This window comes from Chenopodium album, chromosome 8 (assembly GCF_948465745.1).
Source record: "Chenopodium album chromosome 8, dcCheAlbu1.1, whole genome shotgun sequence".
Lineage (NCBI taxonomy): Eukaryota > Viridiplantae > Streptophyta > Magnoliopsida > Caryophyllales > Amaranthaceae > Chenopodium > Chenopodium album.
The window spans coordinates 21,192,496-21,264,584 of record NC_137841.1 but is presented as its reverse complement, the minus strand read 5'-3'; the positions used below and the strand labels follow the sequence as shown (position 1 = coordinate 21,264,584).

Below are 72,089 nucleotides of genomic sequence, written 5' to 3'. Positions count from 1 at the left end.
ACTCCTATTGGCATGAGTTATGACACCGCATTTGATCACCTTCATACAAAAGGTCTTATAACTCCCATTAGACCATTTAGAGATCCACCAGTCAAAAGGAGGACGGCTAATTGGAATCCCAATGCACATTACAAGTACCATCAAGGTAGAGGTCACCTTACTAAAAACTGTTGGAAGTTAAAGGAAACTATTCAAGATCTGATTGATAGCAACAAGCTTCCATTGCCTCTTGCGAGCAAGAATCTAAGTATCAATAATGCTTCACTTTAAGATTCCTTGGCTATTTCCGATGAGAAAAATGACATTGACCCATCATCCCTCATCGAACCAATCAAGGAAACTCATGCCCTTGAAGAAGAGGAGGAAACCTTCTTCGATGCCATGAGTGATCTTCCTCCAAATCAACAACTTGCCACAAAAGAGGAAGTAAGGGCCCTTAATCAACTGATGAAGGAAGTAATGGCCGTTTATAGTGAGGCCCTTGATTACATCAAGACGAATCAAAATAAATACGACGTTCAAGAGGCGACGCCTATACAGGCTATTAAGAGGAAACCATTTTCTCTACAAGTAGTGGAAACACCTAAAAGGAGTGACAAGTCTTACACTCCAATTAGGACCTCTTACGCTAACATGTTTCAAATGCTCTTCGACAATGGGAAGATCAAACCCCTCGAGCCAAGACCATTTGAATCATATAAGAGGACAGATAGGTTCTATTGTCTATACCATTGACAGGGTAAAGTCGTATCCCCTAATAAAAAATAATTACCTAAATCACTAACTACAGTAGATAGGGAAGTAGGGTCGATCTCCACAGGGAAACAGGCCTTTTTAATTCTAATTAATTATTATAATCTAAATTATTTAAGTAACCAATATTTATAATTAAGTAAGAAACTAAACTACTAAGGTTGAGAATAGGAAGAAAACAATATATGAAAGGATCTAGGGCATAGGTTCACCAATAAATAATACTCCAGGGTAAAACATAGTAACCAATCATTGACATTGCATAAATAACATGATTAACATGCTCTCGCAATTTATTAATCAACATAGATCTAACAGGCTCTCGCAATTTACTAGATCTAAGTTCTTATTGAAAATAGCCTTTAATATCAAATTAACATCTGCTCGATTCATCAATTTAATATTGCTATACTTTTACAAACCGCAATTGTAAAACAGTAAAACAATCCAATAAGAAATTATCATGCAATACCAATAATCAATAATAGTTAATCATCAATGCATCAATTAACCAGATTGTAAAGGGCTCTCGCTACGTATTACAATCACACAATTAATTTACCGGTATTAAATCTCATCTCTCGAATCTTGACTTAACCATTTATAAATTAACTTGCCTATTGAAACTAGACCTAAACATTAATTCTCATCTCTCGATTCTTGAATCAATATTGTCAAAATCATGCATAAAAGATAGGCCTAATCTAGTCACAGAGCATTAAATCAATCAATAGGAAATTAATCTAGCATTGATAATCAACAACAATAATTTACCCCTTCATATTAATTATTAGATCCCCGTAAACCCTAGAAATTAAACTACTCACACATATTAAAAACTAAACTAATCAAGGTAATAAAATAAATCATAATGAAAGGAATAAAATAAATAACTAAGATTAAGGGAAAAGAAATCGTTACCAAAATAAATCTGGAATTAATGAAAGAATTAAGAACAAAGGTTTAGAGAGAGAATTTAGGAGAGAGAAAAATACTAAGTAGAGAGAGAAAGTCTAAAAAAGAAGGTCCGTCAAATTAATCGTCCTAAAAACGTACTTAAACAAAACTAAAACAACTCCTAATTAGAAACTAATTGCTCGACAAAAGAGCCTTTCTAGAAACACGCGCCCGATCGGGCTAGAGGCCGCCCGATCGGGCGCGCCTTTTTTCTCGCACTGCTCTTCTCACAGCCGCGCCCGATCGAGCTAGCAGCTCACCCGATCGGGCGCGCCTTTGGCCACGCACCAGCACACCTCTTGCGCGCCTTGCCCGATCGGGCCCTTGCTTCACCTCGAGGTGCGGAGCTTCGATTGGGCTTATTTCTTCGGCCCAATCCGGATATCCACTTAGGGTCTTGATCACTCGGTCCATATACCTCGGTATCCCGATTACCGAGCCCTTAATCACCGGCTCTCACCGGTCTTGGGCTCCAAAAGTGGTCGTGTCCTTCTAGCTTCCGTAGTCGATCCAATAAAGCTCGGGAAAATGCTCCAAGAGTGCAATTTCCTGTAAAATACAACTAAAACTACGAAAACACTAGAACACACAAAATTAGTAATAAAAGTGGCCCGAAAGAGCCAAAAACACTACTAATAACGACCACGGGACGGGGGTAAAACACTATATAAAATGGACATATCAAACTCCCCCAAGCCAAACCTTTGCTTGTCCCTAAGCAAAGAGCTCATCAATGAACATATAAATCATACTTCACCCCAATAATCAAATCAAAAACCAACGATCCAAGGCAAATCTAATGAACATGCTTCAACATCAATCAATCTCATTCATCTAATCACCCTTCCTCCTTAACAATTGTCAAATAGAGCAAACCACAAGAGCATATAGAATTCAAGACTAGTGCTCACACACTCAACTCTCATCTATAAGGCGAGTAAAAGATGTACTCGATCGCTCTCCAACCACCCCTTTAATGTGAACAATTCCCTCCCAACTCACACTCTCGTGTGTATAAAACAATGAACGCTCATCCTACTAGTCGACTCGAAATATGCCAAGTCATAACTTGCATTGACAAACAACACTTTCATATTCATACAATTCTATGCACAAAGGTCAAAAGGTCTTTAAAGCTTGTAATGTAAGGCTAGGGTAAAGGGTAGGATAAATTTGGGAATAAGTGAGAGAAAAGTTATGCTTAAAGGAGCCATATCCTAATAAACCCATGATCAAAATAATGATGATCATACACATATCCAACATAACCAACTCCAACAACAATCCACCAAATATACTCCAAACAATATAAACAATCCCAACACTTACAATAATCACTCATAAAAATATGATAATGAAGAAATAGAGTGAATAAACAAACTTTATTTTTCAACTTGAATTTTTTTCAATGAAGCTCTTTTTTTTTCCTTTGATCAACCTCCAAATAGAACATTAGAACATTTTTTTCCTTTCGAAAATCACTTATTTTTTTACATTTTTTTTTTCTTTGAACTTCTATTTTTTTATAACATCATGCTTTATTTTTTCAAGAAAATATAACTCTCAAACTCATCAAAAATAAACATGATCAATCAACAAAACAACTTCTCAAACCCGACCCAAATTGTGCAAATAATAAGCACACTACAAACTCCCTCACCTCACTCACTAATAGCTCCCCCAAGCCAAGCTTGGGACTAGTAACCAATGGGGCAAAATAGGCTTGTAATGTGGCTAATAAACAACAAAAAGGTCAAGGCAACAACATGGGTAGCAAGAAAGGAACAAATGCATCTACAATCATCTGGAGGCTACCTAAAAGAACAAATGCCTTCGTCCTCCACAATGTGCATAATAATGAATCATATAAACATTACTTATAGTTGCAAACCAATACTCAAATTCATTGACATACCAGGAACTATGGAACTATCACACATTCCTAACCAAATCAACTAGTCAAGCACTATATTCACAAGTAGTTGGGCAAAATTGACGCATGTTTAGGAATCCAAACAATTAGACTTCAAATCATGACCAACGAATCCACAATATTCATCATCGAATACCAAGAATCAAAACAATTTTTTCAAGTACGGGGCACAGGGAAGCATGATTTACAATTCATTGGAACGTATTTTTGATTTTTTTTTATTTTTCAATTTTTTTGTATTTTTCATATATAAGAAAGCGATAAAAACTACACTAGGAAAGCAAATAAAACTATACTAGAAAGCAAATAAAGAGAGAAAAGGAAGAGAATTACCAAGTGAAAGAACACCCCCCAAGCCAAATCAAGCAATGCCCTCATTGACTTGGGAGAGTAGCCTACTCCTCATCCTCATCCATCCTTGAATAGCCCCCGCCGTGGCTAGAACCAGCTCCTCCATGGCTAGAGCCACCACCTCCATACCCCGAACCACCTGCATAGTAGTTAGGGTCTACATTCCCACCCATACCCCCATAAGGAGCATCACCCCCATATCCGTGGACCGAAGAGTAGTCCACGTAAGTACCATACGCACCGGGGTGAGAATACCCTCCTTGGGGGTATTGGAACCAATCGGGAGTAAGTGAATTGGGAGGAATAGCCCCCCGACGGGCGTAATCATCATACATGGGGTAAAGGCCCCTCCCTAGGTTCCTCTCTATAAGACCAACCCGCCCATCTAAGGTGCTTAACCTAGAGTCTAGGTTTTGCATCATGCCCTCAACTCCCCCTTGCCCCGTCTCAATGCGGTCTAATTGGCTCCTAAAAGCCGAAAAGTCATATGGGGCATTGGGGTCGACATTGTAATCGACCGAGGAAGTGGGCATGCCATAGGTGAAAGGTGGGGGTGGTTGGTAGTGTGGTGAGTGGTGAGTGGTGAATGGGGGATTGGTGGGGTTGTGGTGAGGGGTGAGGTGGTTGAACCTCACCTTGACCATTTATCTCGAAAGTATAAGAGGGCTTCCCCCTCTCAAATTTGGTCAAGGCGGGGTTGGGTAAGGTAAAGGCTTGGTCTCTCCTACCCGATTGTCGGTGGACAATCCACCAAGTATCTCTCCCCACAGGTTGCACCCAGTTCAAACTCCCTAAATAGGGTAGGTCCATTAGGTTCGATCCCACAACTTTCCTATGCCCATCGGGGTTTCAACCTAGGTGTTTCCTAGCAATGTGGGTCACTAACCCCCCAAAGTAAATAGGTGCCCTAGACCTACTAGCCTCGGCCGCATTGGCCGCCCTTTGGAAGTGATTGGCTATCCTATGGGGTATGTTCAATTTTTCAGTAGTGGGAAGTATAAAGGATGACAATAGTTCCAATTCATCTCTCCTAACATTTGTCGGTTCATGCCTCCCAAAAATAGTGAGGCCGGCAAATCTTTGCCAAAGTTTTGGGACGGGATGTTGAATCCACGTCCCTTTGGCATGCTGGAGGTTCACTAAATCCTCCCCAGTTAGCCTCTTATAGACCACGGCGGTGTGGTCTTGAGAGAGCTCAATAGGTTTATCCAATTTTAAATCAAACAACTTTCCAAATTCTTTAAGAGTTAGTCTCACATCGTTGTTTAATAATCGGAATTGTACATGAGTGATTAGTGCATTCATTTTAATAACATTAAAACTTGAGATAAATTCCAATGTTAAATAGTCATATGTATCATGGCACATTTGAAAAAAACCACTCATGCCTATACCTTTGAATAATTTTTCCACATATTTATCTAGGCCTAACCTAACTAATGTGGGATGATGAATAAAACGGGTAGAGATTACCTGACGATCGATGAGGTTGACCATCCTAACCCGTTGCTCCTCCGAGGTAATGACAACCTCCTCCCATCCCGGAATTTGAAGATCCGGGTTGATTGTTGGTTGTGGTGCCCTTGAGCTCTCACCCCTTTGGTTCCTTGAACGCTTTAAGGCCATTTTCTTGTAAAATAGTGGCAAATTAGAGGTTTCTCTCTCTTAGGGTTTGAGAAAATTTGAGAGAAAATAGGGGAAAATTAGTGTAAATTGTAGAGGAGGATGAGGGGAGATGGAATATGTAAGAATTTTTTAGTTTGGATGGAAGAATTGGAGGAGATCTTGGATTGAAGTGAAGCTTTTTGGTTTGAAAATGGAGGTTTTAGAGAGAGAAAGTGAAATGAAGAAGATGAAATAAGGAGAAAGTGAGGAAAGAAAGAAGAGAAAAGAAAGTAAAAGGGGGACGGGCAAATGGCGCGCCCGATCGGGCGATCCTCGCCCGATCGGGCGAATGTGCGAATCTCCAGAACTGAAGTTGCGCGCCCGATCGGGCGAGCTCCGCCCGATCGGGCGCGAACGCGAAGAGAATTTTCGCCCCTTATTCGCCCGATATATCTTTTCCTTCTCACTCGATTTGCGCCCGATCGGGCGGAATTTGCTCGACTTTCTTACTGAACTTGCGCGCCCGATAGGGCGGCTTCGCCCGATCGGACGAAAAGAAAGATCAATTCTAGCTCTCCTCTCGTGCCCGATTGGGCAGCCACGCCCTATCGGGCAACTTAAAGGCTGAAATCTGGGTTGCTTGCGCGCCCGATCGGGCCCGAGCAGCCCTTTTTCTCCGATTTCTTTTCTTCTTCAGATTTTTCTAAGTCTTTATACCTGTCAAATTCATACCTGTGCAACAACACTGAAAACTGGTGAAATATCACTCTCCTCGCCTCTCTAAAAAAAACAAAAATAAGGAAAAGGAAAACTAATCTAGAAAGCGTGAAATACGGGTTGCCTCCCGCAAAGCGCTGGTTTATCTAGGTCCCGCACGACCTTCTTACCAAGTACAATTTCTAGGACCCTTGGTCTAACGCTTGATCGGGTGGTTTCTCACCCGGTCTAGCGATGTTTAGGCTGCGATGCGGCTTCCTGACATAACCTGTGGGACGCCAAGTCGCCTTATCTGGTGGATCCTCCTTTACTTGGACTGGGGGATCTTCAATGCTACGCACTAAAAACCCTTCTTCGATCGAATGTTGCTTCAAATTGTCATTGCGTTCAACACTTGCAACTCGATCTGGCGGAACATTTACCGTAGGCTCGATTTGCACAACTTGCTCGATCGGTTCAACTTGTTCATCCTCGAAACCAAGAACAACATTGTAGAGTGCTCTTTCTATTGCATCGACTTCCTTCTTCCATTTGTCTATCTCATCTGAAAAGGATGCAACACAAGATACCGCCTCCAAGGGATCTTTTTCAAGAGCTTGGGGCTTATTAGAATAATTTACAACCACATTAACACTGAAACATTTCTCCTCAGTCATGGAGCTTTTAGGGGCATTATTCAGATTAAAGACCACTTTATCGTCCCCTACTGATAGTGTTAACTTACCACTTCTTACATCTATAACTGCTCCTGCAGTGTTAAGGAATGGTCTACCCAAAATAATTGGGGTTTGCATATCCTCAGCCATGTCAAGAACAAAAAAATCCACAGGTATATAAAATTTACCTACTCTAACGGGGACATCCTCTAAAACACCTAAGGGGTATTTAAAAGAACGATCGGCCATTTGTAGAGTTATATTGGTAGCTTTTAACTTACCCATATTCAACTTGGAACACACAGATAATGGCATGACGCTAACACTAGCACCCAAATCACATAATGCATTATCAATCAAGATATTGCCAATATGATAAGGGATAGAAAAGCTACCCGGATCTTATAATTTAGGTGGAGACTTATTTTGAAGTACAGCACTACACTCTGCAGTGAAAGCTACTGTCTCTACCTCACTAATAGACCTTTTTCTCGTCAAAATTTCTTTCATAAATTTTGCATATGAGGGGATTTGTGTGATTAATTCAGTAAAGGGGACTGTTACCTTCAAATCTTTTACCACCTCCAGGAACTTACCAAACTGCTTATCCAAGTTTGTCTTTAATTGACGATTGGGGAAAGGAAGTTTGATGATTGGCTTTGGAGCATTCTTATCTTTGTCTGGAGTAGCCACCTTCTCTGGAGTTTTACCCTGCAATGTAGAATTAGATATGTTAGTATTATCCTTTAGCCCTGCAAGGCTATCAAATACATTGTCTGGTTTAATGGAATCAAGATTAGCAGTATTTAATAAAACAGGTTCATCAACTCTGGGCATAGAGGGCCCTTCATAGTTTGAACCACTCCGTAGAGTAATTGCAAATGCTTGATCCGTAGGCCTAGTCGGCTGTGCCGGCAGGGCTCCCTGTTGGAGGGCTTGTAGAGTAGCGGAGAGTTGCGTAATTTCATTATCTACAATTTTATTATGCGCTAGAATTTGATCAATTGTCGCATCTCTGCTCTCCATGTGCTTTTGCATATTGTCCAACATTGCTCTAATTTCCGCCAGAGAAGGATCGGAAGATGAGGGGGTTGTTGTGGTTGGTTCTTCTAGCTAGCATTGGGATGATAATATTTTTGCTTCTGTTGCTGTGGCGCCTGTGGTTCTTGTGGTGGTGGATTTTGAACATTAGTGCTCCGGTAGGAAAGGTATGGATGATTCCGATACCCAGGATTGTAAGTGTTGGAGTATGGGTTATTCTGCCTATAAGCTTGGAAGGCATTAACTTGCTCCACGGAACTCCTGCAATCCTGCTCCCAGTGACCTACAATACCACAATTTTCACAGAAAACCTCATTAGAATTATTATTAATTGCAGAAACATTGGCTACATTAGCAGTACTCAGATTATCTAATTTTTGGCAAATAGAGGTCAGTTGAGCTTGCAAAAAGGATACATAGTCGACACTATGCTTCCCCTTGTTAGCAAATCCTCTAGGATTCCCATATTGGGAATTGTGTATCGCCATATCTTCAATAACCTGACCTGCATCATCAACATTAAGATTCATAAATCTCCCACTAGCTGCAGAGTCTAAGATTATTCTAGAGGAATTTCCAATGCCGTTATAAAAGGCTTGGATTAACTGCCATTGTGCTAAATTATGGTGAGGGCATTCTCTTTGTAAGTCCTTGAACCTCTCCCAAGCCTCATATAAAGACTCATCGGCTTCTTGGGCAAAGTTCTGAATCGCACTCTGTAATACTGCTGTTCTCTCTGCAAGATAATACTTGTTATAGAAATTCAAAACAAGAGTTTCCCAGTCAGTTATACCAAGTGTAGTTCTATTTAAGCCATTAAACCACAATTTAGCTTTTCCAGTTAAAGAGAAGGGAAAGAGAATCTCCCTGATTTAGTCTTGAGTGACCCCAGCTTGCCTGATGGTGTTGCAATATTGACAATAGTCGGTAATGTGAAGATTCGGGTCTTCACCCTTGGTTCCACTGAATTGCTTCCTCTCTATCATCGTTATAAATTGAGGTTTAATTTCAAATTGAACCCCATCAAGAGCTGGAGTAGGGGTGAGATGTGGAAAATCCGTAAGCTTTGGTTGTGAATAATCACTAAGCTTCTTTGGAGCCGTCATCTCTGATTCTGCGTCTGATGATGCCTCTAAATCGCTGGAATCAGTTGGAGGATCGCGGTGATTATTGTTATTATCACCAGAATCCGCCAGGATTTGCTTGTAGAAGTTTTTCTGTCTATGGAAGGAACGTTCGATCTCAGGATCGAATGGGATGTAACCTGATCTGGAACACCTGGGCATAATCAAAAACTAGAAGCAAATATGAGATTTGTCTTAGAGAACTGACGCTCTCTGAGACAAAAGAGAAATAATCTAGACTACAAAAACAATCGGAAATAAAAATAAAATCGTTTCCCCGGCAACGGCGCCAAATTTTGACAGGGTAAAGTCGTATCCCCTAATCAAAAATAATTACCTAAATCACTAACTACAGTAGATAGGGAAGTAGGGTCGATCTCCACAGGGAAACAGGCCTTTTTAATTCTAATTAATTATTATAATCTAAATTATTTAAGTAACCAATATTTATAATTAAGTAAGAAACTAAACTACTAAGGTTGAGAATAGGAAGAAAACAATATATGAAAGGATCTAGGGCATAGGTTCACCAATAAATAATACTCCAGGGTAAAACATAGTAACCAATCATTGACATTGCATAAATAACATGATTAACAGGCTCTCGCAATTTATTAATCAACATAGATCTAACAGGCTCTCGCAATTTACTAGATCTAAGTTCTTATTGAAAATAGCCTTTAATATCAAATTAACATCTGCTCGATTCATCAATTTAATATTGCTATACTTTTACAAGCCGCAATTGTAAAAAATTAAAACAATCCAATAAGAAATTATCATGCAATACCAATAATCAATAATAGTCAATCATCAATGCATCAATTAACCAGATTGTAAAGGGCTCTCGCTACGTATTACAATCACACAATTAATTTACCGGTATTAAATCTCATCTCTCGAATCTTGACTTAACCATTTATAAATTAACTTGCCTATTGAAACTAGACCTAAACATTAATTCTCATCTCTCGATTCTTGAATCAATATTGTCAAACTCATGCATAAAAGATAGGCCTAATCTAGTCACAGAGCATTAAATCAATCAATAGGAAATTAATCTAGCATTGATAATCAACAACAATAATTTACCCCTTCATATTAATTATTAGATCCCCATAAACCCTAGAAATTAAACTACTCACACATATTAAAAACTAAACTAATCAAGGTAATAAAATAAATCATAATGAAAGGAATAAAATAAATAACTAAGATTAAGGGAAAAGAAATCGTTACCAAAATAAATCTGGAATTAATGAAAGAATTAAGAACAAAGGTTTAGAGAGAGAATTTAGGAGAGAGAAAAATACTAAGTAGAGAGAGAAAGTCTAAAAAAGAAGGTCCGTCAAATTAATCGTCCTAAAAACGTACTTAAACAAAACTAAAACAACTCCTAATTAGAAACTAATTGCTCGACAAAAGAGCCTTTCCAGAAACACGCGCCCGATCGGGCTAGAGGCCGCCCGATCGGGCGCGCCTTTTTTCTCGCACTGCTCTTCTCACAGCCGCGCCCGATCGAGCTAGCAGCTCACCCGATCGGGCGCGCCTTTGGCCACGCACCAGCACACCTCTTGCGCGCCTTGCTCGATCGGGCCCTTGCTTCACCTCGAGGTGCGGAGCTTCGATTGGGCTTATTTCTTCCGCCCAATCCGGATATCCACTTAGGGTCTTGATCACTCGGTCCATATACCTCGGTATCCCGATTATCGAGCCCTTAATCACCGGCTCTCACCGGTCTTGGGCTCCAAAAGTGGTCGTGTCCTTCTAGCTTCCGTGGTCGATCCAATAAAGCCCGGGAAAATGCTCCAAGAGTGCAATTTCCTGTAAAATACAACTAAAGCTACGAAAACACCTGAACACACAAAATTAGTAATAAAAGTGGCCCGAAAGAGCCAAAAACACTACTAATAACGACCACGGGACGGGGGTAAAACACTATATAAAATGGACATATCAACCATCAATCAGGAGGACATACTATACCATAGAGCACCGTTTCAAATTCAAAGATCTTATCCAGAAATTAATTGACAGTAAGAATTTGGTCCGAATCCCACTAAAAAGGGATGTTAGCATCAACGGAGTCTAGGAAAGTGATGATGAGGATGTTTACCTCAAAGATGTGAAGGAAACTCCATTTTCCACAATATACCCAGTAGATGATATTTGGGATGAAGAGGATTCATCCATAGATGTCCTCACAAGATCAGGGAGAGTGCAACTTCCCTTCACTACACAACCTATCCCTACAACTCAACAAGTTCCCATACCGATCATAGAATACAAAGACGTTGTCAAACAACTAAAGAAGACTAAGGTCGAAATGAACATATGGAAACTACTAGCCACATCTCGTGAACATAGAATTGCAGTAATGGATGCTTTAGCTAAAGTAGGGATAGATTCAGAAACCACTCTAGAGGGATTAGCTAATTTCCTAACGAGTGATATTCCAAGTCCCATCAATATAATCACCTTTTATGACAAAGACTTACCTCCAGAAGGTGATAAACATAACAAAGCCTTGAACCTCACAGTAGTCTGCAAGAGAATGAATGTCCCAATGACTCTTGTAGATAATGGATCAGCAATTAATGTCTGTCCACTACGAACTGCGAGGATGTTGGGGATAAGAGATGAAGGTTTGTCTCTGTAGACATCTACTTTTGGCCTCCTGTCTCGATAGGAAGTGTAACACCTCATAATTTTAAGCTAAGATTTTTCGCGCACATTTCACTAATGCTTTGATTTATGTTCTAATTTCGAATTTCTAATTAGTTATAATATATATTTTAATATTGTTGTTAATATTGTTATTATTAATAAGGTTATTAAATATATACATTATTAACTGCTTCATATTTTGTTTTTTCTTCCTGATTTTTGTTATATTATAAAATTTATATGTTATTTTGCATTATGATTAAATGGTTATTATTGATTATTATTGTTCTTATTATAATTATTTTTGTTATTGTTGATGATAATATCTATTGTTATTATTTATAGTGTTATTATAAGTGTATTTTATTTGCTTCTTGTTTCATTTCTTCTCCTCGATTTTTGGGCCTACTAGGGTTAGCTCAAGATAGAATTCGGACTAGTATTTAACGGTCTAAATAGGCATGTCTAACCTTATTTATTTTCACTTCTTAAGCCCATGATAGTTCTTAGTTAAATTTCTCAAAACTAGTCCAATTAACATCCTTAATCTAGGGTTTTGCCTTGTAATCACATGTGTTGCTTGAGCCCATCTTCTCCTATTTCTCACGGGCTTGTTGCTATTCATTTTTCCACCCTAGTAACCCCCCATTTACACCCACAATAAATGCAGTCCAAAACCGCTTGGTATTCCCTACCATTCACATACAAAAAACAACGCTTCTTGTGCGTGAGGTTGCTGCACCATCACAACAATTTTCTCCTCTCAAATTCCGTCTAATTTTCTGGTAATAATCAAGAGATCTTCTTGGGTCATTTCTTCTATATTTTACCCTCTTATTCAAGCACTCGAACACCATAGAACCTCACCGATCAAGGCTAGCAAGAGGCGTGACTTTGGAGTGGCTCGAGCGGATCCAAATTATGATCTTTTCCTCTCTTCTAATCTGATTTTTCACGCTCTCCATTCAAGGTAACTACCACTATTCTATTACTATAGAAACCATGGTTGGGTTTAAGTTAAGGTTAGATACAATTAGGTTAAGTTGTTTGGATTTTCTGTTGCGGTCGAACGAGCTTGTATTCTGTTTTGACAATGTAGTTTGCATGAGAATGCTATTATGTGGATAATGTTATTTTAGATTGTTTATCATGTCTACATGTTGTTGTTTTGGTCATGTTCAACTATATAATAGTTGTCTTATATTGCAAGTTGTTCTGGTCTCAGTTTATTTCGGTTGGAGCATGGTTAATGCGCTTTGAAAATCTTGAAATACTTGATGCCCACTTACTGATCATGCATGAGGTTTTCTTATTGATATTGTAGGGGAATATTGTGGCTTTTATGTTTTGATTTAATTTCATGAAGCAAGTGTTGTTTAGATTAAAGCTAGATGTGTAAACTTGCTCTAATTTTCATCCTAATCACAATCCGAGTTATTCTCACATTATATCATTGATGTTGTTGAGCATATATGTACATTATCATTATCTTGTCCCTAGTACTCATGTTTAGATTATATTATTAGTTTCATGTTTAGCCAATAATATAATCATGGGTTGTCATGTTTGGTGGTGGCCGAAGTCTTGCAGTTCCATATTAGGTTGTTTGTGGTTATTTTTCATGCCTGGATAATTGATTAAGGTGTTAAAATTATATCATTAATAATTTACTTTTATTATATTTATAAAATTTTATCTTTTATTTTGTTGGATAACATACTATTTATTTAAATGAGTCGGTATAATGATGGAAATTGTGACCAAGGATCAATGTTGATTTATATTGTGAGTGTTTAAGGAGTTTTTAAAAAATGGTTTAAAAGTGTTAAGTAAGTTGTCGACGTCGTTGTGCTTTAAAGTAGAATAACACTGTTTTTTAACACCACTTCGCCAAGGGTTGTGTACGGAGTGTATTGTGATATTTTGTTATAATTAGCTTCGTACCCAAATCCAGACAATAATAGTGACACATTGTTATGATATATGAGTTACTTTATATATTTTGAAGATAACTCTTTTGAAGGATTTTTGTTGAATTTTTGTCTTATAAGTAAAGACCAGCAGTATTTTAAATTGGGGTTGATGATCCCTAAATGTGTTTGGATGATTTTGAAGAACTCTTTTTACTGTTTATATGATTCATGAGTGTAAGACAACCATTGGACTGCGGAATTCAATAGTTGGAACATGCCAACATCTTGGGATGCGGAATTCCAGATGTAATTTCCTAGGTTAATTGTTGTCGTCCGAAACTTCTCGGGCTGCGGAATTTGAGTAGGAAAACTTGGAGTTTAGCCATTCTCGGACACAGACGGCTGCGGAATCGCCTGTAGGTTCACCCTGACAAACCTTTGGTGGTGGGCTGCGGGATTCACCGGCGTTCATATTTTATATGCTTGCCTCACAATGGATTAGTTTTCGAAAAGTTAAAATTTCCTATTTTAAAATTATTACTACTTTGAGAAGTTTTTCTTAAGTCAAGTCAAGAGTTTTTCTTAATTTCTTTAAAGAATCTTTAAAGGATTTAATTAATGTTTATATAAGTTTATCGCGTTTATTTTTGGGTGCTATTATTTTTAATTCTGTTATCTTGTGGTAATATTTGTACGTTGATCAATATACATGTTTGTCTTGTATTGTAGTCATGTTTCAATGTTTTATTTACACTTTAAGATCATTATGTTATTCTTCATTGAGTTAATGTTCCTTCTTGTTGTTATGATTTATGCTTGTGTCTAAGCTTTTCTTTACTTGGCTTTGTGTTTCTACAAGTACTGGGAGAACTGCTAGTTACTCCCCACTTATTGTGGAACCTAAATGTTATTTGCAGGTGAAAATAGTTCCTATCAAGTTGAGGCTGAGAGTAGAGTGTTAGTTTGTTCTTAGAAGTTTTATAGACTTTCTTTTGTTATCCTTTTAACTTCTCTTTTCCTTGGATAGTCGGTTTGAGGTTGTTCGGCCTCATTTAAAGTTTTCTTTGATCAATTTATTTTATTTATTTCTGTTATTTATTTATTCCCTTTATTTTTTAGTAACCTTTAGGGTGACATTTCCGTCTCAACATTATTTCCGACAACATCTCGCTTTCTATTTTAGACGGGGTGTTACAGGAAGTGCAATGACGATAAATAAAACCATGTTCGTGTTGGATTAAAGTGAAGAATACTTATGGATGACTGGTTAAACCGCGAAGACACAAAAAGACTAGCCTAACCCAAAAACAAATACAAGCAAGGTCCAATTAGCTAAACCCGGTCATAATTTGACTTAAGCCCGTGCTTAAGACCCAATAATTACAGATTTAGAGGCGCCTAGGTTAAATTTGATGTTGCCGCAGAAAAAGCCTCGTGCATCTCAATGAGTCGCGCTGGTCTGGCGCGCACAACTAATTCAGTTGCGCGAAACACCTAGCACAACTGCTAGAGATGCGCTCGAGAAGATTCAAAATTTCATAAAAATATAAAATCGAATCTTACTATAATGCCACGCGCAAGACATCCTGTTGCACTGCCCATAGCACCGCAACTAAATTACTTGCGTTGGGATGCCGCGCGCAACTCATCCAGATGCGCGCGACACCTGCTGCGGCAGAATGCTTAAAACCCTAATTACATCCATTCCCTATAAAAAGGGGCTTAATACGAGGCATACATAAATTAACCTAAAAACTCTGGAAGAAACTCTTGTGAACTTGTGCTACCAAACCCTCTTGTCCTAAACACTCACCCCTCTTAATCTTTGTTACACGGTAGAGGTTCCAAACAAGAAGGAGTCCATAAGTGTTCTAAACGGAGATCTAGCAAAGAGAAGTGGTAAATTCCCAAGCACTTAGATAAATCACATCTACTTTTCTTGTTTAAAAGAACCTTAATCAATAAATAGTGTTGTTTGACCACTTTAAAAGGATATTTAATTAATCAATTTCACATAGTATCTTACGTTAAATAAGATTAGAATTGAATAATTAATTGATTGATTAACCACTTAAGCCAAGGCGAATCTTGTTTATTTTTGCTCCTTTCACGAATTTGAATTAAATAAAGAATAACGACTTTGCAATGCAATTCCTACATGATTAATGCTTGTAAATAAAATTAACTAACTTAGTTTTAGGTATCGCGTTGCATATATTGTTTGGTGATGAAATTATGAAAAAAGAAGAGCTAGTAGAGGCCGCACTAGGGCTAGAATAGTGATTCTCCTTTAAAGGGAACGTTATTTTAGTACCCTCGCTCCCTAACTCGTCGGAGTAGCAACACACAAGAAGAAAGGAGTGGCAACACAAACGAAATCGTCTGGCCTTCCTAAATTAGATACTTTTGGACTTGGTTTTGAATCGACTCCGAAAGACTATAAGCAAGCCCAGGAAAAGGCTAATTCGCAGAGGAATGCTCATACCCACAAGAAAGCAATATCAATGGATGAATATCCCCTCATACTAAATGGACAATTTGTAAGAGAGGGTGAAGATTATCCATGCTATGATTTTCCCGAGCCCTTTGTTAAAGATGGAATAAGACAACCTAGATTCGAGATATTCCTCGATTGCCACTTCTTAGATGACATCCCTACTCCTATCTATAAGGAGAAACACCTCCATTCTTTGACTTCAATGTCATAGGAATTCTTTTTGGACACGAGAAAAATGAGCTGAAATATATTGAAGATAACTCCGCGCTCATTCAGACAGCACTACAAAGTGAGAGCTTTGACCCCTCAAAGCTTATCACTCCAGCAGAGAGACTAGTCAAGGGGTGGAGAAAGACTGTGAAGGTGACTAAACCAAGCGGACGAAAGAACTCTATAACAACAGGACAAGGACCCATGTTCGAAGAGTCGACTGAGTCAGATTCTAAGTTTGAGTCTTCCCTATCGAGTCTTCAAAATCTTTAGATATAGCACCTCTCCCTAGCTCTTCTATTTTAGCGTCTTCTCCTAGGATAGTTAGTATTCAAGTCCCAACTGACATTTCTTTGTTTGATGTAATGGTTTCAGAATTTAATACATGTCTTCTTTCGCTTACTCCTCGTGTCATTCCTTAACTCAAGAAGACGAGCATTGCTTAACTAACAATGAAAATGACAAAGAGATAATTAAAGCAGTGGAAACACTTGAGAAAAAAACACCAGTAATAGAAGACACTGAAACGGTGGATATTTCAAAGGATCCAAACATAAAAAGAGAAGTTAAAATCGGATTAACTCTTACTAAAGAAGAAAGAACCGGTTTAATTAATCTACTAAAAGAATTTATCGAAGTATTTGCTTGGTCATATGAAGATATGCCAGGAATAAAGAGAGAAATAGCTCAACACACAATACCACTAATTCCAGGAATGAAACCTGTAAAACAAAAGTTACGTCGAATGAAACCCGACGTAGCCCTTAAAATAAAAGAAGAAGTTCAAAAACAAATCATTGCAGGTTTTATCAGGGTATCAAAATACCCAAAATGGGTTGCAAATGTGGTACCAGTTCCAAAGAAGGATGGCAGGGTAAGAATATGTGTCGACTATAGAGATCTAAATAAGGCAAGTCCAAAGGACGACTTCCTTTTACCACACATCGACATTTTGATAGATAATACAGCAAATCATGCGCTTCTCTCGTTTATGAATGGATACGTGGGGTACAACCAGATTCTCATGGCTGAGGAAGATATGGAAAAGACTACATTCATAATGTCATGGGGCACTTACTATTACACGGTAATGCCATTCCGGTTGAAAAACGTGGGTACCACTTACCAAAGAGCAGAGACTGTCTTGTTGCATGAGATGATGCATAAAGAAGTTGAGGTCTACGTGGATGATATGATTGTAAAATCAAAAGATCGTCCAGGACATCTAGTGGCCCTAAGAAAATTCTTCGAAAGGTTGAGAAAGAATAACATGAGGTTAAATCCATCTAAATGTGCCTTTGGAGTAACCTCAGGAAAAAGTCTTGGGATATGTTATTAGCTCTAGAGGAATAGAGATAGACCCAACAAATATTAAAGCAATCAGGTCAATGCCGCTGCACAAGACCGAGAAACAAATTTGAGGATTCATTGGCCGGTTGCAATATATAAGTAGGTTCATATCCAAATTAAACACAATATGTGAACCTATATTCAAGAAATTGAAGAAGAACGTGCCAGTTATATGGGACGATGAGTGCCAAAAATCCTTTGAGAAAATCAAAGCCTATCTCAATAATCCTCCCGTACTAGCACCTGCGCTCCCAGGAATCCCTCTTAGGTTATATTTAACAGTCATTAAAGAGACAATGGGGGCTATGCTTGCACAAGAAGTAGAAGGAAAGAAAACGCCATCTACTACTTAAGCAAAAAGATGCTCGAGTATGAAGTACGCTAAACACCACTTGAAAAATTGTGCCTCGCATTAGTGTGGGCCACAACCAAGTTAAGACACTACATGCTCGTTCACATAGTCTATGTAGTATCTCGGATGGATCCACTAAAGTATCTCTTCGAGAAATCTACACTTAATGAGAATATCGAGATGGATAGTCAACTTAGCCAAATTCGATGTAAGGTTTATGCCCCAAAAGGCTATTAAAGGATTTGTGGTCTCGGACTTCTTAGCAGACTTTCCAATAGAAGATTCTACACCAATACATGAGAATGACTTTCCAGACGAAGACTTGATGGTCACAGAAGATGATACATGGACATTATACTTCGATGGAGAATCAAACCAAAAGGGTTGTTTTTGGGAGTATTGTTAGTATCGCCAAAAGAAGAACATGTCCCAATCTCTATAAAGTTAGATTTTGACGTTACCAATAATGCTGCAGAATACGAAGCATGTGTGGTAGGCCTCAAAACAGTTTTAGCATTGGGAGTAAAGAAACTCTGAACATTCGGAGATTCTTCCCTAATCATGAATCAGATTTCCAAAAGGTGGAAAGTAAGGAGCGAAAGCTTGGCCCCTTACATATCTGGAAACTCTCACTAATCAGTTAGAAAAGGTAGAATACACATATCTACCAAGGGAGGAAATCCAATTTACTGACGCTTTGGCAAGGATAGCCTTGATGGTTAGAATCCCCACAGAAATCGAGTAAATGCCTTTTACAATAGAAAAGAGGCATAAATCGGCTAAGAGGATGATGAGGTAGTTCAAGAAGAAGAAGAAGAACCTTGGTATACAAATATTCTCAACTATGTTACCACAGGAGAATATCCACTCCACGCTGACAAAAGAGCAAAACGAGCCATAAGGCTTTTGGCTTCCCAATATGTACTCATAGACAATGAGCTACACAAAAGGGTATCTAAAGGTCGAGCTCTCTTATGCATAGGCAAAAAGGAAGCCCAAAGGGTAATGAGAATAGTCCATGAAGGAGTATGTGGAACCCATGTTAATGGCAAGATTCTAGTCCAAAAGATAATGCGCGAAGGGTATTATTGGACTACCATGAATAAGGATTGTTATCACTATGTGAAAAGATGTCCTAAATGCCAAATATACGCCAACTTGCAGCACGTTCCTCCTCACTCTTTACACTTACACTTCACCATGGCCATTCTTAACATGGGGAATAGATATTATTGGAAAGATTACTCCTCCTGGAACATGAGGACACAAATACATCCTAGTAGCAATCGACTATTTCACAAATTGGGTTGAGGCAGCATCATATGCAAAACTCACTCCAAGGCATGTAGCACTATTTATCGAAAGAAACATCATATGTCGATATGGAGTCCCACATGAAATGATAAGTGACAATGGAACTCACTTTCAAGCAGAATGTGAAGAATTGCTACAAAAGTATGGTATTCAACACCATCATTCTTCCCCATATAGGCCTCATGCAAATGGTGCAGTAGAAGAAGCCAATAAAAATTTAAAGACTATCGTCGAGAAAATGACTTAAAATTACAAAGAATGGCCTGGCAAACTCCACTTTGCTCTTTGGGGTTATCTCACGTCAATTCGTTCATCAACAGGAAATATGTCATTCTCTTTAGTATATGGAATGGATGTCGTACAACCCATGGAGTTAGAAATACCTTCCCTACGCATTACGTTGGAGAGTAAACTCGATGAAGTTGAATGGACTAGAGCAAGATATACAGAGTTAATTCTACTTGATGAAAAACGACTAGAAGCTCTACATCATACTCAATGCTACCAAACTCGTATGGCTAGGCACTTTAATAAGAAGGTCAAGACAAGAAACATCAAGGTAAGAGACTTGGTATTAAAAGCATTAAGGAAGAATGTTCTAGACCCAAGAGGCAAATTTAGGCCTAATTGGTCTGGACCATACATTGTCAAAACCATCCTATTAGGAGGTGTTGCAAAGTTAACTAACATAGATGGTAATGAATTTTCAAACATGACAAATCTTGACCAACTTAAGAAGTACTACTCATAATTACTTGAGTAGGAAACTCAAGAGAGCTACGTTTGGCCTGATTCCTTAGGAAGGATATGTAGGCAACCCTTTACAGGGTCCGGCCACTTTAATTCCCACAAAAATTGATTCTTAAGAAACAGAACAGTTGGCGCGCAAAAATTAAGGTCAGCAACGTAACTCAACTGCCGCATAGAGACAAAAGCCAGGGCATCGCGACAATTCTTCTAGATGGCGACAAAGTCTGAATTGAAGCGCCAGGTGTTCCGCATTAATTTGGGGAAATGTCGGTGTTTTTGGAAAATTTTTGACTTCCGTATTCGAATAATTTTCAGGATAAGTCAAGTTGTTTTCATTGCTTTAAAATGAATTTTAAATGTAAAGAGTTAATTTAATTAAAAAAGCTGAAATTGCATCAATAAAATAAAGTAAAAATTGCATTATTGATGGAATTTTAAATAAAGCTAAAAAATAAAATTAACTTAAAATTAACTTTGTCTAATAAATTGAAATTAAAGTAATGCTCTAATCTATCTTCTCCTTGCTAGCTCTCTTCCAATTCTTTCCCTTTGGACGCCACCATGCTTAAGTGTATGATCACAGTGGGGCTCAAGTGTGGTATGCTTGAAATATTCCCTACAATTGTGCACCTTCTCTTTTAATCTTATAATGCAATCAATACATATGATGATGGATATTAGAGAATAAAACAAAAATTAATGAAGAAGAATCAAATAGAAACTTTTTACAAAAATCAAATTTGGGTTTGGTTAACAAATCCCACGCACAAGAAATGAAAATGGCTGCTCCCCTTCTTCTTTTTTTTTTCTTTATAAAATACAATAACTTTATTAGGGTTTAAGATAATTTATAGTTCGTAAACAAGAATTCTACTAGACACAAAATAGGAATTAAAAATTACTTTATTTTTTTCTATAAAATATATTATATAAAATCGTAAAATATCCGGGTATTACATGCATCCTTATTTTGATGAACATGGCATTCTCTTTCAAACCTCTTGTGTCGGTACTCCTCAACAAAATGGTCGGGTAGAGCGTAAACACAAACATATATTAAATGTCGGTATAGCATTGATGTTTCAAGGCGATTTTCCAATTGATTTGTGGGGAGACTGTGTTCTTGGGGCGACTTTTGTTATTAATCGCACTCCTTCTCTTTTACTTGATAAGAAAACTCCATATGAAATGCATTTTGGAAAACAACCTGATTTTGATGCATTTCGTGTTTTTGGGTGTCTTTGCTTTGCTCATAATCAAAAAGCTAAGGGTGACAAATTTGCTCCTAGGAATAGGAAATGTATGTTTATGGGTTATCCTCGTGGCAAGAAGGGTTAGAAGTTATATGATTTTGAAATGGGTGAAATTTTCATCTCACGTGATGTCAAGTTTTATGAGAATGAATTCCCCTTTGTGCCTACTAGTGACTCACTTAATGCTAATGTGGAAACCGAGGGTGTGTCACAAGAAAATGTGGTAGTTATGAATGATTTTTTAGACGATTTGGAAAATTTTTTGAAGGTTGGTGAATCCTCTATTGACCCCGGTTCACCACAAGCACCAAGCAGCTCTGCCACTGCTTTTGATGCCACCGCCACTATCTGTGCTACCCCCCATGCTACTTGCGCTAATGCCACAACTGTGCCCTCTACTACTAATTCTGCCTTGGAAGATGCTGATCCGAGCCTCTCCTCTACATCTTCTCTTGATCTTGGTCAAGGTCAACAACCTAGACATCCCTCGGGTTGGCATCAGGATTATGTTTCACATACGGTTTCTGTTCCGAGTCCATCTATCTCCCCCAATTCACCGTCTACTCCATGCTCCTCATGTACTCCCTATCCTTTAGCAAATTTTGTGAATTGTGATAAATTTTCTATGCGACACAGTATATTTATTGCAGCTATAGATACGGCGGTTGAGCCCCGCAACTTCAAGGAGGCAATGCAAGATGTCGGTTGGAGAGAGGCAATGTGAAAGGAAATTAATGCATTGGAAAACAATGGAACATGGGTGATGGAAAAATTACCTCCGGGTAAGAAAGCTCTTGGTTGTAAATGGGTTTACAAGGTCAAGCTTAATAACGAGACTTGTTATATTTGGTAACCATCTTGAGGGTATTGATTATAATGAGACTTTTGCTTCCATTGCTAAAATGGTAACTGTTCGTGATTTTCTTGTTGTAGCTGCTGCAAAGAATTGGGAATTACATCAGATGGATGTCCACAATGCATTCCTTCACGGTGATCTTGATGAGGAGGTTTATATGAAATCTCCCCATGCATTTCATGGAACTCAACCTAGTATGGTGTGTCGTCTTCAAAAGTCATTGTATGGTCTTCGCTAAGCACCTCATTGTTGGTTCTGTAAATTGGCAACATCTCTGAAAAGGTACGGATTTTTGCAATCGTACTCTGATTACTCTCTCTTTACTCTGCAAACTAGGTCTATTCAACTTAGTGTTCTAGTGTATATTGATGACTTAATAATATCTGATAATGATTATTCTGCAATTACCACATTCAAATCATATTTGAGTGACTGTTTTCTTATGAAAGATTTGGGAGTGTTGAAGTATTTTTTTGGTATTGAGGTTGCACGGAGTCCGGAATGGCATATTTTTATGTCAACGAAAGTATACACTTGATATTATTGCAAAGTCTAGTTTGCTAGGGGCACGTCTGGCAAGTACTCCTATTGAGCAGAATCATACTTTGGCTAAATCAGAGTCCCCTCTTCTTTCTGATCCTGAAATGTATCAGCGGCTTGTGGGCCATTTGATTTATTTGTCTTTTACTAGACCTTATTTGGCTTATACGGTGCATATCTTATCTCAATTTATGCAACAACCGCAACATGATCATTGGGAGGCCGCCCTTCGTACGGTACGTTACTTGAAAGGATGTCCGGGTCAGGGAATCCTTTTGAGTTCAGATTGTGATTTACATATTACAGGTTGGTGTGACTCGGATTAGGCTAGTTATCCTTTGACGAGGCGATCTATTTCTGGTTGGTTGGTATTTCTTGGTAGTTCTCCTATTTCTTGGAAGACTAAAAAGCAGGAAAACTGTTGCTAAATCTTTTGCAGAGGCAGAGTGTCGTTTAATGTCTAAAATCACTGATGAGTTAAAATGGTTGAAGGCTCTACTCTTGAGTTTGGAGTCTCGCATCCCCGTGCAATGAGTTTGTTTTATGGTAGTTAGTTTGCATTGTATACTGCGAAGAATCCGGCGTTCCATAAGCGTACTAAACACATTGAGATTTATTGTCATTATGTCCGCGATGCGATTCAGAAAGGTGTTATTAGTCCATCTAATGTGAAGACAACTGATCAACTAGCAAATATATTCACCAAGGCTTTAAGTAAAAACCAATTCTTATAGTGGGCATTTGTGATTTGCATGCTCCAACTTGAGGGGGGTATTAGGGCCTATATCTATTGTATATATTGTATAGCTAACGGACATATCTCATGAGCCCTATTCTCTTGTTAGGATTGTATAAATATCATTTTTCAATTATTCAAATATTTCATTTTACCAAGTTCAATGTTAGTCCGATTAGTCAACATTTATATGTTTCGATGCAACAACAAGATGCTATTTGTAACAAGTAGTTTTGTTGGTTGGTTAATTGGTCACATTTTATTCATGAAATGGGTTGGATTGGTATTAGTCTGGATACAGCAAAATAATCTTATTAGATCTGATCAGTACCTTGTGTATGTGGCTCGAACATTTAATATTCTCTTCTTTATTACATGTGTCTACTATTTAGGCAGAATGTCGTCACCTATTTTTACTAAGAAACTGAACGAAACTCCAGAAACGAAAGAAAGTGAGGAAGAAACAGATGTAGAAATAGAAAAAATATCCGAAACGAAGGAGACTAAACAGGAAGAAGAGGGATTCACCGAAGAAAATCCTTCTCCTTCCCTTTTTCGGAAGAAAAGAAGAATCCGGACAAAATCAAAATGGATGAAATGGAAAAGATCCGAGTGAATGGAAATGACAAAGCAAAGGATGAATTTCACTTGCACTTAAAAGAAGCATGCTATAAAAATAGCCCAACTTCTTATTCTGGAAATCATGATATTTCAAAGATCGAAATTGTAATACCCTAAAATTTTCTACTTTAAGTTTCGAGACGAAACTTGTTTTAAGGAGGGTAGATTGTAATACCCTAAAATTTTCTATTTTAAGTTTCGAGGACGAAACTTGTTTTAAGGAGGGTAGATTGTAATACCTAAATATTTTATAAATTTATACGTATAAATTAAGTTATTTTAATTATTAAGTAACCTTCCTTATCTACATAGTTTATTTTTGGAAAGTTTGAAACCTTATTTTTTATCTTATAAAAGTCTTGTTTATAAACTATAAATACTTCTTATACCCTAATTATATTACGTTTGCCTCGGCTTACCCCAACGCTGTACTCTGCAAAAATTGAGTTTACTACTTTTGCCTTTAACATGATGATGCAAATTATCATCAATTGATTTGCTTAATCAAAGTCAACTCTTGGGTGTTGGTGCGCATGAATAAGCATCTCATATTCATGAGATTTTAATTATACAATGTGAAAGAAAGTGTGATGTTCTCCTCGTCAGATCAAGCAAAACGAAGATTGTATGTCCGTGACGGTAATCACACTATCAACCCTTATATCGTTTGTTTATAATTTGATTGTATTATTTATTTTATGTAATCACATTATCTTAATTAATTTTTTTTTTGATTTGTTTGATTATAAATTGTTAGTATTAATTGTACTCCGTATTGTTATGTGTAAATTTTATAATTTGTGAATTATATATGATCATGATTTATATGTATATGATTAGTGTGTGGTATTATATGATTTAATTGTCGCATTGATTGATTGTGTTATTTCTAGGGTTTTTAATGTTGTTGCTATAGGGAGTATTGTTTTATCGAGGTTTAGGGTTACTAATGCAGAGTATTATTTTTGGGTTAAGATTTGATTATTTTTGGGAACTAGTTTTATTTCCCTAAGAGTTGAGATGTTTTTGAATTGAATTGAGTTGATCTTGTTATGTTATTTGGGAACATGTGCCAATATTGAGATACTATTTATTATCAAGTTTATGATTATTTGATCAAGTATGAGATCAAAAGGTTGAGAATTATTATTTTGTTATTGGTTTGAGGCTCGGCGTTATAGACCCAGTCCTTGGTATGTTGGTAATGAGATAATGATCATGAGTTAGGAATGAGGTACAATCTTTATCTATTTTTCTATGGTCCCCTACAGTGGGAATTGGCCCGTATGTGGTCTGGTTTAAGGTGTTTTCTAGTTATTGGGAGTATTCAAGTTTTTATACTTGTTGGTTTTATTCAAATTACCCATGTCCAAGGCTAGGTATAGAACAATGAGCATGGCACACTTATGGGATATATTTAGTAAAGGTTCATATTATTATTCGAGGTTGAGTTGATAAAGGTTATTTTCCAGAGTAAATGTGTAATGTAGTTTCGAACTACATTGTTTAAGTGAGTTAATTATATTAATTGTTATATTATTCTTTGTATTCTGATATGTGGTGATTACTCAGCTTTTTGCTGACGTGTGTGTGTTGTTTTATTGTGCTATTTGTATTTGCGGCCATGTCTTTTTCTTATGGTGGCCCTGCGACGATCTATTTTGGAATTTGTCCTTAATGGTGAGCAGTCAAGATTTTCTAAGCAGGTTGATCAAGTGGTCGTAGCTAAAGGAGCTCAAGTGTTTCGATTAGTGTGATGTCATGAGTTTATAAAGTTGTATAAATAGCTCACCTAGTTTATTGGGTTGTAATTATTGGGATTTTGTAAGCCTTACACTCGACAGGTTGTTAAGTGTGGCGGTAATACCTCCGATTTAAGTGTATGCTTCCGCAATTTTATTTAAAGGTTGTTTATTTTTCTTTTATTTATTGTTTATTGTTAATAGTAAATCGGGGGTGTTACAGAAATACTTAAAGAAGAAAATAAAAACCTATTATGGTTTCAAAAACCCCTTCTTTTTCTTCTTTTCGACTATAAACGTTGGAATCGTCCAATGCGATATGTAAAAAGCAATCGGTTTGAAAATGCGATAAAAAATGAAATGTCACAATATTTTTTTAATACATGTCAAAATGATAGAAAACAAAGAATTTCTTTTACATATCCACCTAGTTTATCCATTTTCTGGGAAATGATAAAAAGAAAGATTTCTTTGGCTAAAATAGAAAAAATCGTATATGATGATGAACTATACAATTATTGGATTTATATGAACGAAAAAAAAAAGAAAAAAAAAAACACAACTTAAGCAATGAATTTGCTAATAGAATTACAGTTCTAGACAAAGGACTTTTTTATATAGATGTACTCGATAAAAAAACTAGATTATGCAATGATAAAACTAAAAATAAAATTGAATATTTGCAAAAAAAAAACCACGATCCTTTATTAAATGGGTCACGTTAGGGTATAATAAAAAAAAGGCTTTTATCCATTATAACGAAAACGACAGTAAAAATTTTAATAGATGCAATTTTTATAAATAAAGTTCATAGTATTCTACGTAATGATTCTAATTACCAAGAATTTGAACATTAAAAAAGATCAAAACTCAATATCATAAAAAATTAGACATTTCGTTAGTCAATTTGACGGGGAAGCCATGTTGTATAAATACGCTTCACATACTCTAATAAAACTATGAAAAATTATTTTGTGACAGGTAGGGAGTGTAGATATTGTTTGACAATTCATTCATGATATTATTTCTTTTTCGTAAAAATATAAAAGTAACCTTTATTCTTTTGTTTTAGCTTATTTATGAAAATAACCTCATTTCCCCATAAGAGAGTTAATCTCTCATCCGTAAGCTAACTACAATACTACATTGGTTTATCATGGCAACCTCTATTACTCAATTAATTACCTTACACGTGAAGTGATTACACAACGAGACCACTTGGCTAACCACATATAAGAGTTTGTGATTTATTGTTGTATTCAGCTATTCACCTTTTAATCAACAAAAGTCCATAAATAATTCTAATATTATATTTATACTTACACATTATAATATCAATCCAACAACTCCATCACCTTTTATATACACCCGATTACACATAGAGGTAACTGCATCCAATGGTAGTAAATTATGCTCATTTGACAATTTTTCTTTTCAATTTAAGTTATATTGTTTTCATCTTCTTAGGGTCTATTCTGATTGACTGAATTGAGCCGAGCCGAGCTGAACTAAACTGAATATATATATATATATATATATATATATATATATATATATATATATATATATATATATATATATATATATATATATATATATATAACTTCTTAGAGCCTGTTCTGATTGACTGAGTTAAACTAAACTAATTGGGATTGAACTGAATTGAATATTTTATGAAAAAAAAATTAAGATAAGAAATGAATTGAACTGAACTTATTGAAGCTAAACTGAAATTAAGCTGAAGAGATTAGAGCCTTGTTCATCTTTGTTAAACTGTTAAGACAACATGAAGCTTTTATTTAAAAGTCGAATGGAATAATAAAATTTAGGGAAAAAAATAGTACTACTACTATTAATTAAAATTACAAAATCCCTAAACAAACTTATATGACCGTTGAATTAATTAGGCTTACAAGTTTCGCACATATTCTGTTGGCTAAAAAATAAAAATAGATATAAAAAAATCGAAAAGTTCAGTTATTACGTCTCGTTTGCTGTCTCTTTATCAGAAAAGGGGGTCCTACTCCATTGTTCTCTCTTTCTCTGTTCCCTTCTTTTTATATTCACCCTTTTTACACACAACTCATTCATAGTACTACTCGCACCTCCACCGTATTAGTTAGATAAAGCTCACAAATGGAACCTTAAAATCATTAATGATACTGTACTTCGTAGAATTAACTGATTCATCCTTTTTAATTAAACTTTTGATTAAACTAGTTATTTGATATTAAGAACCAGCGTCACAAAAAGATTACTAGTTCAAATGTTATTGCATATCAAACACCAAAATACTTTAAACTAGATGATGTTAGACTATACTCCCTATATCGGTTTTAAAATAAGGGTAATGCTATACATAGCTCTTAGGGCTATATATAAGCATTGAATTTACTCTTGGAAAATGTATAAAGTTAGGAATTCATGACAAAAACACGCGCAAATCGGTGTAATTAGTGTGTTTTTGTCATGATTTTCTAAATTTAAACAATTTTCAAGAGTAAATTAAATGCTTATATGTAGCCCTTAGGGCTATGTATAGCATTTTCCTTATATACTTAGTGTAATTCGTGTATATCATTACCCATTATGAAGATAACTTTTTAACAATTTTGGATAACTACTTTTAACTTTTTAGAATAAGAGTTAACATGTTACAAAAATTAACTAGTTTTTAGGCCTGGGCGATGCCCCAGATTATTATATGGAACTGATCAGTCATATATGTTGTAATTTATGATTCAATTTTCTTCTAATTAAATTTGTTGTTAATAATGACATATGTTATATATTAATATTTTGTATTCAAAAGATCATATAAAAAAACACATATCTTGGTGGTAAGAAAATTAGTTCTTGAGGAGAATTTACGAGACACGTGGACGTTGTTAAAAACGTCTTTTAATAGATTAGTATAGATGTACACAAAGAGTGATTTTTAAGAGACATGTTTAACAAAGTTTTTTTCTATGATGCTAACCAATTATTAGTTGTTTGCATTAATTAATTTGAATAGCTAATTGTAATTGTTTAAAAAGCTAAAAGCTATAGTAATTGTCAAACATGGCCATAGTAAAATGTAAGGGCCTGTTCTCATTGACTGTTGAACTCAGCTGAACTGAATTGAATTGAACTGAACTGGATATTTTATAAGAGAAGGAAATTAGGAGCTGAGCTGAACTGAATTTCAACGTAAGAGAACAAGCCCTATATCTATCCATAAACTTGATCTATGTATTAGAAAAATTACAAATTATCGTATCCTATACGTACTAAAACTCTTTTTGCTTTAAAAAGTTCCTAACCAAACACCCTCATATTTTCCAAATACTCTATCTTTTATCCAATTGTTTCACACAAAAAAAAAAAAAAGCTTTTTCTCCGTGTTACTGTAAAAAAATTACTACGTACAACACTGTGATTAGAAATTTGAAAGTTTTTTTAAGAAAATTAGTGAGTATTGTAATTTTTATGAAAGGAACAAAGTAATATCTTCACTTTTTTCTTACACTAGGGATTCCAACGCGTGCGATGCGCGCGATATAGCTAGCATTTTTAGAAGAATTATTATCGATGTTCTCTATGTCCTATGCTAGTTTATGTATAATATTTTATTAAAGCTATTTGCATATAGACGATAAATGTGTTGGATATTGTGTAGTTGTGCAATGTTCTAAACTTTGGTTGAGGCGTTGAGCTACTTTAAAATAACACCCACATAAAGCAAAAACCTTTCGTTGTCTAGTGACTAATTCATGTAATTGATGAACCATAACCCCCATTAAATATAGAAAATTTTAAACTTTATTATTCCATGCTTCATTTAATTTCTAATTAATAAATTGGTCTTAAGAAAAATTACATAATTACACTTGAGGATAAGAAGGTACACATATATTTTGAGGGGTGTAATGGTCCGTGCACTATTGCTAAGAGCAATCTCCTACTTTTTATAAGGTAGGGATTCACCCACCCGACTCTTTAAACCGAGAGTTGAGATGGAGTCCCGTGCACAACGCCACAATCTTTGTTGCGCCCAAACACCCAATCGACCCAAGAAAATCCAAATATAAACACCAAATATAAAACACGACAAAGTTATATTACAATGGAAACTTTCTCTCTCTAAGAGAGCCCCTCTCTCTAGAATTCTAGAGCCTTACCATAGTCACCGTTAAACTCCTCCACTGCTCTACTCTTCAATTCCACTTCTCACCAACTAATCTCCTTTTATTTTCAATTAAATCAAGTTTTTGTAGTTTACTCCATCTTATTTGTTGGAAAGTTTGTTCCTACGGACTGATTGGTGGTGCTTTCACTCTGCCCACCGCCATACCTGTTCGCTGCCGCTTTGCTAAACGGTGGCCCAAGCTCATCGGTGACACTTCCCAGGTCACCGGTGATGGTTATCCTTAGTTTATTTTCCTTTTCCTTAGTTTAATTTCCTGTTCCCAATTAATATGTCAGAAACTCAATTTCCTTCCTTTTCGTTTTCGCACCCTTCCGTTCATAAACCCCAATATTCCCACAAGACAGGGAGTTGTATTCCTTCAACCTCAGATTTCTTCACCAATTCCCTCTTCCATCTTGTCTTCGGCAAATTTTTAGATTATCGTAATTTCTCGGAAGGTTGTATTCAAAATTGGGTTTCTAATCATTGGATTACGTTTGGCAACATCTCTGTCCAAAAGCATAAGAACATCTTCCTGTTTCTGTGTGAAGATGCCCGTGACAGAGACGCTTTGTTAGAGCAAGGGTCAACAACATACCAGGCTGCGTTTCTAATCTTTAAGCCTTGGAAGCATGGTGAATCCTTAAAGGATATCAAATTTGAGGATGCTCCTATATGGGTTCACCTTGATGAGGTACCTTTGAATTTATGTCAGATTAATGTCGTAAAACCAGTGCTTGCTTTGATCGGTAGCATTATTTGTGTTGATGAACCCCTTTCGAGTTCAATTTGATGTTCCCTTAGAGTAAGAATACAATTACATGTTCTTGGACCGCTTTTGTCAGGATTCTACTTGGACCTCGGAAACTATGAATTTAAATGGATTAATATCAGTTATGAGAATATGTTTGTTTTATGCTCTGCATGTAACAGAGTTGGCCATAAGAGGAATTCCTGCAAATTTAATCCATATATATCTGCTCCTTTACTTGTCAATAAGAATGGCTTGTGTTTACCTGCCACTCATCTTGCCCACAATATTTCAAATATGAATATTGGCTTGAAAAGAATTGAAAAATTCAGAACCACCAGATTGAATCTTCGGAGTTGTAGTAGCAACATTAACCCACCACAGCATCATACAAACCCCCTCAGCCACTCCAAAAAAAGGACTTTTGGTTTTGCTACTCCATCAATCTCACCTTTGAAAAAAAGGAAACTATGCTTTGAACCAACTTCTCCTTCCACACTTGCTCCAAAAGGACCTAACCACACACTAAAACAACCCACCTTACAGACCCACCAAAAACCCTCTTCTAATCCAAAGAGAAACCAACATTGCCCTGTTACTGCTCTTTTTGGGAGAAAGAAGAGAGGGTTCCAAAGTAGAATGCTGACTATGCCTGTCCCTCATCAAAATTGTCCAACATAAAAAATTGATCCAACACAGATAGATAAAACCCCAAGTCACCAAAACGAAAATAATAATAGACGACCCTATTCTTTAAAGCAACCAAAACCTCCTTTTCGGGATAAGGGAAAGGTATTAGCGAGGGATTTTTCTCTTAGCAGATTAAAGACTTCTGTCGACCCCTGGTTGTCGTTGTCTAGAGATGATGTTGTTTTGGAAAGTTCGCCATCTGGTGCTTTGCTGACTGCAGATGACAATTCTGGGCGTTTGTCTTCTGTTATACAATCAGTTAAAGTAAAAGTACAGAGTCGTCCTTGTTCGTTGATTTGCCAAGGTAAGGAAAAGACTATGGAGTTGGGGCGGCGGGTTAATAATATATGTCCAGCTAAGCGGAATGCTTCTTCTGTTGTTCCTTTGGCTCTGTCGTCACTGGTTTTACATGATCACAGCTCTGGTTCTTCTAAATGTTTGCAATACCTTTTACCCTTCAAGAAGAGGAAGGGTCAGGATGGTTCGAGTTCTCCTCATGCTACATCGGTTATGGGTTTGGTGGCTCCCCTCTCAGAGCCACCACGGTTGGAATGAGGCTAGCCGCATGGAACTGTAGGGGTTTAGGACTGGCGGACTCCCCTAAAGTTCCGTATCTGCGCTCTTTAGTCCTCTCTCATCACTTGGATGTTGTTTTTTTGATGGAAACAATGGTTTCTGTAGATACTGTGGTGCATAGGTTAGCATCTATTCCCTTTGTGGATTGTTGTGGTCTAGATGCTGTAGGCTTAAGTGGTGGTTTGTTCATCTTTTGGCTTGCTCCCTTTAGTGTAATTCCGTTATTTATATCTCCACACTTTGTAGTTTGTAAAATAGTGGTTGGTGATGCAATCAAGTTTGTGATCTTTGTGTACGGTGCGCCTCATGTTGTTGATAGATCAGATGTGTGGTCATCTATCGCTAGTTTTGTCCAAACTTACCCAAACATTTTGTTGATTGGTGACTTTAACCAAGTGGAGTATCTCTCTGATAAAGTAGGAGGGTCTTCAATTATTCCAGGAAGGCTGGATTTTATTCAGTGGAGGTTGGACTTGGGGTTAGTGGATGTTCCTTTTTCGGGACCATCTTACACTTGGACAAATAATAGGATAGAAGTGGATCCGACTTTTGAAAGACTGGATAGGGCATATGCAACACAGGATTGGTTTATTGACTGCCCGGATTCCATAGTTCATCATCAACCAATTTTATTTTCGGATCATGCTGCTATTATCTTTTCGGACTTGGTGCCTCAGGATAATGTTCGGCGACCTTATAGAAATGAGAATTGGTGTTTATCTGCTCAGGATATATCTGTGATTATTAAGGAAGGTTGTCTTTTACGGTTTGCAGGTTCTCCTTTGTTTACCTTATCTCGCAGACTTGCTGTTATTCGCGGGAGACTTAAAGATTGGTGTCTTGGCCACAAGAAATCTTGGGGTATAAATTGGAAAGCTTTATGTTCAGATTTATCTTCTTTTTCTACTCAGTTGCAATCTCCTGTGGCACGTGTTCTTTTTCTTAATACCAGGGAAGAGAGGATTGCGGAAGCCACTACTGCTTTTCTCTACTGGAAACAACGTGCTAAAATTAAATGGGATGTTGAAGGGGAATCACACTCCAGATTACTATTTTCGGTTGTTCAAGCTCGCCGTCGTCGTAATCTGATTGTTAGTCTAAAGAATGAAGCTGGAAATTGGGTGTCTGATTCACATGGTCTTCGTTCTCTAATTCAGGCTTTTTACTCAGATTTATATTCTCCTGTATCTCCTTCAAGGAGTGACCCTCCTTTACACTGGGATAATCTAGGCCTCCCGACGTTGTCTCTAGATCAAAAGGACATGTTAATAACCCCTTTCTCGGCTTCCGAGATTAAATCTGCAATGTTTCATATTGCTAATGATAAATCCCCTGGCCCAGATGGTTTTACCTCGGTTTTCTTCAAGACTCATTGGGAGGAAACATGCCATTTTGTTATCTCAGCGATTCAGTACTTCTTTGCTCATGGTTACATGTTGAAGGACTGGAATAGAACCTTTTTAGTTCTTCTTCCGAAGGTTCCTCTACCGGAATTAGTGTCTCAATTTCGGCCGATTGGGTTATGCAATGTTCTGTACAAATGCATCGCAAAATGCATTACTGGTCGTTTGTGGAGGGTTCTTCCCTCTCTTGTTTCAGGGTACCAGAATGCTTTTGTGCCGGGTCGCCTGATTTCTGATAATGCTCTGGTAGCTCACGAGCTTCTGTCCTTTATGAATGCTTCTAAGGCTCGAAAACGTTTTTATGCAACCTTGAAATTGGACATGAATAAAGCTTATGACAGAGTACGATGGGATTTTTTGAGTCAGGTGTTACACGCTTTTGGTTTTCCCCCTTATTGGGTTCATATTATTGAGCAATGTGTTACAACTGTCTCGTATCAAGTTCTGGTGAATGGGAGTCTTACGCCTTCTTTTCGGCCTCAATGTGGTCTTAGACAAGGAGATCCTCTGTCGCCCTATCTGTTTGTGCTTTGTATGGAGGTGTTGTCAGCCACTCTTCGACGGGTAGAAGAGCAGGCTCTGTTTTCCAGAATTCGCGTTTCTAGGGGTGGACCGTCGATCTCACATCTTTTCTTTGCGGATGACTCGCTGTTATTTTTCCAAGTTTCACCGCAAGCGTGTGAAAATGTCTTGGCCATTCTTTCTGCTTTCTGTTCCTCCTCAGGCCAGATGATTAATCTTCAAAAGTCCTTTGTCAAGTTCAGCCCAAATACTCCCCCTGACTACCGTGAGTTTTTATCTCACAGTCTTCGTCTACAATCGAAGGATTCATTTGGTACCTATTTGGGTCTACCTGTCGACTTGGGAAGGAGTAAAGTTTCGGAGTTCAGGTTTTTGGTTGACAAAGTTGCTAGTCGACTGTCTGCTTTTGCTTCTCTTCGGTTGTCTCCAGCGGCAAAATTGGTTATTATAAATTCGGTTTTAGTGGCTTCATTTAATCATATTCTGTCTGTCTTCAAAATTCCTTCTTCAATTGCTGCTCAACTGGACAATATGCTTGCCAGTTTCTGGTGGAGATCTTCAGATTCTAGGAAGGGTTTGGCACTACGCTCGGCTTCTCTACTTCATTTACCGAAAGGTTTGGGGGGTTTGGGTTTACGCAACATTGCCTGCTTCAACTCCGCTCTTCTCGCTAGCACAGGATGGAGGATGATTCACAATCCCCAGTTATTGGTTTCTAGGCTCATGTTTTCCAAGTACCCTTCTCTTGCTGACACTTCATCTGCTCAGATAAATCGAGCCTCCTGGGGTTGTCGCGGGTTACAGACGGCTTTTTCTGCTGTAGCTCCTGCTGTTCGTTGGAAGGTGGGTAGTGGTAATAGTGTTCGTATTACGGCTGATGACTGGGCTCCTGGGGGTCCAGTAAATTTCAAGGCTGGTTTATCTCTGTCGGATTTCCCGACTCATGTGTCTGATATTATTGATCCGCGTTCTAACGCGTGGGACTCCTCGAGAGTCCATCGGTTTTTTGATGGTCCAACTGCCTCTCAGATCCTTAGTCAGGACCGTCCACTGGAGCATATGGATGATTTTATTTATTGGAAATTCACTAAGGATGGCACCTTCTCTACGAAATCTGCATATGCCCTCTTACTTCAGCAGACTGTTAGACATTTGTCCGTGGGATTCACTCCTGCTTCTTGGTGGGGGAAATTTTGGGCACCCCCCCTCCTTCCTAAATGGAAGATCTTTGGCTGGAAAATTATTCAGTCTGGACTCCCGGTTGCCTCGGTTCTAGCTGTTCGAGGCATTTCGGTTGATTCACTTTGTTGCTTCTGTCGACGGGAGCAAGAGACGGTGGACCATTTGTTTCGAGACTGTGACTTCGTTGCTCCATTGTGGGTCCATTGCTCTTTACATTTTAATAGGCAAGGTCTTCTTCACCTTCCTTTTCTCCAATGGTTTTCCACTATGGTCTCTTTGTTAGGGGCTGCAAAGGACTGGTCGAGCCTGGTGAGGTTTTTTTCCCTTTTATGGGCTATTTGGCTATCACGTAATAATGTTCGGTTTCGGCATCAGACTGTCTCTCCAGATGATATTTTGCTTCTGGCATCTCAGTGGGATGTGTGAGGGCGACAAGCTCAGGATTTTTGCATTCGCTCTTCTTCTTTGGGTCTTGGTCCTAATCCGACTGGTTCGGGTTTCGCTGCCACTCTTTGTGGGGGTCCTATTTCTACTTTTGAAATTTGTATGATTTGTGATGGTTCTTGGTCTTCTTCGGACAACTCGGCTGGTGCTGGTTGGATTTTTCGCGATTGTGATTCTCCTTCAGTCCGTGGGGGAGGGGCCCGTGCTTCTCTCTCGTCTTCAGCATTACATTCTGAGTTACAGGCTTGTTTATGGGGATTACGCAATGCTTATTCCAGAGGTTTTCGTAGCATCCTTATTTACTCCGACTGTGAGTCTTTGTGTTTGATCTTGGCCCAAAAACAGCGGGATGAGGTTTCTTTATGTTGGTTACTTCGGGATATTCGGGCTCTTCTGTCTACTATGGAGGCTTGCAAGATTCTAAAGGTTCCAAGGGAATGGGTGTCCCCCGCGCATTGGTTGGCTGGAAAGGCTCGTGCTCGCGAGTGTCTTTCTTGGTCCTTTTAAGTTGTTGTTTGTGGTTTCCTTTCTTAGTTCTCACTGTCAAAAAAAAAAAAAAAAAAAAAAAACACCAAATATAAAACAACCCTTTTGTGTGAACAACTCGAAAAACTTGAGCAACGGCTACACACTGACATTCAGCTTACCAACAAAGCTCCCTTTGTATTCTCCCCATCTTATGTACTGTTCACTGCTCATAATTTCTCTACCGTCCGATCTTTCTGACATCTAAATCAACCTTACATCATTTCCTCATTTCTTCTTTCTTCCCCTCCTCTTATAATCCCCTGCTTTTTCCAAATATTTCCTTACTTTTACACTTTCTCTCTCTGAAACTTTCTCACTCTTCCTCAACCTCAACAATGTCTGCTAATATTATAGCTCTGTTCTTGTTTCTTTCAACTGTTCTTGCTCAAGGTGAGAAATTGCTTAGTTTTTGTTCACAAACATAATTTATCCATTTTTTATGCTTATATTTCTGGGTATTTGCTACTAATCCAAGTTATCCCAAGAAATGCATTTTTTTTTCATTTGTCCTGTTCAAAATTTACAATTGTCAACTTTGAAACTTGCTTGAACATTAGTTTTTCTTTTTCTTTTTTTACAAAAAAAAAAAAAAAAAAAAAAAAAAAAAAAAATTAAGTTCAATTTTGATAATGTGGGTAGGAGATTTTCCAGAAGGTATTACACTTTGGGCAAATCAGTAATTGCATGTTTTCTGCTGTAAGAAATTAGACTAAAACTGTAGCAGTTGAGAAACAGTAAAACTCATTGAATGTGTTGTACTTTATTTTCATCTGCTTTCAGCAAATTTTTCAAAAGCAATGTGAAATAATGTATACATGTTTTCCAATTTAAGTGAAAATTCAATTTTGAGCCATTTATAGATGCCCCAGCATTTAATGTAATTTTGGTATAAATGTATACGAACAGTTGCCAAAAATAATGTCATTTTGGTAATGTCTTTTTTTTTTTTTTACTTTATGAAGTTAATGTGTAAGAAATTTGGCTAGATTATTAATTTAATGTAATGATGTAAATCTGCAAAAAATATTGTTAAGAAGCTGCTTAAGCTATTGTTGCTCTAAATCTGTAATGGGTGAATTAGATGATTTATTGAGTAGGGGTAAGAAATTCTAGAGTATAATATTAACTTAATGTCTGCTAATAATCTTGTTGAGAAGCTGCTTAAGTTATTGTAATGGGAGTTGGGTGATTAGTTTAATTAAAAAAATGGTGACTGCATATACTCGTACCTGGTAGTATTCGTCTGTCTGTTATTGTTGTTGTTTTATCAAAGCATGGATTAATTGCTTAATTTATGTTAGAAGACTGTGTACCTCGTTAATGACAGGAGTCAAAGATTAAAAAATCAAGGCAAACTTTATAGAAATGGTAATTGCATTGGTTTTGGTGGGCTGAGAATTACCACAACAATATTGAAGCATATGGATGCAATGCCTTCTTTATGCATATATGTTTATCATTTTCTCCTAATTATCTACCAGAGGAATCGAGAAACCTGAATTTGTAGAATAATTTTTTTTGATGGGTTGTTTTGGATAAGACCTCTAACTTGGGATTAGAAAGGTTTGTTAAGACTAACTGATATTTAGTGTAAAAAATTGCTATTTAAGTTGATTAAAGTGGAGAATGTGCACTCTTGAGAAAAGTGAAAGTTTCAGGAATGTTTATATGTAGATATATAACCCCTCGTGTCTAATTATGTTTGCCATTCGATTGCTAGTGGAGATAGTGTCGTTGCTATTTTATTGTCGAATGACTTAGTGCCAAAAACTTAAGTTATTTAACATAGTTGAGACATTGCCTTGGTTGATTGTGTCTAATCTTTTGAGTTTAAGAGCTTTTGCTGCACAATTACATTTATAGATTTTAGTACTCCGAAGCAAGCAATGTGAGGGTGTATAGCTGTGTACCATCAGAATGTCATGGCCGTAGTATGCTGCCATTACAAATGGTTTGATTTAGAATTATTACGCATGTAACTGTGTAAGCATCAGGATTCTTAGGTCTGCAAAGCTATATGCTCTCAGGATACCTGATCTCGAGCTGCTTAATTAACACCATCAACCATTTCTAACCTCTTGCCTCGTTTTTTTTATGCACTGATGTTCATATAGTTTCCTTGTGCATTGCAGATGCTTTTATTGGAGTTAATATAGGAACAGACCTCTCAGACATGCCTCACCCCACTCAAGTGGTTGCGCTATTGAAAGCCCAGCATATTCGACACGTTCGCCTCTATGATGCTGACAGGGGAATGCTCCTTTCACTTGCCAATACTGGTATACAAGTTGCAATCTCTATTCCTAATGATCAAATCCTTGGTATTGGTCAATCAAACTCCACTGCAGCTAGGTGGGTCTCACAAAATGTGGTCGCACATTATCCAGCAACCAACATTACCGCAATTTGTGTTGGCTCTGAGGTTTTGAGCACAATCCCAAATGCTGCCCCTATCCTTGTGAATGCCCTCAAATTTATCCAGTCAGCACTTGTTGCGTCGAATCTTGATGGCAAAATCAAAGTCTCTACACCTCTTTCTACCTCGGTTATCCTAGATTCTTTCCCACCATCCCAGGCCTTTTTTAACCATTCCTTAAACCCTGTCCTGGTACCATTGCTTAAATTCTTGCAATCAACTAATTCATATCTCATGCTCAACATATATCCTTACTATGATTACATGAATTCAAATGGGGTTATTCCATTAGATTATGCTCTTTTTCAACCTCTTTCCGCAAACAAAGAGGCTGTTGATTCAAATACACTCCTCCATTACACAAATGTCTTTGACGCCATGCTGGATGCTGCTTACTTTGCCATGGCTGATCTAAATTTCACTAACATCCCCATCATGGTCACGGAGTCAGGCTGGCCATCGAAGGGGGATGCCAAAGAGCCCGATGCCACTCTCGAGAATGCCAACACTTACAACAGCAATCTTATAAAGCACATTCTCAACAATACAGGAACACCAAAACATCCTGGAATCGGTGTTAGTACTTACATCTATGAACTATATAACGAGGATACAAAGGATGGTGCCACCTCAGAAAAGAATTGGGGATTATTCGATGCAAATGGGAAGCCAGTATATATCTTGCGTCTCACTGAGTCTGGGTCTGTTTTGTCTAATGATACAACAAACCAGACTTACTGTACTGCAAGAGATGGAGCTGACAAGAGGATGGTACAGGCGGCGTTGGATTGGGCCTGTGGACCTGGAAAGGTGGATTGTTCCCCTTTATTACAGGGCGAGCCTTGCTATGAGCCTGATAATGTATTTGCTCATGCTACTTATGCTTTCAACACTTATTATCAGAACACTGGAAAAGCTCCGGAATCTTGTGACTTCAATGGTGTGGCTGAAATCACCACCACCGATCCAAGTATGATTAAAACTGCAGACTGTATATTCAACATACTTTCAAATATCAATTTCTAATCTGTGATTTTTATCTGCTGCAGGTCATGGCAATTGCACATCAAGTACGGGTGGTCTCAATGGCACCTTCCCCAATGCGACTGCACCATCTATGAACTCAATGAGCTCAGATTCTACAAGTAGCATGTTTTCTCAAAGTTCTTCATTACTATTAATGGTTGGAATTCTAACTTGGAGCATAATTTTCTTACCAACTGCAAGATTCATGTAAGATCAATGCTTTGGACGCGAACCTATTTTTGCTGGGGTGGAAACTGAAGGGACCTCCTCGTTTCCCTGATAGATTTTCGCCCTACAGTACTGCCACTCCAAACTGTCAAATAGGAACACAGTTGTAGGTATCAATTGATGTTTAGCTGTTTTTGTTCTATTATTTGGCTGATGATTTCTGCACACCATTATTTATATTTGCGCTCCGATTTTACACAAAACACTCCTCTCCAATTGGGACTCGGGGTGTGCGGATAGCAAACCAAATGGTGCAGAAATCAATTCCCAAGTTATTTGTTTGATGATTGTAGTTGGGCCATATTTTGTCTTCCCCTTCACCTCACTAAATATTTGGGTGCAGGTTGGCCTGACAATATCTGTTTATCAGAGGACATAAGTCTTAGCTTAGGATTTATTTTAACGGCATGGTAGAACTAGAGAAAATTCATTCAAATGTGAAGGTTATGAATACAATTGTAACACAATTATTCAATGCACAATGCATAGTATTGACTTTTATCGACTTCTTCTGTTAAATTTGTTGTTTTCTTTTATACTTTTATCGACTATGGAACAGGCTGAAATGAAATGAGGGAGTAATAATAATTTTTACTTCAAGAACAAAGGAATTGAGGATGTTCTAATTTACTAGGGCAGCTAAATGTGTGCATTATCTAGTACTATCTAGCCAGGTCTGGAATTTAGTCCCCGTCTTGCAGTGCTGCTTTAATTTTCATGAAAACTAGGTAAGCTCCCGTGCCATAAACGGTAGTTTTTAATAATTATAAACTAACACTATATTAAAAAAAAAAAAAAAAAAAATAGTTACTTTCGTATGTTATATTCATGTCAATTGAATGGAACAACAAAATTTGGCAAGAAAATATCACACTAATAATAATTAACATGCGTCGGTCTTGTTAAGTTTTATTGAAATATTTGTAGTTTATAGTAGACCTGGCAAATGGGTCATTCGGGTCGGGTATGGGTCGGGTCATTTCGGATCGGGTCAAGTTCGGGTCAAAAGGTTATCGGGTCAAGTTCGGGTCGGGTCGGGTCATTTCGGGTTTCGGGTTGATTTCGAGTCGACTGATAATCGGGTCGGGTCGGGTATCGGGTCAACACTTCGGGTTGAGTTCGGGTCGGGTCAAGTATGGGTCGGGTCAGTTCGGGTTGGGTCAATTTTCGGGTCGGGTCAATTTTCGGGTCAACTTCGGGTGATACATTGGGTTACACATTACAGATTAATACAAAAAATTAAGTCAATTTGATTACGGTTTATTTCTATTTCGGTTTGCTAAGGTCAAGTCTTTAGCTTAAATAGATTCTGGTCATTTCAGGTATAAGATAATTTTGGTTCGGGTGACTTTGGGTTTCGAGGCTATTTGGGTCAATTAATTCAATTTAAAGGTCGGGTCAACTTCGGATCTCGGGTCAACTTCGGGTCGGGTCATTTCGGGTCTCGGGTCAACTTCGGGTTGGGTCATCTCAGGTCGGGTCGTTTCGGGTTTCGGGTCAAGGTCGGGTCAGATGCACTTCGGGTCGGGTCGGGTTGATTCGGGTTTCGGGTCGATTTCGGGTCATGGGTCGGCTCATCGGGTCTGGTCAGGATTGCCAGGTCTAGTTTATAGTAGAGTATTAATTGATTAATATAATTATCATGAATTATTCAAGGAATTAACAAAAGTTTCATTAGTTGATTTGATATGTGCATTTCATTATAAAGTATCTATTACATAATAAAAAATAAAATTAAAAAATATATCAAGAAAAAATATATAATTTTGCTATAATAAACGTAGTACGTACTACATAAGAAATATATAATACGTACATATATAATGTGTCTTTCCTAAAACAAATAATCCATATGTCACAAATACGATAAGATAAGAATTTTTTTTCCCCCTAGTTGTTAATGTGTTTTTTTTTTTTTGGAAAGATGCATCAAATCTTCTATTATAATTTATACATGTAAATGATTTTATTTTAAAATAATTTTTTTTAAAAAAAAAAATAAGGACGCACCAGAAAATGACACGTGTCATTGCTGGTGTGTCTTTTGATATGTAGTTATTGATATGTGCAGTGCGACAGATAGTGTTGCGATTATTACGAAAGAAATATCTCATGGCTCATTGACATATTTAACTAGCATCTTACCCTATAGTATTTAAATATAGTATCCCATTGTAACAAGTAGGATCGGAGAGGAGCAAAAAAAAAAAAAAAAAAAAAAAAAAAACCTAGCCTCCTCTCTGTTCTCTCTCAAACTTTAGCCTCCATTGTTAACTTTAAAGGGGGTTCCATCGGGTTTCACCGGTGGAAAGCCCCAATCTTTATTTCTTTTACGTTTTCTTTCTTTTTAAAATTATAATGTCTTCCTCGAAAGAAAGGGTTTATCTCCATCGAAAGACAGGGTTTTTTTGATCTCCTTCAAAAGACAAGGTTTTTCGAACTCCTTCGAAAGACAATGTTGTTTTATTTGCGCTTAATAGGGTCTCTAGTCGTGCGTGCTTTAATTGATTATGGATCAGATTCGGGTTACAAATTCAACACAAGAATTTTCTTCCTCACAAAACTATGAAGCAGCGACGGATCCACTCAAAAAGTTGTATGAGACAACGAATCGAGAATGTGCTGAAGTGTTATATCTATGTATTTGGATTCTTAGCCCTTCCCCGATTAATTCTTGTTTGATTTTGTTAAATTTTTTTTCATTATCGTTAATTGTCAATTGTACATGCCGTATGACTTTATTTAATGAAATTTAATGTCCTTTGGGACTTCTTTTTTTAAAAAAATGAGATAATCTGTCAATTGAAATGGACTGGAATGTATAAATCTCGAATTGATATAAAACAAAACCTGCTACAACCTAACAATACTCGGTTAGAACCCGATGTCAACTCGACCAAAATTAATTCGAATCAGACCGACTCATTAATTATTTTCATTGATCCAAATCGACCCGCCGATGAAATGACCCACTTTCAACCTAACTCAATTTGACCTGCAACCCGATGAACCAGACCAATATAATCACCAACCCAATTTGACTCGTTACTCGAAAAACCAGGTCCATATAACAACTGACTTGATTATTAATAGGACTGATAGATATAAAATCAAATCCGTTATAACACAGGTTAACCCACTACCAAAATGAATAGTTTTAAACCAACTCGAGTATAACCTGAACCACTTACAACTCGAAATATTTATAACAAAGCCAATTTAAATCTGCACAAAATAAACTGAAATCAAACCAAACCTGATAATAATTTTAAACACAAAAACCGAATAGAACGCCCTATCATCCAATTGAACCCATTTCAAACCGATTCATATCAAATCGAACCGTTTAATCCCAAACTAAAATCCAACTGTCAAACTAATAAATTGAACTTTTTTGTATTCTATATTACTGTAGGTCATAGGACGGACTCCTATAGGAGATTAGGAGTATAGGACTACTATAAAACATAAAACACAATTACCTTTTATTTTTTAGAAAATTTTTAAATTACCATCCAAAATTATATCCATTTTCATAATAAACAATACCTTAATTTTTTATTTTATTTTACCACCCTTAAATTAAAAAACTACTCAAATTACCACTCATTTCAAAACTTCGGTGGATTTTTGTTATGAACCCACCCAACGCCTAGTAACGGCTATATCTAAGCATTACAATTAGTCATGTTTTCACTCCACCTCCCCTTAAACCAGTTTATTGAGTACAAAACAACCAAAAACCAAAAGAAAACAAATAAAAAAACTAAGAGCTTGCTGTTTGAATTGCCATTATTACTGATCATCTTTTTCTTGTCACCACTTGGGTGGGGCCCACATAAGAAAAATTCACTGAAATTTTGAAATTGGTGGTAATGTGAGCAGTTTTTTTAATTTTAGGGGTCGTAAAATAAAAAAAATAGACGGGTAATTATTTTGAAAATTAATAAATTTTTCAGTGGTAATTTATAATTTTATTTTATTATTTTACTAGATGAAACCCGTGCGATGCACAGGTTGATCTATTTTTTTTTTAAAACAATATTTTCATATTTATGTGATTACATTTGTTATTTTATTAGTTGTACACTTGTACGTAATATATCATTTTCTCCGTATTTGTTTTAAAATATTAGATAAACTTCATAATCTCAAAAGATAATATTTCATATTTAATTAATGTAACCATTAAAATCTCATTGGTCAATTATGCTTATGTGACACTTGAATTATTTATTGGATATAACTATAATTTATAATCTTACGTGGCACGTTAACTAATCTTAGGTGACATAATCCTATTGTAGCGTTTTAAAAAATATTAATCCTATGTGGCGCTCTAATAATTTTTTAAAAATAAAAATCCTATGTGGCGCTCTAAAATCTCGGGAAAAAACTCCCCTTTATATATATATATATACTAGATGTAAGCCCGTGCGATGCACGGTTTTTAAATATTTCATTTTGTATATATATTTTTTTTTTGTAATTTCTTAATATTTTTTGTTTTTATTTTCTATTATATTATTTTAACATTAATTTAAGGTAAAAATATTATGTTAAGTTTTAAATTATTCTTATTCAAATTGTAAAAATATTATGTTAAGTTTTAAATTATTCTTATTCAAATTTTACGTATATAGAACTTGAATATATAAATTGAAATAAATATTATCTCATTCATCGGATAGTTAGATAAAATCATTAAATCAAAATATATTTTTTAATTTCTAATTATTTGTTAAAATAATATAAATCCTAATGTAAAAGATAATGTAAAAGATAATTTTTGTTTTTTTTTTCATAATTTAAATCTTAAATTACTATTTTTTGTTTTCAATTCTCAAATTTCATTTGTTAATTTTTTCTTAAATGGCGAAAGAAAATTAAAATTCTAAATTAATTATAAATATAATTTTTCATTGGTTGAAATATTACTTTTGCTTATGTGTCGTGCGATGCACGAATTTTTATATACATTTTGTATATAAATATTTTTTTTGGTGATCTCTTACTTTTTTTCTTGCATTATAAGTTTTAAAATTTTGTATGAAAGTATCATATCATTAGATATTTACATAAAACCATTAACATCAAATGATAGTTTATATTTTTTAAATATCAAAATATAATTTTTAGTTTTTTTAAATAATATAAATCCTAATATCTAAAGATAATTTTTAGTTTTGTAACAAATAAAAATGATAAAATTTAGTGTTCTTAAATAATTAAAATCCTAATAAATTACTATTCGTCGTTTTTACCTACGCGGCAAAAATTTAAAATTTCATTCATCGCTTTTGTTTAGGTGGCGAGTGATTTTTTTAATTCTAAAATAAAATAAAAATCTAATTTTTGATTGGTCGAAAATATACCTTTTCTTATGTGGCACTCCCAATACTCTCCAAAAATGCCTATTTTATTTATATATACTAGATGAAGCCCGTGCGATACACGGTTTGTTTGAAGTTTTTTAATATTTTTTTTCTTGTATTTATGTGCTAATTTGTTACATATTTGGATAAAATTTCTAATATCAAAAGATAATATTTATATTTAATTAATTTAAACTTAAAAATATCATTCGTCTATTTTTCTTACATGGCATTTGAATTAATTAATTCTAAAAGAAATTAATAATCTCTTATTTAATTGGCTACCACTAAAATTTATATTCCTACGTGGCGCAATGAAAAAATTAAATCTTACGTGGCTCTCTAAAAACTCAGGAAAAAACTCCCCTATATATATATATATATATATATATATATATATATATATATATATATATATATATATATATATATATATATATATATATATATATATATATATATATATATATATATATATATATATATATATATTAGATTTGTTTACATTGATAGATCGACTGATTTTCTGGCCACTTCTGCTCCATTCATCTCCGCATTACTGGGTATAAATCTTGAAAATGCTGTTTTGTGGATGTCAAAAATGCCTACTTTATTTATATATATTAGATTTGTTATAAATTAAAGAGAAAGAGGAGAAAGTAGGGTAGAGAATAGATCAGTCAATATTATTCCATAGAGTGAGGATATATATACATACAATATAACTAGGGTTTGCTTAGATAACAATAAACCCGGGATCTAGAACATTCCAGAATGATAAAGGAGGATAATGGATATCCACACAATATTTCATAACACTCCCCCTTGGATGTCCATTATCGAAGAGTGTGCCTCATTAAAACCTTATTAGGAAAAACCTTGTAGGATAAAAACCTAATGAAGGAAAAAGAGTACAACATTCTTCGTAATACGCTTGAGATGCTGCCTCATTAAAAACCTTACCAGGAAAACCAGTGTGGGACAAAACCATGGTTAAGGGAAAAAGAGTGCAACGCTTATTTTCTCCCCCTGATGAATACAAAACTTGAGAATATCTAGTGCTGCAATGAATCCAATATGGCCTGGCTAGGTGTCTTCTCATATGACGCAGAATAGTATCATTCCTCGATCTTCGATCCTCCTAAACTGAAATAGCATCTTCAAGTCTTCACGTAAACATGTGAAGTGTCTTGATTTCACCATACATGTGTTTATCTCTAATATCATTATTTCTAATCCCTGTTCAATAGTTGATTTAATACTTATGCGGTTATGACTTCTGCTGGAAGTCGTTATTGATGATCATTATTTGATCAAACATTCTGTAATAATAATATGATGTCAAAACTTGATATTATCAATGTCGTTCTTCAATCTCATATGAATTATAATATGAGACATATAATTATATACGCTAACCATGGTTCTTCTGGACCATAAGAAAACATTCTCACGCATAAGTATTCCATTGATATTCTTTAGATGTTTCACAATTGACACAATAGCTCTCTTGCAAACATGAATAGTAAATCTCATTAACTCTCATATGCTCAAACTTCAGGTTGAGATGTCAATGATTTAGTCACATAGACTAAAAGTTTAATAATAATTACAATATTCAAAATATAATTTTTGTAGAGCTGGATATATAAATGCGCCGTACATAAGTTCTTCATGAACTCTTCTTCTTACATGATTCATAACATGCAATTGAATTGGCGTCATCAATAATTTCATCACAATTATAAGCCCACTATAATATAAATATTTCTTTCTCATTTTCCATCAAAGTTGTAAATATGTCTTACTATACTTTGAATGAACATTGACATACACCACAATTATTGTACAGAAAGTAATGCATGCAATATATATGAGATATAGAAAATATGATAACATATTAAACAAATTATACAATGAGTAATGCATCTAACAACTTCGAACATATGCAATGAATAATCCAGTAACCTATGACTCACACATGCATATGAACATACATAGGACTCGAAATAATGCAAGACACTGTATAGTGTGGATTTTAAAAATCCATATTTCATTGGACTTCTGGTCCATGATAAACTTTAATTATTATCATTATGTCGACATCAAAATGGACGTATATTTCAGATCCCTTATTCACTAGTCCATTATATCATGCATATGCATTATTTATCGGTTCCATCATATACCGGTATCATCATATAATTCCTCAAGGTACAATTTTAATTTGCATGTTATCTTGACAATGATATCTGAATACATTTTTCATATGTACCATCATAATTTTTCTTACATCATAGGCCATCTATTGTAATAATTCAAATATCTACACAGCTTCGTATCAAGGGTATATTATACACCTGGTATTAATATTTTATTACACTGTTAAAAATGTCAACTGCACTATCTTGCCATATATCACATCTTTATTTTGGAACCGATTATACAATCTACACTTCAGGTGTAGTGATTCAAGTATATACAATTGACAAGCTTTATCTCAATGTGCAACATATCTTGATAACATATGGACGAAATTTGGCTAGAAAACATTTCAAATTACCATTATATATATATAGGGATCATCATTTTAATTCTTTTTTTTTTTTTTTTTTTGCCAACTTACTCCAATTCTCCCCCTAAGTTGGTAAAATATCTCATATATAGGGGCATCACAATTCTTCACCAACTTAGTATACAAATTAAATTTGTAATAAAATTCATTTCATGGGAGGATCATAATCAACAAAATTTATCTCTCAAAAGAATTATATTAAACAAGTTTTTATCTCTTCTAAGAGAGCAATTTTAAATCATTATACATTGCATAACGCATATGTATTTATTATTAAATCTTTCATAATTTGTTCTCTTCAGGAGATCAATAATTCAACATCAATGGGGAGACATATGTTGTGCAATTGAATTTCCTAATTTTCCTATTTCTTATGTGCTGACATATAATAGCCTCAATCAAAAGAATTGTTATACAAGCATAAATCACTTGCTTGGAATTCTACTAAGTGGTGATCTTCTAGATCTTTAAAGACTTAAATAGTGTATTTGGTGAGCTTCTGGTCACCTGATAGTGGACAATAATATATAAATTATTAGGAAAAATTGCTCCCATTAATCCCAACTTTGCCTCGTCCGCCGAAAATAATCCCAACTTTCGTTTATTATCTATTGCACCCAACTTTGGGGGGTATTAATTTCTATTGCACCCAAATGACCTGCAACCGGTAAATCAGGTAAACATTTCTGATTTTTTTTTTTTGCACACGTGTCAACATGTAATTGGTTGAAAAAAATAGGAAAAAAAAATTAAAAACATAATTAAAAAAAAAAACCCCAACAGCCACCCTTAGCTTCTCCACCAGCCACCAGCACCACCATCACCACCATCAATCAAACCCCAGCCACCAAAAAGAGTTTCGAGTGGTGGTGGTTTTTCGCAGCCACCAAAACCCGTTAGAGTAGCCACCAAAATCCCAAATTCGCAGCAACCGATACCCTAAATCGGAAATTCAAGGGAGGAGTTTTTGGGGGTTTTCGGGTTTAGGAGGGAGACCGTGGTCGGTGCTGGTGAAGGGGAGTTCGATGATGTTGAGGTTGTCGGATTGACGGCGGAGATTTGCGGCGTTTAAAGGGGTGGTAAGGAGAGAGAGAGTGAAGGGTGTTTGGGAGAGAAGGCGGTGAGCGAGGTGGAGGAATGGTCGGAGGTGGCCTTGTGCTAAAAATGGCAGAGTGGGAAACCGCCTCAGGGGGAGGGGAAGGGGAAAGCGACGAGTGGGAAACCGTCGCCGGGGAAGGGGGAGAGGAAACCGACGCAGGGGAGGGGAATTAGCGCCGCCGTTTGGGGTTAGACTAGTGATTTTTGGGGTTGGCCGGTGGTTTTTGGGGTTGCTGGTGGCTGGGGTTTGATTGGTTTCCGGCACCAGGGGAGGGTTTTTTCGGGGGTGGGGGTGTTTTCCGGCGGGTGGGGGTGGGGGTGTGGTGGCAGCCGCTGGGTATGGGTGGGTTTGTGGGGTTTTTATTTTTTTATTTTTTGTTTTTTTTTTAAAAAAAAAAAATTTAAGCCAATCATACGCTGACACGTGGCTAGGTAACCTGCTACATCAGGTTAGATGACCTGTTGGGTGCAACGAAAATTAATACCCCCTAAAGTTGGGTGCAATAGATAGTAAACGAAAGTTGGGATTATTTTCGGCGGACGAGGCAAAGTTGGGATTAATGGGAGCAATTTTTCCAAATTATTTTGGTGAACTTTTGGTCACCCGTTACTCTTTAAATAAGAAATTAAAATCTATTAACTCTTGAAATTTTCATAAATACAAATTATTATGAATCATAATCGAAATAAAGCTCAATCTCAATGTTATGTCTTGCTATTCAATTCATTTCATATATCTAACATTAAGAGAGCGTCAGCACATTATCAAATGAAACTTCAGGTTTCCATAACGGGTAATTATTAAACCCGGATGGACTAATTTAATTATCACATCCAATCACTTTTCTAACTTTGAGCTTTGGTCAGTTTTCCAACACTAGTGATCACTTTATTAAACTTAATTTATGTATGGCCATGATATGATATGATATTATAACACCAACATGTGTTACTTTATACAATTGGCAAGACAATCAATTCATATTTTATCCAAAAATTACTCATACTCTACTGGAGTTTTGACTATAAACTTGATACATGTTAATCTTGTTGTATATTCCATACTCTTTTGGAGTCTCTTATATAATCATGGAATATAAGAATTTTACTAAAAGTTATTTCTTCTAGAAATGTAATGTAGTTTATCACTTCCTCAAACTGGTCATTGTCAATAGTGGCTCCTTTCCTTTTCGAAGATACTTAATTATCTTTAGATTTATTAATCTATCACGCTTCAGGCACGATATAGGTTCATCAGCAATTGGTGTTGTCCTTCTAGGACATCAATTTTAATTGGAGCATTTACAATTAGTATATGATCAATGACATTTATTTATATCCATCTTCAGGATGGTATCATTTCAAAATAGCATGTGGCCACTTCTATTAAATAAATTGTTGGTATTCAAGTTAATGTATATACCAAATTGACCATCAATATATTTTATTATTTATGTGCAAGGATTACATAAAATAATTGTAATCCCCCATATTTTCAATTTAATAATAATGTATTTATTTAGTATTTATTTTACAAATACTTTTTTATTTTTCTTATTTTATAAGTATGAATTTTATTTGAGGTAAAGTATTAAGATTTTAATTATTTTCAAACTAAAACTACTAAGTTGTGATTAGCCCAAACACTTAATTCCTCTTATTCAAGCCCAAATTGCAAGTTCCTACTCCTAATTCTACTTGGGTTAGGAATTTAGGCCCAACTTTTATAAAAAAAAAATAAAAAACCACCTTAACTCCTCTACTCCTCTTTCACGTGGGATTAAAGAAAAAAAAAAGGGAAAACCCTCACTCTCTTCATCCTCCTTCTTCACGACATTCAGCAAGAAAAGAAAAAAAAAAAAAACACAAACCTTGCACCGCTGCCCAGCACCGCCGCGCCGCCCAGCAGCCGCCGCCCCCCTGACCGCCGCGCCGCCCAGCAGCCGACCTCCCTCCCTGCAGTTCGCCTTCCTCCCTTCTCCTTCCCCCTATTTCTCTTCCTTTATTCTTGTTATTTTGATTTAAAGATTCAATTTTTATTTGATTTCAATTATAAAATTATTGTTATTAGGCTTTAATAGTATGTATAAATTACAAAAGATTATAAATTTATGGGTTTTAACATGTTTAAATTATTATATTAATTTTCAGATTTGGGTATGTATGAATTTAGGGTTTAAAGTGTTGATTTATCATGTTTTAAGGCTTAATAACGTACTAAACAAATTACTTAATTATTCTATGTTCAAAGTATGTCAAAGTATGATTATTTTGGTTGTATATTAATTTTCAGATTTATTAAAGTTTCAATTTTTATGAACAAGTAGTGTTAATTTCATGTTTTTATGCTTCTAAACCTATAAAATAATTATTGTGAGTATTTTGTGATTAAAAAAGCTTTGAACTTGATATTCTAACTTTAAAAATAATTTTCAGATTTTATACCTTTTATTTTGAAGCCTCTAGTTGCATTGAATTGATATATTCTTGGGTTTTTAACATACTAACTTGCTATATAATGACTATTTCAAGTAATTATGCTTATGGGGTTATTTTATATATTTAAAACAAAATTCCAGATTTAATTACCTATTTTAAAGTTGCTGTAATTTGATATAAAGCACTATATTTTCATAATTCTAACATGTAAACTTAAAGTTGGGATGTTATATTACTAACTTTGATTTTTGGGGACAATCTAAAGACTTTGTTTTGGTAATTTAAGAGGTTTTAAAGTAGTTTAGTATTGCTGTAATTTTAATTGCTTTGGTATTGATTTATTCCTAATTGTTTGGTTTAGGAGAGGACTTTGTAGAAGGCGACTTCTAGTTTTAAAGTGGCCAACCGGATTGTTTACACAAGGTACGTACAAGATACGAAACCTTGCTTGTAGGTGCATGTTTAAGGACGGATCGAGAACTTAGTATCATGTATAGGATTGACTGGGTTAAATTGTCTGGTTATACATTGTGAATTTCAAATGATGTGCACTAGTTTATAATGCAAGTATTATTTGTGCTTTATATATGCAAGGTGCGCTTAAAGGCAAAGGTATGTGATTGGTGTAAAGATCAAATTATTACTCGTTCAGGATTATGTAAACAGGATGAGTAAAGGAGAAATTCAAGTCTTGTAAGACGAGGTTAAGGTTTTGGGGTGCCTTATGCACTCAAGGTGTTTATACACCGAGGTAGTAATGGAATAATTAATAAATGTTGTTTGTCACTAATAAATTAAGAATCTAAATTGAGAATTTGCCATGTTTGATTGAATTGCTTTTGGGATGTTTGTATTGATATGTATAAGAGTCATCACTGAGTCTAAACCTGTAAATCACGTAAAGTGCAAGATGGATGAGCAATAAAACTCTGGAATGGTGCACATCTGGAGTAATGACAATCAGGGGTTGGGGTACATGGGGTATTAGCCATGTACTTTTATCGAGGCCGTCTGATCTACGAGTGTCTTCTTTCAAATATTATTTTTCTAAAACTAGGAGTTAGGTGAGATCTCATACTAACTACGGTCACGGAGTCGCGCCCGTGGTCGTTGGATGTTTATTGATGTTTCCGAAAGGAGGCATGGGGTTTTTCTTTATTGATGTTCCAAATGGGACATGGGTTGGACAACCTTGTCTATTGCTAAATCCAATGAAATAAATAAACGAGTCAGTTAATATTAATTAGTGAGGTCTTAATAAATTTGTTAATCGAGTCGTGAATTGAGTCTATATTTAATGATGCTTGTGCTTGAATATTAGTAGCATGTTAGGTATTTTCTCAATTTGTTTTCGCAGCTTGTATGTACTCAGCTTTGCTGACTGCGTGCTTTTGTGTGTGTCTTTCTTTGGTCATGGCCTTCGCCTTTCAATGACCCTGTGACAATCCAATTTTTACACTTGTAATATTGGGGAGCAGAATAACCACAGGTTCTTACACATGCAACATTCATCAGGGTTGTGGGATCTTGAGTAGAGAGTTGGTTGTTTCCATATTATTTATTTTGCAAAGTTTGAATTTATTTTAATTCGTTTTTAGTTGACACTAACTCTTTTGAGGTTGAAATTATTGGAACTCTGAATTTAATCACTTACTACTTTTCTTGGGTTTTGAATAAGGGCCTTAAAGGTTCCAACTTGTAATACTTATTTTGATTTAATTCCTTTGTTTTGAGGTTTATTTAAAACTGTTTTGGTTTTCCGCTGCTAATTTCTGAGATAGCCTTAACGTTTGAACACGTGGCGGTAACACACCAGTAATTCTCTTGAAATTGTTCAGGTTATATGCAGGTTTCTCACAGGTTTTTAAGAGAGATTTATTAGGGTGTTACAATAATGGAATGAATACAATCTCCCCCTAATCCTTGCATATGGGGCATAAAATGAATCCAACATTAAATCTCATCCAAATTTTAAGGCATAAATTCTTTTAGCAATGCATGTATCAAGCATAATAAAGTTATTTTTTATAAACTTGTTCTTACTCGTAACTCTTGCCCAATTATATTAATTTCTTATAAGAATGGGCATAATATATATATTTTACAAGTAAGTTTTCCACAATGTCATCCATCTCTTGCTCAAATAAATATTGTGCAATTGTGTTTAATACATAGATCGTATAACTTTTACATGAATTATATTCATCACGAAAACATGCATGTATCATCTCAATCATACAATTATTTCTTATTCATTTTCGGGTATAAGAATCTAGTTATCTATGAATCATTAATACTCACCCAAAGTGTGGTATGACTGGTATCTATAATAACCACCAAATTAAAAGACATTATGTCAACTTTTCTAAATTTTTGTATAGTATTATTTCATGAAATTGTGTTTATAAAATCACGTTAGTATGTAGTGGATATCTAAGCAACATGCTTTAGCTTTGTAGATCATGCACATTTCTTTGTATTATTCTTAAGGGTTTTGAGCCCTTTATAAGTTCAAGCTAGGCACTTTAAGTTTATATGTGTGAGTAATCTTTATAAATATAAGGAACTTCAGGTCCGCACATCATATTCAATTAACATTCATTCCAATAATCTAACTTCAAGTAGGTACATAATACTATAATTAAATTTAATCATACATCGATCAACATAATGTATATAGTATGCTTCATAATATTATCAACTTATAAGGATACTAAAAAAAAAGGAGAGATGAATATACATGCCATTTTATATAGAGCATTAACATGTAAGTTAATAGTAGTACACTATTTGTCTTATTTATTTCATGCGGAATTATAAGTATCCATGTAATATTATTATTAGCTCATCACAATGCAAACTACAACTTAAATTCAACGTCAAATAAATACTAGCATGATTTATGGTATCACCAAGTCATTTTGCATCTAAGTGTATTTCAACAGTTGTTTCTAGTAATATCAAGAGCAACAAATTCGAGTTTTGCAAATTTTGACATGATTCAATGATATAAAACAATATTATAAATTAGGAACTAAGATATTATAATAAATATATACTTTGCATATGCCAATTCAAGTTTCTATCAAAACAAAGTTCAAGCTAAGTATTGGCGTAAAAGATCTCAAATTTTGCAAGTTAATATTTGACAGTTATATAGCTATGTATATAAAAACTTTACCAAGAAGATAATTACACTATTCTATCTAGAGGGAATTAATGTTCATGAAACCACAACTAATTTAAGTTAGTTATCATAACAAACATGAAATCTCAACTAATAATATAGTATACGAAGCATTATCTTTCTGGTTGCCTAACTTATCATTCTAGTTTCCTAACTTATCATAATAGAACATAGCATCGTAAACATTCGACTCTAAAACTCAATACAGTAATATTGCAGGACCTATATTTCATCGTCAAACTTTAATACGAAACGAAATTCCATGGGTATTTATTCAATAATGTTAGCTCATTAAAGTTTCTGGCTTAAAAAGAATTGACGTGTGATGGTCATTCAAGGTGTAAAAGGTATGCAATCAAATAATCAAATAGAGAATTGCAAATACATATATTGATATATGCACACATATGACACGGGGTATATGATCACCAATATATAATCAAATTTATAGAATTGTAAAAGTATATATAAAGATACAAAATATCCATGAATGATCAAAACAAATAATCCTATGACAGCAAAATATAAGGCCAATAATTATGTCATTAATTTGATCAATCACAAAAGTAAGCGACATTATCTAAAACTATTGATTTAATGAATTCAATGACCCAAATAAATAATAGTATTATGCAAAGAACTTGTAACGTATAGTGACTATTAATACAAATTAAACTATAGCACTAAAAATCAATACAAGTTAGGCACATTGAATCACAGTGCATAAAAATTATCGGTTGTTGTGAAGTATAACTTATTCAATCCAACTTGCATACATATTTATATATCTACACCGATCTGGGAAAATCAATTAATAATTATGCATAATATGAAGTATATGCGTACCTTTGTTTATCCTTGATATATATATAACTATAATCAAACGTGTGTATTCGTATTGTATGCTCAATAGGCTAGAGTGTTGCTGATAACGTGTTATAAATAAAAGAGAAAGAGGAGAAAGTAGGTACAGAATAGATCAGTCAATATTATTCCATAGAGTGAGGATATATATACATACAGTATAACTAGAGTTTGCTTAGATAACAATAAACCCGGGATCTAGAACATTCCAGAATGATAAAAGAGGATAATGAATATCCACACAATATTTTATTATTTTATTTTTATCATAGTTGGATCCGATTTAACCGAACAAACACCCGGCTACTAAAGCAACCCTAGTAGGGCTTCTCTATATAAATATTTCCAAACCCTCCTACTTTCTTTGCCGCACACTTACTCCGTCATTCAAACTTCTCTAATTAATCATTCCTTAGTATTCTCTCAAAATTATTATCTCTAATTACGTGAAATCCAATAAATAAACGCATCTTCGACTATGATTTTCTCTGCTTAATCAAATCAACAGAGAAATTACAATGAGATGCAACATCCATTGTACCTCTGGACGTGCAATTCCCTTTTTTTCATGGGATTCTTTTGCAACTTTCTCGTAGGTTCTACAATTATTTTATTTATTTAATTTTTAAAAATTTGTTTTTCAAATTCAATTTTTGTTAACTTTTTATTTTTGCTCTCGATGATGATTCAATCAATGCTTTAACCACACCGAAGGAAGCGTAGTATTTGTTTGGTGATTTCTGATCTTGAAATTTTGATCTGTAAAATATGCTTGGTTTCTTGGTTATTTTTGATGATTCTTTTCTCTAAAATAAGTGAGAAATTTATTTTTCTGGCTTATTTTAGAGTTAAGAGGAAGGGATTTCTGAGAAATTAATGCATATTTTTGGAGTTGAAATTTCTGTTGATTGGTTTTTGCCTTTCGGAGAAATGCTAATATGTGGAAAACCTTGGCCCTTTTCTGAGAGCAACTTTGATTTAGTTTTGCATTACTAGTTTAAATTACATTAACACGGTTTTTAATTCCATATTTAAAATGGGAGTACTAATTTTACCTAAATGCAGGACAACTTAATTTTTAGTCAAATTTATTTTTCCAAGCTTACCCTAATTTTAAACTTGCACCCAATAACTATTTACGAAGTAATTACCTCTTTTTTTTTTTTTTTTAGTTTTTTTAAATTTATTTTTAGGAAACTATTTAATTACCCTTAAAATATATACCTCATAGTCTTCAAACTTCAAGCCTTCAACCTTTCCTCTATAGACAAATTTTACACAGACCCAACCCCGTTCGTAAAATACTTCCAAGGCTTTCAGCTAAATACCGGCTATGATTTCCGGGCCTCTTCACCGCCTACCGGAATACAAATCCGGGGCCCTCTGCTGCCTACCGGAGTTCTTTTCCAGGGCCCCAGACTACCTACCGGAATTAATTTCCGCGGTCCTTTATTGCCTACCACTTTATAACTTTTTTTCATCTTCGTTATATGACGGAGTTGAATTAATTGTTTAAAAATTCTAACTTTAGAATCGAAAACACAAAGAACATATACCCACAATAATGGAAATTAATTATTTGGCTTCTCACCAATCACCATAACATTTTTATAACAGCTTGTTTCGGCTTTGCGTCATCTAATTATCAAATAACCAAAAGATGAGACTTTAAAAAATTGAGCAACATGAAGCTTTTAAGCTTGTTCTTAGTTGTAGTAGTGTGCTCTGAATCAATGGAGATTGGAAAATATGAGATGAATGGAGCGAGATTCTTATTAGTAAAGGAGAATTAAATTAATTTGGGTTTATAAAAGGGTAGTATAGTCTTTTTTTTTTATATTTAAGTGTTTAAAATTAGAGGTTTTTAAAACTGACTCAATCGAAGACTAACTACTTGACTTGAGCCTGAATATCCCGGATTGAATCTGGCCTAGAATTTCTCAATTTGTTTTAATTTAGTTTTTTGCATTACTAGTTTAAATTACATTAACACGGTTTTTAATTCCGTGTTTAAAATTTGAGTTTTTAAAAACTGACTCAATCGAAGACTAGCCACTTCACATGAGCCTGATTAGCCTGGATTGAATCTGGCCTAGTGACTCGAATTGATATCTCTATTTAAAAAGAATGGGACTTATATTACTCATTATATTATGTTTTTAAGTCTAAAAGTTAAAAATTGGCGATATACAGTAGCACATAATTTAAGTTACAGTCGGATGGACAGTAGCACAGAACGCCCAGTAATATATTAATTGCTTACACGCCTCTAAACTAACGCCTGAATTAGGCTAATTAATTGATTGAAATATATTGAGAGAAGCAGAGATTTAATAGTGAAAAAATGGTATTTATCAAAATATATAAGTATTTCTTAATGTGGTTAACTAAATAATTGGTAATGGTACATAAGAAATTGGTAATTGTTTGCAAGAAAATTGATTACAGTGTTCATCTCTTCTCTGTTTGTGTTTTATTAATTGGACATAGTAATGCTCTTCTGTCAATGATAATAGTGGATCATGAATGTCGAAGTGTCTTCCTTGCTGAAGGTGTTCTTTCAGGAGGTGGTGTAGCATTCGTCCCTGAAGGTGTTGTTTCAGGAGGCGGTGTTTCGTTCTTTGGAGCATTCCTTGCTGAAGGTGTTGTTGTTTTAGGAGTTGGTGTTTCGTTCTTTGGAGCATTCCTTGCTGAAGGTGTTGTTGTTTTAGGAGTTGGTGTTTCGTTCTTTGGAGCATTCGGAAATAAACTTGTGAAGAGCTTATTAGCTAGTACAGCATTGGCGGCGTCTGAGGGATGGAAAGCATCCCAAAAGACGTAGTCCTTCCTGTTTTTGCACACTTTAGAATTCGGCAAGCATAGTCCCCCAATTGATGTATCCACGTTACAGCAAGATGTATTCGATACCTTGAAACCTTGAAAATAACCCAGAACGATGGTTTAGTACAAGTTCGATAATCTAATTGTGATTTAGGACTAAAAGAGTACGTGATTAGTCGAGTTTACCATAAGCTTGTGGGCTTGTGATGAGTTCTTGCACGTCTTGGTAAGTATCAGCAAATCCAAATTGTGCACCCTCGAGGTGTTGGTTCAAACTCAGGACTAAATTTTGTACCTTACTATTAAACTGTTGTACCCATTTGTTCACTTGGGTTAGGCATGTTCCTTGCTTTGATTTCACCCTCTGCGAGGGTATGCAGCCCAAGGGGCCGAGTCCATGGAAGATTACTCTTCGAGCACCCAGTTGGTGAAGGGTCTGATAGTAAACCATGTTAAGCTACAGTCAGCGAGTATTTGATATAGTAACTAAGTTTTTATGGTTATGTAACTTATACTCAGATTGATCATACTGAGTTTTATAGCAGAAGGAGAGGGTGATTACCGTAAGTTGGTTCCCTAATGTAGCGATTAGGAGCTCTACAAACTCATCATGGGAGTATTGCTGTCCTGCTACCATGAATGGTTGCAAGTAATTGTTGACATAATCATTGCTTCCTGTAAAATTTCGCAAAGCCTTAACATCAGTTTGTGTGCCTTAACCTCAGACTGACCTCAGTGAACCAGGAGTGATTTCGATCTTTTACCTATTCCAACAAAGTAAACAGCTTTGTTTAAGAGCTTGTTTGCAGCTGCTTCTCCTATCTTAGATTTAATGGCTAATGTCGTGTTCCCAAGTGCATTGATTTGATCATCAAATGTTAATCTTTGTATCTGAACAAAAAAAAAAAAAAAAAAAAAAAAAAATGAAAAACAGAATTTATAAATGTAAATCCCAAAGAAAATCTTAACAAGCTGCATAAAAGCAGTGGGTTCTTACAAAGTAAATGCCAGTATCATTGAGAATTCCTGCTCCCCCAGATGCATAATTCACTCCTTTGAGCAATCTATCGTCGTTTGGAGATAGGGAAAGATATGGTGGTGGTGATTGGATTCCGAGTTTCTCAGCTACACCATCAGGAAAAAAAAAACTAATTAATCAATCATCTAAATATTATGTACATATTAAGTCTAACAGACATCAAAGTCATATCATGAATTGAGCTTTTGTTAAGTATATTACATATTATGTCACCAATGGTTCTTCCATTGGTGAACCTTCCAGTTGCTTGGCCACCCTCGTAATCAATACCATACCAAGGGTAGTTGGACTTGGCTAGAGAGTATTGCAAGTAATTGTTATTGCCAACTTCAGTCAAGGAATCGCCAAAGATAAATGTAACCAGCTCCTCCCCATCAGTTGGTGTCGCGGCAAAAGCTGTAAACACTAATAGGTCTATAGCCACCAAGAAAGCTAATGCCAATCTAAGTAACAATGCCATAGATTCGTTTATGTCGTTAGTATATATCTACACTTAAGATGCATACAATAAGTAATTGAAGAAGGGTTTTATATACATACAGCATTGTTTAATGGTTGGTGTTCTTTCTAACCAAGCATGCATACAATTATGTCCATTTCTTTAAGATTTTCTTTATTAGGTGAATTTTGTCAAAACAAGAAAAAAAAGATCTAGCAGATTATAGTGTCAGGAAGATTCTGAAAATAGTATTGAGTGAGACAAGGTTAAGCTTTGTTAGAGTGGTTGTTACTTAGTGTGAAATGGCAGTTGGCCAACTTAGTTTACAATTGTTTAGTCTGTTTTTTTAGGTATTTGTTCTCCAATAAGTTGTAGTATTTGGTGCCATAAAGGGTATATACTGGTACAACGGTGGAAATTGAGCTACTCCTTGGATGGTTAGTCTTCTTTTGGTTTGCTTCTTTCTAAGGGATTGGTATTGGTATTGCCTTGTCAAAACAACAATGTTACAAATAAATTTTCTAATTAATGTGCTACTTATGTTACCTTTGAGACGAATATCGAATCGATTGGTAAAATTTTGTCTCTAAGTGATGTTAACATTTACTCTTTTCCCATAGATTAATAAAAAAAGTATTAATGCCATGAGTGGGTGTAAGAAAAAAGGTGACTAAAGTAATAGGAAAGTGTAAAATAAATTAGCGTAAAAAAATAGATCAATAAAGTATTCCCAGTACCTTCCCGTCCCTTTTTGTTTGCACAATTTCACTTTTCACGATTATCAAGACACGTCATAAATTATAAATTTTGATATTCTAAAAAAAACATTGAATTGAGTTCAATAAATTTTCAGATGATATATAATATATAGTAGACAATTTTGGTTTAGGCTTGGAATCGACTCCTTAGCAGATCCTATTCCCCCCGGCCCCCTAAGAGATATTTTTTTGTTATGACACTCGATCTTAACTTAGTTCTTGCTCCTAAGCAAAAGTGCAAAACCATCCCATCCCCATAATGACATCAAAGTCAGACAAGTTATGCTGGAAAAGATTTGCAGATAACCCAATTCCATCTATGCTAATAGGAATGTCCTCATATAGCTAGAGACCTACAAAGTATAACTTCTCCCAAGGGTATGACTATGTTAGCTTTGACACGATAATGTGCGTTTCAATGCATACTTATTTACAAAAGAGGTGGCTATAAAAGAATAATGAAAAGCTCCAAAATCAACAGGCAATAAGCATGTAGGTTTAGAGTTAACAAGAAAAGTACCCGTCACAGTATTGTCTTCAACATTATTCTAGCCATTTTTGTTTCCTATAACATTGACATTGTTGTTTTGGCCTTTATTACATCCTTGAGCATTACTGTCACCTTAGCCTTGACCATTGTTGTTGTTGAAGCGATTATTATATTTAGGATCTTACTAACGAACGCCCCCGGGCGTTGGATAAACATTTAAAATCTTACCTAAAGTGGTATTAATTTGGGAAAGCATGACAAAATCATGCGTCTATCGGTGTAATTAATGTTAATTTTAATTTACTTTTTCTACTTTTAACTAGTTTATCCAACGCCCTCGGGCGTTCGTTAGCATTTGCCTTATATTTAAAATTCTCTCCATAACCACCTCCGTTGTTCATTAATCATTATTATTACCTTGACCCATTTGACCTTGCCCTTGATTGGCATTCTACTTCTTGGACAATCGCGTGTCTTATATGACTAGGAATTGGGACACCTTAACAATTGTACCTTGAATGAATCTTGTCGTACATTCTACAAGGGCGAGATCCTTGTTAAGTACTCGTATGTTTCCATTGTCCCCAAAAATTGATGCGATTGTTATTTTTGTAGTAATAATCTTGCTTGTAACCTCCACCACCGCCATTATTATTTGGGGGCACCCCAGTTGCTCTTCTTGAGAAACAAGAAGAGTTTCGCTAGTGGCAATTGTGTAATAAAAACGCTTTGGGAATTGTAAAGAATTGGTATTTTAATCTGAATAATTGCTGACTGTAAGTTTCACTGAAGCTGGTGAAGTGGACCATTGTAGACGACGTTAGATGGTGAAGTTAACGACGTCAAGATTATCGTTAAAACCGAAGTAACTCAGATTCCAGATTTGAAGGTGGGCTTCCATTGCAACACCATTGGAGCTTCGTCTTTCACCTTCCTCTTTCGTCACACCGACAACAACCATCGACACCATCTTCTTCCACTATCGTCTAAATCGTCTCCACTGACGACAACCACCATTTTCGGCGGCGAATATAGGCGGCTTTGCCGCCAAAATCAAATTAAAAACCCTATAAGAAAGGGTATCATTTATGGCATGGTCAACCCAAAGGGTAAGGTGACCGTCCTCCATTGAAGCTTCGTCGGCAAATCTCGAATTCCTCCATTCAAACTCGAATGCCTCCATGAATGGCGGCTTCGCCGCTGGAATTTAACGAAAACACCCTAAATAAAATATTGAAATTAAGGGTATGTTTAACCCTTAATGGATAGGTGTTTGACACTTGTGGAGCTTTCCCTCCTCCATTGAAGCTACTATGTTTTTGGGTTGTCTTAGTTTTGAGAAAAAGATGGATCTCTATTCCAAGTTAAAACAGTAACTTTTTGTCAAAATCTAGGCATAAAAGCAGTTGCTAGTGATAATATGCAGTCATATGAAAAAGTCACTTATACCCCCACATTCTTGCAAAAACAGACCAATTTACCCCCTTAAGAAACGCTCCTTGTTTCTCAAGAAGAGAAACTGGGAATTACCTTTATTATTTCCTCTTTGTTTGATAAAATTTTGAGCGTGTTTTGGATTATTTGTGATCTAGTTTTTATTGCTCAAGTGATGGCTCCAGTCATCTTTCATGATAGGGATCTTCAACTTATCAACCTACGATCATCAAAGTTCAACAACGGACTATATTCAATTATAAATAATTTTCAATTTATGTTTCTTCTTAAGCAATAATAATGCAATCAACTTCTATATTTGCAAATTTTCAAAATAATGCTATCCTTGGATTTTACTCCAACAAGTTTACAATGATTTGGGAGATGCACTATCATTTGTGAGCACGTAGATTGACCTTAAAATTTTGAGTGTGTTTTGGATTGCATGGGAGACACATTACCATTCTTAAGGCACAACATCTCTAAGCTCGTGCTTGCTTATGGTTACCTCATAAAGGACCTATTCCTTGTTAAGGTCGTGCTTGCAACATCAATACTTGCTTATCTTATCTTTGTTTCCATGCATCTAGAACTCATCCCGTTGCTTGTCTAAGTACTTTGTATTTTCTTGATTATAATCTAACGATTTTTCACTTAGATTTTTTATATGATTGGTATATTATACTTGCCATGCTCGAAGCACACAAGTCATTGTGGCGATTCAATAACGTAACATAAATAATGGATTCAATTGCAGAACTAATTCCTATTTAATCCCATTCATGTAACTATCTAGTTTCACAAGATTCAATTCCTAGTCTTGTTAAACAATTTGCAATATGATATGGTTGAAAGTCTCATCTAGAATCTTTTATGTTTACCTTAGTATGTATTGTTCCTAGATTTATAATAATTAAGTTCAACTCACTTAGATCATACATATGGGTCGAATCTTTTCAAAATCTTTCATGTTTAACACAATAAATACCTTTACTTGTTCAAACATTTTATTAAGTCTATCTAATAGATGTTAATTCTCACTATGTACTAATTAAGTATCGTCTAAGCTTGGTTCATTATCAATAAATACTTTCAAATCTAAGCAATTGTATGTCAATTTGCAGTGTAGAGCTCTATACTTCATATTATTGGACATAAAAAAATCGAATTTTTCTCCCACTAAACTTCTTATCTATGAAAATTTCTATATTTATCAAGAAGACAAACTTCTTATTAATTTCATGAGAACATATTCCAATTCCTACATGCTTACCTCAAACCACCAATGGATTTCTTGAGCTCGCTTCCTATAGATAAACAAAACCCTCATGCTTTGTCCATAATTTCTTCTAATATCCCATCTAGGAAGACCAATTTAACATCTATTTTGCCATATTTTTTATTCTCAATGATTTCTAGAATAACAAAAAAAAAAAAAAAAAAAAAAAAAAGCATTCTAACTAGTGAATATGTTTCATTGAAATCAACGCCATGAATGTAATTGCAACCTTTTCACAAATCTAGTTATGTATGCATATACATTTTCATATTTGTTAGCTTTTGTTTTGAAAATATATTTGCAATTGATGAGCCTTTACCCTTCATGCAAATTAATCAAGAATTCTAAACCTGATTTTCAAATATGGAGTCTATTTCATATGTTATGTGTAGACACCCATGTGTGTCTCCCCAAAATCAAACCCAGTGATGAATACCTTTCATTTCATTTGATTATCGAACGAGGTGAAAGTGTGAAAAGTCTAGTGATGAGGATGTTTTCTTAAAATATCTCTTCTTTCTGTTTTTGAAATATTTCTTTTCTTACCCTATTTATGAAAAACGTGAATTTCAGTTTATTTTGGTCCATGATATGGGTACAATAATGGTGTAGTTGGACGGGGCTTGAAAATACCTTTCCAACGATATATTATAAGCCCAATTCCGATGAATAATGAGTAAGTTATGGCCAAAATACTAAACTGGGCCCGATTTGGTTCTTACATACGACCCAATGATCTAGAGGAAGGCCTAATATTAATTATCATTCCTAAAATTATTAGGATTGATTATAGTATTCTAGAATACTCTATAAGGTTATTTTAAATCCTAATGGAGTTAGGATTGATAATTATGTTTCAAAGAGTTTGAAATTGAATAAAACTACTCCTTTTAAGAATCCTTGTTTTGTACGAGATGGAATATGTTCAGATATTATTTTCGTGCCTCATAATCTTTATCTGAATATTATATGGTTGGATAGATATTGAAATTATCTTTCCAATGATATTATTATAATATTAAATCCAAGCTATAGCGAAAAAGATATGAATGGGATATGAAACTCTGTCCAAAACTGATACCCTTCCACTATTTCGGCTATATTGTTTTATCTACAAAATATTTTAATCTTATTCTAATTGGGTTGGAATTTAGACTTCAAGAGCTTTCTAACGACATATTATATGCCTTATTTGGACTTCTGGATCAAAAGATATGATAAAAACAAAATCCGTAAAAATTGTCCTGCATCGCCGGATGACGGGCTTGTCGCGCAGTGACAAGCCCTGTCACGCGGCGACAAGGGCAGTTGCGGCGACATCGTCGTGTTTTATTCTTTTGTAAACTCCAATTCTTTTTTATCATATCCGGACTCTTTTCATTATAAATAGTGTCCTTAGACCTTCATTTTTAATCATCAATGCTTCATCAATTCTCCATCTAACTCTCACCAAGTCTCATCAAGAAAATCTTGATACTCTCTCTCTCTATCTCTCTCTCTCTCTCTCTCTTTCTAAGCCAACCTTTTTACAAACAAAATTCCGCATTCACAAGATCTAGACACACCTAGCCAAGTTCGAAGTTGCCTTCGCCCTATATGTGAAAGGTTTGATATTTCTGAGGGTTTGGCTCCAAATCTCTATTTCAATTATTTAATTTAATTGTCTTGATTTAATATTTTCCTTTAAGTTACTAACGTGTGTATTTTGTTATTAGAAAGAGGTACGAGGCATGTAAGTAAGTACTTTAATTGTTTTAATTGATATTATGATATAGAAATCATGCTTAGATTGTTATTTTGATTCCTAGTATCAAGTTAGGATGTTTTTATCTTCATAGTATCATGTTTAGAATAAGTTCCTTATATCAAGTATGATTAAAATGATTCTTCCTATTTTCTTTCTTAATATCTTGTTAGTATTATGTTAGGGTCAAAGCTTTGATCTTTATTGTTTTGTGACATGCTAGGTTTGTTATTAATCTTGTTAGTATCATGCCTAGGATCTTGCTATTATTATGCTTTATTTTAAACATGAACATGATTATTTTAATTATGCTAGACCTCTAGGAGATAGCTTGTTGAGCTCTTTTGATTGCATTGTCTATTTTCCCTCGCAATACTTGAATTAATCAATCTCCAACCCGATTAGTGTGTGTCCATTACAAGAATATGTGGATCCTTAATCCCTAGTGTCTTGATATATTGGTTTGCTTTGCTGATTAGTTGAATTTAGATAACCTACACTACCTCTTATACTTCAAAGTAGCTTGACATTGACCATAGCAAACTTCCCTCCATTCCTAGTGGTTCGACCCGAACTTTCCATATTACTAGGTGTAGGTTTGGTTATAAATTTAGTTTGATTGGAGGAATTTCAGTTTCAACAACCTAGAATCCACCCTCCATCATTCTTCGCCCTCCAAGGGCCGTTGGTATTGGAGGAGAGCTTTATTCATGCTACTGACCTCTGCTCGTCCAGCCATCAGTTAGACTCCAAGAAGTTTGACAAACAAAAAGTGAGTCGGTCTGCTTAAACGGCTTAGAAAGCTGATGAAAGCAAAAAGAGGAAAGAAGTTTGGGCGGTTAATGAGCCTGATCAGTCGTCCAAAAAGAAAAAGAAAGAATTAAAACGGTATGTCCCGAGGTGTGAGTTTAATAAAGACTGCCACTCCATCCTCATGGAGATAAAGGACCGGCTGAACATTGGGAAGCTGAATCCAATGAAGAGTTTTGTTCATTCATGGAACAAGAACAAATATTGTCTCTTCCATGAGGAAGTCGGCCATGACACCAACGATTGCTATATTCTCAAGCGAACGTTGGACCGTCTGGCTGATAAGGGCGTGCTGAAGTCCTATGTCTTGAAGACCAAAGCGACTGCCAAGAAAAATCCGGGACAATCATCTAAGACTACCCAGCCTACTAGTAGTTTGGACACCGACAAGGATCCAATCTACACCATAGCAGGCAGATTTGCGAGTAGTGGCTCGACTATCCGGGGCACCAAGGATCATCTGAAGAAGATGATCCACTCAGTTGATGATGGACATGCGTCTACCAGTGGTACATTCCCAGACGTGCTCATCACTGATAAGGATCAGGGCAAAGTCCGCCGACTGCATGACGACCTGGTCGTCATTGAATGTGAGGTCGCCAACCAGCTTGTTGGACCTCATCAGCTACAAGTGTTTGTCCAAGCTGAGCTATAAGCTGGACAACCTGCACGACGTCTCCCATCCACTCGTTGTCTTTGGGGGAGGGGTCGTGCACCTAGTCGGACAAATTAATTTACCCATCCGGCTGGGGCAGAATGGAAAAGAGCGACATATCATCGTCTGGTTTTTGGTGGTTAAAGAGCTGACCACCTATAACATCATTTTGGGCCGACCCACTCTAAACGAGTGCAAGGCCGTCATCATCCCATCTCTCATGCTTCTCAAGTATGAAAAGGATGATGGCTCTGTTGGCTCCCTTGTAGACACCTAAAAATGTCTCCCCAAAACCAAACCCGATGATGAACAACCTTTCATCACCGTTATTGGTCGGATTGAGAATTTAATTTTTGGAGTGATTAAGTTCATATTCAATCCCAATATATTTCATAAGCAAAACAATTCCTAGCCCATTTCCCTAAACCATAACTTATTTTCCTCTTTTCGTGCCTTCAAACCCAAAATAATTTATTTCATGTCTTTTAAAATCATTCATTTTGTGTCCTTTTTATAAAAACGTTTAGTCCACTTTATTTTGGTCCATAATATGGGTCCTATGATTTAATAATTGGATGGGGATTTAAAAGAGCTTTCCAACGATATATTATAAGCCCAAATCCGAGTTAAAACGAATAAGTTATGGCCAAAATACTAAATTGAGTCCAAACCTAACCTAAGCCCACCTTACCTACGACCCAATGATCATGTGGAGGGTCCAAATGATTTAATACCATTCCTAAACCAATTAGGATTAATTGGAAGATTCTATAAGTTTCTAAAAGATCTTAATTATCCTTTTGAAAATATAAGATTAAAGAGTTTAAAATTGAATAAAACTTTTCTTTTTGAAAGTCCTAAGCTAATTCTATTCGAATTGAAAGACGTTCAAAGATAGACAAATATTATTTTTGTGACTCATAGTTTTTATCCAAATCTTAGATGATTGGATATCCCTTGAAATTATATTTCCAATGATATATTATAATATCAATTCTGAGATATAACGGAAAAGATATGAATGAAATGTCAAACTCTATCCAAAACTAACACCGTCCAACTATTTTGTCCATATCTTTTATTCTACAAAGGATTTTAACCTTATTCCAATTGGGTTAGAATGTAGACTTCAACAACTTTCCAACAACGTATTATTTATCTTATTATAATTTCTGGATCAAAAGATATGATAAAAACAAAACCGCAAAAACTGATGTCGTCTATCACAAGAGTTTTATTCCGATTCGAATTCTTATCTTTTCTTGATTCTTCGACCCTTCTTTTTCCTTATAAATAGAGGTCATATCTCTCCCTTTTCAATCATCAACAAGCTTGATCATCAAATCCTTCTCTCTTTCTCTCTTTTACACCAAAAATCATTCTCTTCTCTCTCTTTGTCATATTCTAAGCGTTAAACCTATATTCTTAATTGCACCATTCTTCTTCTAAGCACTACAAGGAGTCCATACTTAACCCGAGGTTCCGTCCTTAAACCAAGGCGTGAAAGGTAAAAGAAATTGAGGGTTTGGACCAAATTAAATCTACATTTATTTAATTTAATTTTCATTTGATTTACATTTTTTATTGAAGTTACTAACAATTTATTCATGATGTAGCAATTTAAAGGAAGGCGCAGAATGTGAGTAATTAATTAATTTAATTACTCTTATTTATTCTTATTGCTAGTATCATGATTAGGTTACTTTATTATTTGATTTGGCTAACGCTATTATTGTTAAATTGCTTTCAATATTAATGCTAATTCTATTATTGTTATAATGATCACCATATTGCATGTTTAAAGGGAATATGTAATTGAAAATCACGCCTAATAAGATAATTTGGACGACCGGTTTAGGTTCCTTTTTAATCTTGTTGTTTAATAAAGTGATCACGATATTTTAGAATTATATGTTGCATTAATATTCAACCAATTTAGTTTAATAATAGTTTGGAGCAAATTGAATATTTTGTTTGTATGCCTTTGAGACCGCAGGAATCACTTTTCACAATAAGAATTGAGTAGAGGCCAATAAGGGAAAATGTGACTCCATGACTCACTTTGTACCATCATCCCCGATCCTCCTTTCGTGGTTCCAAACCATATGGGGTTAGTAATCTCATGGATTATGAATGGGGTGTAACCTTCACGGGTCAATCGTTGTTGCCTATCGTTGTCCCTTATCGTGGTTGCCTTTTTATGATCCGTGAACGATTTACAAGTTCCTTAAAAACTTGTTGGCGGCTCCCTACTTTCCTTGTCCCTAATCGTATATGTCAATTCCCAATTCCTATGAGTGCTTAGCATATTCATAACATGCTTAACGTAGGCCCACTTTAAACGACGCCTACATCAACAGGGATCAGAAGACGACAAGAGAGTGTTACGTCTCAGACGTCAAACTTACGACTCTGCAGCCGATCAGCCAAATGAGCCAATAGACCCTGAAAATGTAAAGGACACCGACCCAGCCCTACCAGTAGCTAGAAAGAAAATAAAAGCTGATTAGCTGGTGAAGGTGATGAAAGAGAAGAAATATCAATCACTGACCGAGGAACGGTCATATGAGCTCCGTCCCCATCCGGCTGATGAGCACATTGATATTCCTCTAGACGACAGTGGTTCAGAGCGAACTGTTAAGGTGGGGATGACTGCCTTTGAAAGGTTAGGTGCAGACTTGCGTCTCCTGCTGAAAGAATTCAAAGATATCTTTGCCTTTGAAGTGGAAGAGATGCTAGGCATCAGCCCGGATCTCGTTGTCCAACAAATCGTCGTGGATCCTAAAAAGAAGCCCATCCGGAAAAATAAAATAAATCACGACGAGGAAAGGAGTTAGGCGGCAGCTGCCGAGGTCAGAAACCTGTTAGACGCTGGGTTCATTCGGCCATGTAACTTCCCTGATTAGGTTGTAAACGTGGTGCTTGTTTAGAAGTCGAAAGGTACCTATCGCATGTATGTAGATTACACTGATTGAACAAGGAATGTCCAGAGGACAGTTACTCGCTTCCTAAGATCGATAGCCTGGTTGACTCTACAGCTGGGTACGCCTTGATGAGTTTAAGGATGCCTACTCAAGCTTCCACCAGATACCCCTGTGGAAAAACATCAAGAGAAGGTGGCTTTCATCACCGATCAAGGGTTATTCTGTTATACGGTCATGCCATTTGGCTTGAAGAATGCGCTGGCTACTTTTAAAGGGATGATTAATACAGTCTTCATTAATCAAAATGGGAGAAATGTAGAGGCGTACATTGATGACATGATAGTCAAATCCAAGCTACAGACGGATCACCTTGCTGATCTCCGAGAAACATTCACCACACTCAGGCGGCATAAGGTCATGTTAAATACCCAAAAGTGTGTTTTTGGTGTTGAGTCTAGGAAGTTTCTCAAATTCCTGATTGATCAAAGGGGGATCGAGGCTAACCCCGAGAAGATACAGGCGGTAATTGACATGAAAGAACCCCACACTGTCAAGGAAGATCAGAAGCTCACCGGTTGCCTAGCAGCGTTGGGGAGATTCCTCAGCTGGTCAGATGATAAATGCCTTTACTTCTTCCAAGCATTTAGGAAGAAGACTAGATTTGAATGGGGAGATGATGCTGAGGCGGCCTTTCGAAAATTGAAAGAAAATTTACACTCCTTGCCAAGGTTTGTTAGCCCTCTGCCCAAGGAGACGCTTTACATGTACTTAGCCGTCTTAGATTGAGACGGTATTCAGCTCCTGGTCTATTTCATTAGCGATGTGCTCATAAATGCTGAACTGCGGTACTCAATGGTTGAAAAATTTGGCCTCGATATCTACATGGATATTAAGAAGTTGAAGGCTTACTTCTTGGCACATCCGGTTGTGATCTACACAGATCAACCCCTCAAGCGGCCAATGACAACCTTGGAGTCATTCGGCAGAATGCTAAAGTGGGCTATTGAAATGAAAAGTCTTGAAATCACATATGAACCAAGAAACGCAGTGAAGGGTTAGACGTTTGCCGACTTCATTGTTGAAATGACAAGGCCGGTTGCTCCGGACAACCTTGATTAGGTTTAGAAAGTGTATATAGACGGGAGCTCCACTATGAACGGTTGTGGTGTAGGCGTAATCTGTCAGACTCCTAAGGGAACAAGTATGAATATGCACTACGGTTGAAGTTCCAAGCCTCAAACAATGAGGCAGAGTTTGAGGCCCTGCTAGCCGGCATCCGCATGTGCAAGGCGGCAGGTGCAACAAAATTTACGCCTTCTCTGACTCTCAGTTGGTCGTTGGCCAATACCATGGTGAATATGAAGCCATCCATCCGGCAATGATCACATACCTTCAGGCGGTCAAATTTGAGGATGAGACACTTGAAGAATTCCGTCTAAGTCAAGTTCCCAGGCATAAAAACAATCAGGCGGTTGCTTTGTCAAAATTGACATCTTCCGCCTCTTGTGATACGCCTCGGTCAGTCTTATGGGAAGTTATGGAAAATCGGATTATATCTGATGAAGAACCCGTCGGAGTACTTGACTGAAGCTCTACCTGGATGGATGACATTCGAGCGTATTTGACAGACAGTGCGCTTCTTGATTCACCCTAGGAGGCAGCCGTACTAAAGAAACGTGCTGCAAAATTTGAGATGAGAAATGGATAACTCTTCAAAGTAGGTTTCCTAAAACCTCTGTTGAAGTGTGTTACCCCAGATTAAGGGGCAAGAAGTTCTCGAAGAATTGAATGTCGGGTACCGCGCCTCCCATATAGGCGGCAGGGTTACTTTTAGCTTACCCTTGGGCCAGACGCTATGAGAATGGTATAAAATGTGACAAGTGTCAAAGATTTGGCAAGCTAATCCATCGTCCAGCTACTAACCTGATGGCAATCCACAACCCAGTCCCGTTTGCTAAATGGGGCATGTACATTTTAGGTCCTTATACGCCTGCACCAAGTGGGTGGAGGCAGAGGCGGCCAAGAGCATCAAGACAAAGGATGTCATCTCTTTCATTTGGAAGAACATCATCACCTGGTATGGGGTACCTATGTTTATGGTGTTTGATAATGGCCCTCAGTTTAAAAAGCCTCAGCTCAAGACTTGTCTAGGAGATCAAGGGATCTCACATTGTTTTGCATCAGTCGGCCAACCCCAAGCAAACGACCAGGTTAAAGCCTTTAACAAACTCATCTTAGACGATATCAAAAAGAAAATTGAAAGAGCCGGTGGTTTATAGGCTGA

At 36.0% G+C, this 72,089-nt stretch overlaps 3 protein-coding genes and 1 non-coding gene across 4 annotated transcripts; 3 read left to right on the top strand and 1 right to left on the bottom strand.

Moving 5' to 3' along the window:
* Window positions 1–8,631: 8,631 nt before the first annotated feature.
* Window positions 8,632–8,739, top strand: LOC145556950 (small nucleolar RNA R71). Its single transcript, XR_014092040.1, has one exon. It is a non-coding gene; the product is annotated as a small nucleolar RNA R71 (small nucleolar RNA).
* Window positions 8,740–35,779: 27,040 nt separating this feature from the next.
* On the top strand, window positions 35,780–36,184 carry LOC145642810 (uncharacterized). Its single transcript, XM_081693975.1, has one exon. It carries the CDS (start codon window positions 35,780–35,782, stop codon window positions 36,182–36,184), a length of 405 nt encoding a protein of 134 aa, XP_081550101.1.
* Window positions 36,185–36,446: 262 nt separating this feature from the next.
* Window positions 36,447–40,326, top strand: LOC145555893 (glucan endo-1,3-beta-glucosidase 2-like). The gene is made up of 3 exons (XM_081617609.1): window positions 36,447–36,595; window positions 38,338–39,591; window positions 39,671–40,326. The coding sequence occupies exons 1-3, from the start codon at window positions 36,541–36,543 to the stop codon at window positions 39,856–39,858; spliced, it is 1,497 nt and encodes a 498-aa protein (XP_081473735.1). The 5' UTR covers window positions 36,447–36,540; the 3' UTR covers window positions 39,859–40,326.
* Window positions 40,327–57,759: 17,433 nt separating this feature from the next.
* On the bottom strand, window positions 57,760–59,749 carry LOC145555892 (GDSL esterase/lipase At5g37690-like). Its single transcript, XM_081617608.1, has 6 exons — window positions 59,474–59,749; window positions 59,231–59,358; window positions 58,998–59,124; window positions 58,796–58,908; window positions 58,420–58,669; window positions 57,760–58,328 (listed from the first exon to the last, which is right to left on the bottom strand). Exons 1-6 carry the CDS (start codon window positions 59,730–59,732, stop codon window positions 57,934–57,936), a joined length of 1,272 nt encoding a protein of 423 aa, XP_081473734.1. The 5' UTR covers window positions 59,733–59,749; the 3' UTR covers window positions 57,760–57,933.
* Window positions 59,750–72,089: the final 12,340 nt, after the last annotated feature.

What these genes read in the sequence shown, in the direction of transcription:
- LOC145642810 (XM_081693975.1), top strand. Translation starts at nt 35,780, where the DNA reads ATGATTTGTGATGGTTCTTGGTCTTCTTCGGACAACTCGGCTGGTGCT.
- LOC145555893 (XM_081617609.1), top strand. Translation starts at nt 36,541, where the DNA reads ATGTCTGCTAATATTATAGCTCTGTTCTTGTTTCTTTCAACTGTTCTT. An exon ending in TTCAACTGTTCTTGCTCAAG is followed by an intron (nt 36,596 to 38,337) that starts GTGAGAAATTGC and finishes TGTGCATTGCAG; the next exon opens with ATGCTTTTATTGGAGTTAAT. An exon ending in AATCACCACCACCGATCCAA is followed by an intron (nt 39,592 to 39,670) that starts GTATGATTAAAA and finishes TATCTGCTGCAG; the next exon opens with GTCATGGCAATTGCACATCA.
- LOC145555892 (XM_081617608.1), bottom strand. Translation starts at nt 59,732, where the DNA reads ATGGCATTGTTACTTAGATTGGCATTAGCTTTCTTGGTGGCTATAGAC. An exon ending in AACCATTGGTGACATAATAT is followed by an intron (nt 59,359 to 59,473) that starts GTAATATACTTA and finishes CTGATGGTGTAG; the next exon opens with CTGAGAAACTCGGAATCCAA. An exon ending in CACAAGCCCACAAGCTTATG is followed by an intron (nt 58,329 to 58,419) that starts GTAAACTCGACT and finishes GTTATTTTCAAG; the next exon opens with GTTTCAAGGTATCGAATACA.